The sequence below is a fragment of the Cherax quadricarinatus genome, chromosome 29 (assembly GCF_038502225.1).
Source record: "Cherax quadricarinatus isolate ZL_2023a chromosome 29, ASM3850222v1, whole genome shotgun sequence".
Classification (NCBI taxonomy): Eukaryota; Metazoa; Arthropoda; class Malacostraca; order Decapoda; family Parastacidae; genus Cherax; species Cherax quadricarinatus.
The window spans coordinates 33,246,932-33,319,020 of record NC_091320.1 but is presented as its reverse complement, the minus strand read 5'-3'; the positions used below and the strand labels follow the sequence as shown (position 1 = coordinate 33,319,020).

General features: G+C 42.5%; 1 protein-coding gene across 1 annotated transcript; it reads left to right on the top strand.

The window, feature by feature from the left end:
- The first annotated feature begins 21,327 nt into the window (after positions 1 to 21,327).
- On the top strand, positions 21,328 to 59,620 carry LOC138853388 (zinc finger MYM-type protein 1-like). The gene is made up of 4 exons (XM_070089774.1): positions 21,328 to 21,404; positions 30,663 to 30,824; positions 41,557 to 42,734; positions 59,417 to 59,620. The coding sequence occupies exons 3-4, from the start codon at positions 41,595 to 41,597 to the stop codon at positions 59,618 to 59,620; spliced, it is 1,344 nt and encodes a 447-aa protein (XP_069945875.1). The 5' UTR covers positions 21,328 to 21,404; positions 30,663 to 30,824; positions 41,557 to 41,594.
- Positions 59,621 to 72,089: the final 12,469 nt, after the last annotated feature.

Below are 72,089 nucleotides of genomic sequence, written 5' to 3'. Positions count from 1 at the left end.
TTAATGCACCTGCGATGTGTTCAGTCTTTTATCAAGATAGATGGACTGAACACAATGACTCCAGACTGAGGGACTGATTACCTCATGCTCCTCATCTTCCACCTTTCTTTGCGTTGGACTGAAGAAGCCACTGGCTGCCAAACGTTTCCAGAATAAAGATATATAAATGTTGCACAAGTGTCTCATTTATCAGATATCGGTTTTCCAAACCATTTATTCACAGACTGTTTTCTGGATCGGAGAGGAAAGCTATATTTCTCTATAGGAAGATAGCAACTTAATGGAGTGAGAGATATGGCAGGAAGTAGAGTGTAAATACAGTGAAAAGTGGAAGTGTTTTAGGTACAAATACTGTCAACACCCGTAACCCACGACTCTAACTCGCCAAGAAAAGACTGGACTAGTCCCTACAGAAGGACCCTGATAAGCGAGGCTGTGATGACTATGTTGGCTTGCAAGCCGTGTCTGGCTGATAAGGCCGGGTTGCGAGAGTGAAGGCTTAATCGAAACTAATTAACAAATATTTAACACATAGGAGCCTTACCCTTCCAGATCACAGCATTAGTACAGAGATCAACATCAACACTGCCCCAGCCACCGTCATCTCAGGCTCTGGCAGCCAGAGTTTATGAGTTAGCATCATAAACATTACCAGCAAGCTCAGAGACAGAATACTTGACAGTGAACCAGCCGTAACTGCAATCACAAAAACCAAACTTTGAAGAGAAGTGTAAAATGCACTATTCGCAGATAGGTATCGCATAACAAGAGGAGAGGAATTGAAGAGGACGTCTAGGTAAACGGAATTTATGGTAGCAAGTCAAATTGATGATGAAAATTCAAGACACATAGGGTTGACATCCCTCAAGTGAGGCTTCTTGATGCTAATGAGGGACTCTTGAGACAAGAAATGAGACTTTTCCTCCGCTTTCTTGGATCGAAGCTGATTTCCTCCCATTTCCCAGGCGTTGTATAAATCTTACGGGTTTAGTTTTTCACCCAAAATGTAATACGTATAATAATTAGGTTGGCAGGATAGGTGAAACCAAGGAAAGACTGGTAGGCAGGATAGGGTCCAGAATACTGTTGACAGTGATAGAAAATGAAACACTGGGTGAAGTCCCAGGGATGGTAGGACGCGCTGCCTCACTGTGTGAACAATGTAGCCAAACGCCGTGCAGTGTTTCATACGTACAGGAGATAAGGCACAAAATCTAGGAACACACCACACAAAAAAATAGGCCAAGTGTCTATCGATACACGCACACACACACACACACACACACACACACACACACACACACACACACACACACACACACACACACACACACACACACACACACACACACACAAACACACACACACACACAGAAAAGAAGTTGAAGGTGTGGTATACAAATGCAGATGGAATAACAAATAAGTATGAGGAGTGGCACGAAAGAATCAAGGAGGCATCCCCAGACATAATAGCACTCACAGAAACAAAACTCACCAGAATAATAACAGATTCAATCTTTCCATCCGGATATCAAATCCTCAGGAAAGACAGAAGGAGGAGTTGCACTGCTCATTAAAAACCAGTGGGGGTTTGAGAAAATGGAAGGAATGGATGGCACGGGCGAAAGGGACTACTTAGTAGGAACAATCCAGTCTGAGGGACATAAGGTGATAATTGCAGTAATGTACAACCCACCACAGAACTGCAGGAGGCCAAGAGAAGAATACGATGAGAGCAACAGAGCAATGGTCAACACACTAGCCGAGGTGGCCAGGATAGCACACATGGGGGGAGCAAAGTTACTAGTTATGGGTGATTTCAATCACAAGGAGATTGACTGGGAAAACCTGGAGCCCCATGGGGGTCCCGAAACATGGAGAGCCAAGATGATGGATGTGGTACTGGAAAACCTCATGCATCAACATGTTAGAGACACTACCAGAGAGAGAGGAGAGGATGAACCAGCAAGACTGGACCTTGTATTCACCTTGAGTAGTTCTGACATCGAGGATATCATGTATGAAAGGCCCCTGGGAGCTAGTGATCATGTGGTTCTGTGCTTCGACTACATAGTTGAGCTCCAAGTGGAGAGAGTAGCAGGAATAGGGTGGGAAAAACCAAACTACAAAAGGGGGAACTACTCAGGCTTGAGGAACTTCTTTCAAGACATTCAGTGGGAGAGGGAACTGACAGGAAAACCAGTACAAGAAATAATGGACTATGTGGCAACAGAATGCAAGGAGGCAGAGGAGAGGTTTGTTCCCAAGGGAAACAGAAATAATGGGAAGAACAGAACGAGTCCTTGGTTCACCCAAAGGTGTAGGGAGGCAAAAACTAGGTGTACTAGAGAATGGAAAAGGTACAGAAGACAGAGAACTCAGGAAAATAAAGAGATTAGCCGAAGAGCCAGAAACGAATATGCACAGATAAGAAGGGAGGCTCAACGGCAATACGAAAACGACATAGCATCGAAAGTCAAGACTGACCCGAAGCTGTTGTACAGCCACATCAGGAGGAAAACAACAGTCAAGGATCAGGTAATCAGACTGAGGAAGGGTGATTGGGAATTCACAAGAAACGACCGGGAGGTATGTCAGGAGTTCAACACGAGATTTAAAGAAGTATTTACAGTGGAAACCAGTAGGACTCCAGGATATCAGAGCAGGGGGGTACACCAGCAAGTGCTGGATGAGGTACATATAACCAAGGAGGAGGTGAAGAAGCTGCTATGCGAACTTGACACCTCAAAGGCGGTGGGGCCAGACAACATCTCTCCGTGAGTCCTTAAAGAGGGAGCAGAGATATTGTGTGTACCATTAACAAAGATCTTCAACACATCATTTGAAACTGGGCAACTCCTCGAGGTATGGAAGATGGCAAATGTAGTCCCAATTTTTAAAAAGGGAGACAGACATGAGGCACTAAACTACAGACCTATATCACTAACGTGTATAGTATGCAAGGTCATGGAGAAGATCATCAGGAGGAGAGTGGTGGAGCGCCTGGAAAGAAACAAGTGTGTAATTGACAAAAAGCATGGTTTCAGGGTGGGAAAATCCTGTGTCACAAACCTACTAGAGTTTTATGACAAGGTGACAGAAGTAAGTCAAGAGAGAGAGGGGTGGATCGACTGCATTTTTTTGGACTGCAAGAAGGCCTTCGACACAGTTCCTCACAAGAGGTTACTGCAAAAGCTAGAGGATCAGGCACACATAACAGGAAAGGCACTGCAATGGATAAGAGAATACCTGACAGGGAGGCAACAACGAGTCATGGTACGTGACGAGGTGTCAGAGTGGGCGCCTGTGACAAGCGGGGTTCCACAGGGGTCAGTCCTAGGACCTGTGCTGTTCTTGGTATATGTGAATGACATAACGGAAGGGATAGACTCAGAAGTGTCCTTGTTTGCGGATGATGTGAAGTTAATGAGAAGAATCAAATAGGATGAGGATCAGGCAGGACTACAAAGAGACCTGGACAGGCTACAAGCCTGGTCCAGCAACTGGCTCCTTGAATTTAACCCTGCCAAATGCAAAGTCATGAAGATTGGGGAAGGGCAAAGAAGACCGCAGACACAATATAGTTTAGACGGCCAAAGTCTGCTAACCTCACTCAAGGAAAAATATCTTGGGGTGATTATAACACCGAGCATATCTCCTGAGGCGCACATCAATCAGATAACTGCTGCAGCATACGGGCGCCTGGCAAACCTACGGATAACGTTCCGATACCTCAGTAAGGATTCGTTCAAGACTCTGTATACCATTTACGTCAGGCCCATACTGGAGTATGCAGCACCAGTTTGGAATCCACACCTAGTCAAGCACGTCAAGAAATTAGAGAAAGTGCAAAGGTTTACAACAAGACTAGTCCCAGAGCTACGGGGATTGTCCTACGAAGAAAGGTTGAGGGAACTCGGCCTGACGACACTGGAGGCCAGGAGGGTCAGGGGAGACATGATAACGACATATAAAATACTGCGCGGAATAGACGAGGTGGACAAAGACGGGATGTTCCAGAGATGGGACACAGACACAAGAGGTCACAATTGGAAGTTGAAGACTCAGATGAATCAAAGGGATGTTAGGAAGTATTTCTTCAGTCATAGAGTAGTCAGGCCGTAGAAAGTGACGTAGTGTAGGCGGGAACCATACATAGTTCTAAGGCGAGGTATGATAAAGCTCATGGAGCAGGGAGAGAGAGGACCTAGTAGCAATCAGCGAAGAGGCGGGGCCAGGAGCTATGACTCGACCCCTGCAACCACAAATAGGTGAGTACAAATAGGTGAGTACAAATAGGTGAGTACAAATAGGTGAGTACAAATAGGTGAGCACGCATATACACGCTTTTGCAGTCATGAAGAAGGTTATTAAGAGAAGAGTGGTGGAGCACATAGAAAGAAATGAACTTATACACAGTTTCAGGGAAGGGGAATCCTGTGTCACAAACCTACTGGAGTTTTGCAACAAGGTGACAAAAGACATGAGAGGGAGCGGTGGGTAGACTGCAATGTCTTGGGCTGTAAGAAACCTTTTGACACAGTTCCGCACAAGAGATTAGTGCAACAGCTAGAGGAGCACACATAATAGGAAAAGCACTGCAATGGATAAGGGAATACTTGACAGAGTGATGGTACGTGACGTGTAAGAGTGGGCGCATATGACGAGCGGAGTTCCACAAGGGTCAGTCGTAGAGCCAGTGCTATTTCTGGTATATGTGAAGGACATGACAGAGGTAAGTAAGTAAGTAAATTTATTCAGGTATACACAAATACAGTTACATAGAATTATCATACATAGCAGCATATGTGTAGAGAACCTAGGATAACCCAAAAAATTCAGACAGAGTGACTTATTTCCATTGGTGTCCCTGTTTGCAGATGTGAAACTAATGCGGAGAATTCAAAGGGATCTGGACAGGCTGTAAGACTAGTCCAATAACTGGCTCCTGAAGATTAACCCCACCAAGTGCAAAGTCATGAAGATTGGGGAAGGTCAAAGAAGACCGCAGATGGAGTACACGGTAGGGGGCCAGAGACTAAACCTCACTCACGAAAAAGGATCTTGAAGTGAGTATCATACCGAGCACATCTCCTGAGGCGCACATCAACCAAATAACTGCTGCAGCATATGGGCACTTAACAAACTTAAGAATAGCATTTTGTTATCTGAGTAAGAAGTCAGTCAAGACACTGTACAATGTGTACGTCAGGCCCATATTAGAGTATGCAGCACCAGTATGGAACCCCCACATGGTCAATCACATTATGAAACTAGAGAAAGTGCAAAGGTTTGCAACATGACTAGTCCCAGAGCTAAGAGATATGTTCCACTACAAAATGTTAAAGGAAATCAACCTGACTACACTGGAGGACAGGAAGGAAATGGGGAACATGATAGCAACATATAAAATACTGAGAGGAATTGGCAAGGTGGACAGAGACAGAATGTTCCAAAGTTATGACACAGCAACAAGGGGACACAGCAACAAGGGGACACAGCAACAAGGGGACACAGCAACAAGGGGACACAGCAACAAGGGGACACAGCAACAAGGGGACACAGCAACAAGGGGACACAGCAACAAGGGGACACAGCAACAAGGGGACACAGCAACAAGGGGACACAGCAACAATGGGACACAGCAACAAGGGGACACAGTTGGAAGCTGAAGACTCAGATGTGACACATGGATGTTGGAAAATATTTATTCACTCATACAGTTATCAGGAAGTGGAACCATCAGGAGAGTGATGTATTGGAGGCAAGATCCATACATAGCTTTAAGAAGAGGTACGATGAAGCTCATGGCAAAGGGAGAAAGTGCACCTAGTAGCGACCAGCGAAGAGGCGGAGCCAGGAGCTACGACTCTACCCCTGCATCTACAAATAGGTGAGTACACACACACACACACACATACACACACACACACACACACACACACACACACACACACACACACACACACACACACACACACACACACACACACACACACACACACACACACACACACACACACACACACACACACACACACAAACACACACACACATACACACAAACATAATAAAAGGAACACAAAACAAAATATCATAAGTCTTCAATCCCTCTTCCACTCTTCCATTCCACTGACAAAAACAATCAACCAAAAAAAGTCTCATGCTATAATTCACGGTTGGACAGTGTCAAGGTTAAGATCAGAGATCAAGTTCAACATGTTATTAGATTTCAAAACCTACTTGTTTTCAGTGTTTAGTAAGCTAATGAAATTCACTCTATGGTCTGCATGTTTCTGGTGCAATTGTGCTTGTGCATTTGGTGTCTTTGTTTAGCTCGTGTGTCCTTGTTTTGCTTATTTGTGTGGTTTTTTTGTGTTGAGCTTAATGTGTTTGTAGGTATGGGTTTGTGTACACGCCGTTTTATCCAGCTTGTTTGAGGCTGGTGTGAGGTGCGTCCTCGCCCGGATACTCTTGTAGTAGCTTTAGCGGGAAAAAGCACAGCTGGCGTGGGCGTGCGGGCGCGGATGAAGGTTTAAATATGGGCGTGAGTGGGTAGGCGCACTTCCTTCTTGAGAAGATGTTCCCACATTTCCCTGCTGGTGTCGGCGTCGTGCTGGGGGTTGTGCAGGAACACCTTGTTACCAGAGATCAGAGACTCGAGAAACTTGTTGCCATTGAGTTCGTAGAGACTGTTCCTGTGGATCATTTGCACCTTGGCTTCAGCCGTCAGTACCCCCGTCAGGTACACGTCGTCCACCCACAGGAAGGGGCTGGTCTTGCTAGCCTTCAGGAGGGCGGGGACGGTGGCCTGAGTCATCAAGAAGGCGTTTCCAGAGCAGTATTGAGGGTAGACATTCGGCTTAAACTCACTGGGATCCACGTACCACTTCGACTTGCTGTCTCGTATCACTGCCATGCCTATCCACACTAAACACTGGATCGTCAGATTTTGTTTTTCTTGTTGTCTCCATTCCTCCATTACCTCACCAGTCTGGTTCTTCCATACATCACTATTCGTATAATTCGTTATATTCATATCTATTTTTACCTCAGTCTCTCTTTTCGTTATAAGCTTGGAATCATAAGTGAGGAACCTACTGAGAGCAAATATGTTTATGAATATGTCATCATCAGTCTTGATAACATAACGAGGCTGAGGGCAGTACTTGTTCACCCAGTACAAGGCGGTCACAGCCTTGTAGCTCAAGTTACGGTAGGAATCAACGAAGTCGGCCAGGATGACGTCGTGGTAAGTGCTGCTCTCCTGAAGTAAGGCCACCAGACTCTCGTTGCTCGTCGTCAGCCCCATCACGAACACCACCTGTCACGATAATTAACTGTTATTCATTTTTTAGAAATCTTTGTCTCCATCAGCGTACACACACACACACACACACACACACACACACACACACACACACACACACACACACACACACACACACACACACACACAAAAACACACACACAAACACACACACACACACACGTAAAGATTCAGAAATCATCAGGTTTCTTCATGCAGTTCGCTTCATGGTGACATTTAACCAGGAAATCAGCGTGGTTTTATTATCATGTTTGCCTCTCTATAAAACAGGTCAGTGCTACCTACCCACGCACACACATTTGTGTGTGTATATATATATATATATATATATATATATATATATATATATATATATATATATATATATATACATATAAAGGGGTCGTCCTCGAAAGGGTTGGAGAGAGGGGGTAAAGGAGGTTTTGTGGGTAAGGGGCTTGGACTTCCAGCAAGCGTGCATGAGCGTGTTAGATAGGAGTGAATGGAGACGAATGGTACTTGGGACCTGACGATCTGTTGGAGTGTGAGCAGGATAATATTTAGTGAAGGGATTCAGGGAAACCGGTTATTTTCATATAGTCGGACTTGAGTCCTGGAAATGGGAAGTACAATGCCTGCACTTTAAAGGAGGGGTTTGGGATATTGGCAGTTTGGAGGGATATGTTGTGTATCTTTATATGTGTATGCTTCTAGACTGTTGTATTCTGAGCACCTCTGCAAAAACAGTGATTATGTGTGAGTGTGGTGAAAGTGTTGAATGATGATGAAAGTATTTTCTTTTTGTGGATTTTCTTTCTTTTTTGGGTCACCCTGCCTCGGTGGGAGACGGCCGACTTGTTGAAAAAAAAAAAAAAAAAAAATATATATATATATATATATATATATATATATATATATATATATATATATATATATATATATATATATATATATATATATACATGTATATATATATATATATATATATATATATATATATATATATATATATATATATATATATATATAAAGTGGGTAAAAATGTTGTGGAGGGAGTAGTTGGTAAATTTTGGGTGCCAGGGGTAAATGAAAATGGGGAGCCTTTAATTGAGCTATGTGTAGAAAGAGACCATACCCCCGGCCGGGATTGAACCCGCGGTCATAGAGTCTCAAAACTCCAGCCCGTCGCGTTAGCCACTAGACCAGCTAGCCACAATAAGATTCATCCAACTAGGTATATTTCTACACCATAGGAAAGTTAGCACAGGCACCTCTGTGACCACAAATGGTGTAGAAATATACCTAGTTGGATGAATCTTATTGTGGCTAGCTGGTCTAGTGGCTAACGCGACGGGCTGGAGTTTTGAGACTCTATGACCGCGGGTTCAATCCCGGCCGGGGGTATGGTTTATTTGCAATCGTGTCATTACGATTTCTTAAGTCATGTTGACGGCAGTGAAGGGACTTGAACTAGAGTTCGTCACGGCCACGCTAGCTGGAGATTCGTCTGTAAAAACTTGCATTTGTGGTCACAGAGGTGCCTGTGCTAACTTTCCTATGGTGTAGAAATATACCTAGTTGGATGAATCTTATTGTGGCTAGCTGGTCTAGTGGCTAACGCGACGGGCTGGAGTTTTGAGACTCTATGACCGCGGGTTCAATCCCGGCCGGGGGTATGGTTTATTTGCAATCGTGTCATTACGATTTCTTAAGTCGTGTAGAAAGAGATTTGGTAATAAGTAATACATATTTTATGAAAAAGAGGATAAATAAATATACAAGGTATGATGTAGCACGTAATGAAAGTAGTTTGTTAGATTATGTATTGGTGGATAAAAGGTTGATGGGTAGGCTCCAGGATATACATGTTTATAGAGGGGCAACTGATATATCGGATCATTATTTAGTTGTAGCTACAGTTAGAGTAAGAGGTAGATAGGAAAAGAGGAAGGTGGCAACAACAAGTAAGAGGGAGGTGAAAGTGTATAAACTAAGGGAGGAGGAAGTTCGGGTGAGATATAAGCGACTATTGGCAGAAAGGTGGGCTGGTGCAGGTATGAGTAGTGGGGGGGTTGAAGAGGGTTGGAATAGTTTTAAAAATGCAGTATTAGAATGTGGGGCAGAAGTTTGTGGTTATAGGAGGGTGGGTACAGGAGGAAAGAGGAGTGATTGGTGGAATGATGAAGTAAAGGGTGTGATAAAAGAGAAAAAGGTAGCTTATGAGAGGTTTTTACAAAGCAGAAGTGTTATAAGAGCAGAGTATATGGAGAGTAAAAGAAAGGTAAAGAGAGTGGTGAGAGAGTGCAAAAGGAGAGCAGATGATAGAGTGGGAGAGGCACTGTCAAGAAATTTTAATGAAAATAAGAAAAAAATTTGGAGTGAGTTAAACAAGTTAAGAAAGCCTAGGGAAAGTATGGATTTGTCAGTTAAAAACAGAGTAGGGGAGTTAGTAGATGGGGAGATGGAGGTATTAGGTAGATGGCGAGAATATTTTGAGGAACTTTTAAATGTTGAGGAAGAAAGGGAGGCGGTAATTTCATGCACTGGCCAGGGAGGTATACCATCTTTTAGGAGTGAAGAAGAGCAGAATATAAGTGTGGGGGAGGTGCGTGAGGCATTACGTAGAATGAAAGGGGGTAAAGCAGCTGGAACTGATGGGATCATGACAGAAATGTTAAAAGCAGGGGGGATATAGTGTTGGAGTGGTTGGTACTTTTGTTTAATAAATGTATGAAAGAGGGGAAGGTACCTAGGGATTGGCGGAGAGCATGTATAGTCCCTTTATATAAAGGGAAAGGGGACAAAAGAGATTGTAAAAATTATAAAGGAATAAGTTTACTGAGTATACCAGGAAAAGTATACGGTAGGGTTATAATTGAAATAATTAGAGGTAAGACAGAATGTAGGATTGCGGATGAGCAGGGAGGTTTCAGAGTGGGTAGGGGATGTGTAGATCAAGTGTTTACATTGAAGCATATATATGAACAGTATTTAGATAAAGGTAGGGAACTTTTTATTGCATTTATGGATTTAGAAAAGGCATATGATAGAGTGGATAGAGGAGCAATGTGGCAGATGTTGCAAGTATATGGAATAGGTGGTAAGTTACTAAATGCTGTAAAGAGCTTTTATGAGGATAGTGAGGCTCAGGTTAGGGTGTGTAGAAGAGAGGGAGAATACTTCCCGGTAAAAGTAGGTCTTACACAGGGATGTGTAATGTCACCATGGTTGTTTAATATATTTATAGATGGGGTTGTAAAGGAAGTAAATGCTAGGGTGTTCGGGAGAGGGGTGGGATTAAATTATGGGGAATCAAATTCAAAATGGGAATTGACACAGTTACTTTTTGCTGATGATACTGTGCTTATGGGAGATTCTAAAGAAAAATTGCAAAGGTTAGTGGATGAGTTTGGGAATGTGTGTAAAGGTAGAAAGTTGAAAGTGGACATAGAAAAGAGTAAGGTGATGAGGGTATCAAATGATTTAGATAAAGAAAAATTGGATATCAAATTGGGGAGGAGGAGTATGGAAGAAGTGAATGTTTTCAGATACTTGGGAGTTGACGTGTCGGCGGATGGATTTATGAAGGATGAGGTTAATCATAGAATTGATGAGGGAAAAAAGGTGAGTGGTGCGTTGAGGTATATGTGGAGTCAAAAAACGTTATCTATGGAGGCAAAGAAGGGAATGTATGAAAGTATAGTAGTACCAACACTCTTATATGGATGTTAAGCTTGGGTGGTAAATGCAACAGCGAGGAGACGGTTGGAGGCAGTGGAGATGTCCTGTCTAAGGGCAATGTGTGGTGTAAATATTATGCAGAAAATTCGGAGTGTGGAAATTAGGAAAAGGTGTGGAGTTAATAAAAGCATTAGTCAGAGGGCAGAAGAGGGGTTGTTGAGGTGGTTTGGTCATTTAGAGAGAATGGATCAAAGTAGAATGACATGGAAAGCATATAAATCTATAGGGGAAGGAAGGAGGGGTAGGGGTCGTCCTTGAAAGGGTTGGAGAGAGGGGGTAAAGGAGGCTTTGTGGACGAGGGGCTTGGACTTCCAGCAAGCGTGCGTGAGCGTGTTAGATAGGAGTGAATGGAGACGAATGGTACTTGGGACCTGACGATCTGTTGGAGTGTGAGCAGGGTAATATTTAGTGAATGGACTCAGGGAAACCGGTTATTTTCATATAGTCGGACTAACCTTACAACCTCTCTTCAGAATCTCCCCACAAGCACCGCGTCATCGGCAAAAAACATGCGTGACAACTCCCATTTAATGTTAGATTCATCCCCACTTGTCCCAGCATCATAGTGTTCACTTGTCCCAGCATCATAGTGTTTACTTGTCCCAGCATCATAGTGTTCACTTGTCCCAGCATCATAGTGTTTACTTGTCCCAGCATCATAGTGTTCACTTGTCCCAGCATCATAGTGTTCACTTGTCCCAGCATCATAGTGTTTACTTGTCCCAGCATCATAGTGTTCACTTGTCCCAGCATCATAGTGTTCACTTGTCCCAGCATCATAGTGTTCACTTGTCCCAGCATCATAGTGTTCACTTGTCCCAGCATCACAGTGTTTACTTGTCCCAGCACCATAGTGTTCACTTGTCCCAGCATCACAGTGTTTACTTTCCCAGCATCATAGTGTTTACTTGTCCCAGCATCACAGTGTTTACTTGTCCCAGCATCATAGTGTTCACTTGTCCCAGCATCATAGTGTTCACTTGTCCCAGCATCATAGTGTTCACTTGTCCCAGCATCATAGTGTTCACTTGTCCCAGCATCACAGTGTTTACTTGTCCCAGCATCATAGTGTTCACTTGTCCCATCATCATAGTGTTCACTTGTCCCAGCATCATAGTGTTCACTTGTCCCAGCATCATAGTGTTCACTTGTCCCAGCATCACAGTGTTTACTTGTCCCAGCATCATAGTGTTTACTTGTCCCAGCATCATAGTGTTCACTTGTCCCAGCATCATAGTGTTTACTTGTCCCAGCATCACAGTGTTCACTTGTCCCAGCATCACAGTGTTTACTTGTCCCAGCATCATAGTGTTTACTTGTCCCAGCATCACAGTGTTCACTTGTCCCAGCATCACAGTGTTTACTTGCCCCAGCATCATAGTGTTTACTTGTCCCAGCATCACAGTGTTCACTTGTCCCAGCATCACAGTGTTTACTTGTCCCAGCATCACAGTGTTCACTTGTCCCAGCATCACAGTGTTCACTTGTCCCAGCATCACAGTGTTCACTTGTCCCAGCATCATAGTGTTCACTTGTCCCAGCATCATAGTGTTCACTTGTCCCAGCATCACAGTGTTCACTTGTCCCAGCATCACAGTGTTCACTTGTCCCAGCATCACAGTGTTCACTTGTCCCAGCATCACAGTGTTCACTTGTCCCAGCATCACAGTGTTTACATGTCCCAGCATCATAGTGTTTACTTGTCCCAGCATCATAGTGTTCACTTGTCCCAGCATCACAGTGTTCACTTGTCCCAGCATCACAGTGTTCACTTGTCCCAGCATCATAGTGTTCACTTGTCCCGGCATCACAGTGTTCACTTGTCCCAGCATCACAGTGTTCACTTGTCCCAGCATCACAGTGTTCACTTGTCCCAGCATCATAGTGTTCACTTGTACCAGCATCACAGTGTTCACTTGTCCCAGCATCACAGTGTTCACTTGTCCCAGCATCACAGTGTTTACATGTCCCAGCATCATAGTGTTTACTTGTCCCAGCATCATAGTGTTCACTTGTACCAGCATCACAGTGTTCACTTGTCCCAGCATCACAGTGTTCACTTGTTTTACAACCCCGTCTCTAGTATAAATATATTTAACCAAGGTAACAAAACACATCCCTGTCTAAGGCCTATTTTTTCCTGGAAAATAATCTCCACTATCTCCTACGTACCTTAACTTGAGGCTCACTATCCATATTCCACACACTTTTAATTTATGCCTCATTTCTTCCCTATCCACTCTATCACCTGCGTTTTTTTAAATCCACAAATGCAATGAACAGTCGCAATATTTTAATACGGAATAAATTTTATATTTCCTTAAACGAGGTCCAGAAGGTGAGTTTTCATTGTTAACATAAACGTGCTCCATAAAAACGTGTTCCATAAAAACGTGCTCCATAAAAACGTGCTCCATAAAAACGTGCTCCATAAAAACGTGCTCCATAAAAACGTGCTCCATAAAAACGTGCTCCATAAAAAGTGATAAAGAAGTGGATAAATATTATTCATAACTCCGAAGATTAAACAAGATTTAAAAATGTTTAAAACGTGTGGTTAGCAATTAATGTTGTATTATGTTGATGGGGAAGCGCTAAATCCAGAAGGGGTCATACTGCTCTTGGGAAACTTGAAGTAATCAGGTCCCAGTCCAGACAGAGGGAAGGGCAACCCTAGTGCCTTGCTTGAAGCAAGCTTCTATATCACAAGACGGGCAGCCAGCAGCAACTTCACTCTGGCTGTACCCTTCTCCAGAACATCACTCCATCTGAGATCATACATACCCAGGATAACTCGAGTATGGAACACATTCGTACAGCATAATGATGTCAACGAGATAAAGTCAGTTGATCACATGAAATTGCTGGCCCACAGATGGCTCCAACTTCATCCTGTTTCCTACTTGTATGTCTCATAACAATAAAAATGCTTTCAAATGAGCTGATGTAGGTAACAGCTCTTAGCTTGTCAATAAAGTTAGGAATCCTTAACCTGTAAATAGCTTGTCAATAAAGCTAGGGATCCTTAACCTGTAAATAGCTTGTCAATAAAGCTAGGGATCCTTAACCTGTAAATAGCTTGTCAATAAAGCTAGGGATCCTTAACCTGTAAATAGCTTGCCAATAAAGTTAGGAATCCTTAACCTGTAAATAGCTTGCCAATAAAGTTCGGAATCCTTAACCTAACCTTGTCAAAAAAGATGATGATGATGATGATAATGACGAAGAAGAGAGTAAATAACAACAACAGCCACAACAACAGCTACAACCGCAACAACAGCAATCACAGCAACAACCACGATCACAAAAACAACCATAACAACAAACCGAGCCAACCATACAAGAATAACCATAAAGAAGAATACCGAAGCTGATATTTAAGACTTAAGAACGTGAAGACAACACTTGTAGTTAAACTACTGCACGTTTAACCTCTCTCTCTCTCTCTCTCTCTCTCTCTCTCTCTCTCTCTCTCTCTCTCTCTCTCTCTCTCTCTCTCTCTCTCTCTCTCTAGATATATATATATATATTTTTACACAATATCATGTACACCGCAAAAATAGTTATTTCTAAGTTATTTGTTTAATAGCTAGTTTTACACCTCGAGTTCTTACAAGTAAAAGCAACACTGACATTGTTATTTTTTTAAGTAGGAGAAAGCGGTCGAAGGCTTATCTCCCCCTCCCCCTCCCCCTCCCCCTCCCCCTCCCCCTCCCCCTCCCCCTCCCCCTCCCCCTCCCCCTGTGTCCCATGTTAACCTATCCTGTGTCTCATGTTAACCTATCCTGTGTCCCATGTTAACCTATCCTGTGTCTCATGTTAACCTATCCTGTGTCTCATGTTAACCTATCCTGTGTCTCATGTTAACCTATCCTGTGTCTCATGTTAACCTATCCTGTGTCTCATGTTAACCTATCCTGTGTCCCATGTTAACCTATCCTGTGTCCCATGTTAACCTATCCTGTGTTTCATGTTAACCTATCCTGTGTCTCATGTTAACCTATCCTGTGTCTCATGTTAACCTATCCTGTGTCCCATGTTAACCTATCCTGTGTCTCATGTTAACCTATCCTGTGTCCCATGTTAACCTATCCTGTGTCCCATGTTAACCTATCCTGTGTCCCATGTTAACCTATCCTGTGTCCCATGTTAACCTATCCTGTGTCCCATGTTAACCTATCCTGTGTCCCATGTTAACCTATCCTGTGTCCCATGTTAACCTATCCTGTGACCCATGTTAACCTATCTTGTGTCCCATGTTAACCTATCTTGTGTCCCATGTTAACCTATCCTGTGTCCCATGTTAACCTATCCTGTGTCCCATGTTAACCTATCCTGTGTCTCATGTTAACCTATCCTGTGTCCCATGTTAACCTATCCTGTGTCCCATGTTAACCTATCCTGCGTCTCATGTTAACCTATCCTGTGTCCCATGTTAACCTATCCTGTGTCCCATGTTAACCTATCCTGTGTCCCATGTTAACCTATCCTGTGTCCCATGTTAACCTATCCTGTGTCTCATGTTAACCTATCCTATGTCTCATGTTAACCTATCCTGTGTCTCATGTTAACCTATCCTGTGTCTCATGTTAACCTATCCTGTGTCTCATGTTAACCTATCCTGTGTCCCATGTTAACCTATCCTGTGTCTCATGTTAACCTATCCTGTGTCCCATGTTAACCTATCCTGTGTCCCATGTTAACCTATCCTGTGTCTCATGTTAACCTATCCTGTGTCTCATGTTAACCTATCCTGTGTCCCATGTTAACCTATCCTGTGTCTCATGTTAACCTATCCTGTGTCTCATGTTAACCTATCCTGTGTCCCATGTTAACCTATCCTGTGTCCCATGTTAACCTATCCTGTGTCTCATGTTAACCTATCCTGTGTCTCATGTTAACCTATCCTGTGTCCCATGTTAATCTATCCTGTGTCCCATGTTAACCTATCCTGTGTTTCATGTTAACCTATCCTGTGTCTCATGTTAACCTATCCTGTGTCTCATGTTAACCTATCCTGTGTCTCATGTTAACCTATCCTGTGTCTCATGTTAACCTATCCTGTGTCTCATGTTAACCTATCCTGTGTCTCATGTTAACCTATCCTGTGTCTCATGTTAACCTATCCTATGTCCCATGTTAACCTATCCTGTGTCCCATGTTAACCTATCCTGTGTCCCATGTTAATCTATCCTGTGTCCCATGTTAACCTATCCTGTGTTTCATGTTAACCTATCCTGTGTCTCATGTTAACCTATCCTGTGTCTCATGTTAACCTATCCTGTGTCTCATGTTAACCTATCCTGTGTCTCATGTTAACCTATCCTGTGTCTCATGTTAACCTATCCTGTGTCTCATGTTAACCTATCCTGTGTCTCATGTTAACCTATCCTGTGTCTCATGTTAACCTATCCTGTGTCTCATGTTAACCTATCCTATGTCCCATGTTAACCTATCCTGTGTCCCATGTTAACCTATCCTGTGTCTCATCCTCGCCTCAGCCTCGATAATTCCCCATCCTTGCGCATACCCACCTTATGACGCAGTAGGGGATACCAGTCAGGGCTACCCCAGGAATCCCGGATAACATCTCGCATCTTGCGATTATCTGGGGCAGTGTGCACGTAGAAGATCACCTGTCAATCACATAGATCACCTGTCAATCATATAGATCACCTGTCAATCATATAGATCACCTGTCAATCACATAGATCACCTGTCAATCACATAGATCACCTGTCAATCATATAGATCACCTGTCAATCACATAGATCACCTGTCAATCACATAGATCACCTGTCAATCACATAGATCACCTGTCTATCACATAGATCACCTGTCAATCACATAGATCACCTGTCTATCACATAGATCACCTGTCAGTCACATAAATTACTTGACAGTCACAGATAACTTGCCATTTACTTAGATCACCTGTCAATCACATATATCACCTGTCAATCACATAGATCACCTGTCAATCACACAGATCACCTGTCCATCACAGAGATCGCCTGTCAAACACACAGATCACCTGTCAATCACATATATCACCTGTCAATCACATAGATCACCTGTTAATCACAAAGATCACCTGTCCATCACAGAGATCGCCTGTCAAACACACAGATCACCTGTCAATCACATATATCACCTGTCAATCGCATATATCACCTGTCAATTACACAGATCGCCTGTCAGTCACATAGATCTCCTGTCCTGGAGTTTACCTGGAGAGAGTTCCGGGGGTCCACGCCCCCGCGGCCCGGTCTGTGACCAGGCCTCCTGGTGGATCAGAGCCTGATCAACCAGGCTGTTGCTGCTGGCTGCACGCAAACCAACGTACAAGCCACAGCCCGGCTGATCAGGAACTGACTTTAGGTGCTTGTCCAGTGCCAGCTTGAAGACTGCCAGGGGTCTGTTGGTAATCCCCCTTATGTGTGCTGGGAGGCAGTTGAACAGTCACATATATCACCTGTCAATCGCATATATCACCTGTCAATCGCATATATCACCTGTCAATCACACAGATCGCCTGCCAATCACATATATCACCTGTCAATCACATATATCACCTGTCAATCACATATATCACCTGTCAATCGCATATATCACCTGTCAATCACATATATCACCTGTCAATCGCATATATCACCTGTCAATCACACAGATCGCCTGTCAGTCACATAGATCGCCTTTCAATCACATAGCTCGCCTGTCAATCACATAGATCACATGTGTAAACACGATTACTAAAAAATAATAACTTTTATCAAACAAATTTCGGGCTGAAAATTTTATAAATTGAAAGGGAATCCAAGTGAGGTGTTTCTGGAAATCTTGCTTCTGGTAAGTAAGTAAGTTGGTCACACTACAGTCATGTTTTGTTACAAAACACGTTTAATACGTGTCATTGAGAGTTGCAGAGTGTCTGACAGTTGAACTATTTATTTATGTGAAGGTCCAGAGAGAGTCATGTGGATTTCATAAGTTCTCTCTCTCTCTCTCTCTCTCTCTCTACTCACCTGTATATCCGGAACACTACAGAAGGTGTCCTCCTGCAGGAGCAATCTGACGGGGAGGTCTCGTGGGGCCACGAAGACGTGAGGTTGTCTCCTCGTCTCTTTCAGGAAAATCTCCACTTGGATCTCCTTCCTTGAAGCTCGTGCTGCCCTCTGTTGAGAAAATGGAACACTAGTAGTAGTAGTAGTAGTAGTAGTAGTAGTAGTAGTAGTAGTAGTAGTAGTAGTAGTAGTAGTAGTAGTAGTAGTAGTAGTAGTAGTAATAGTAGTAGTAGTAGTAGTAGTGGTGGTGGTAGTAGTAGTAGTAGTGGTAGCAGTAGTAGAAGTAGTGGTAGTAGTAGTAGTAATAGTAGTAGTAGTAGTAGTAGTGGTAGTAGTAGTAGTGGTAGTACTAGTAGTGGTAGTAGTGATAGCAGTAGTAGTAGTAATAATAGTAGTAGTAGTAGTAGTAGTAGTAGTAGTAGTAGTAGTGGTAGTAGTAGTAGTAGCAGTAGTGGTAGTAGTGGTGGTGGTGGTAGTAGTAGTAGTAGTAGTAGTAATAGTAGTAGTAGTAGTAGTAGTAGTAGTAGTGGTAGTAGTAATGGTGGTAGTAGTGGTGGTGGTGGTAGTAGTAGTAGTAATAGTAGTAGTAGTAGTAGTAGTAGTAGTAGTGGTTGTGGTAGTGGTAATAGTAGTAGTAGTATTACTGTTGTTAGGTAGTATTACTACTACCACTACTATTATTATTACTACTACTACTACTACCACTACTACTACAACTACTACCACCACCACCACTACTACTACTACTACACTACTAGTAGTAGTAGTGGTGGTGGTAGTAGCAGCTGGTAGTAGTAGTAGTCGTAGTCGTGGTAGTACTAGTAATAGTAGTAGTAGTAGTTATAGTAGTAGTAAAATTCGTAGTATTGATAGTAGTAGTTGTGGTAGTAGTACATACATACATACATACATACATACATACATACATAGTTTTAAGGCGAGGTATGATAGAGCTCATGGGGCAGGGAGAGAGAGGACCTAGTAGCAATCAGCGAAGAGGCGGGGCCAGGAGCTGTGACTCGACCCCTGCAACCACAAATAGGTGAGTACAAATAGGTGAGTACATACGTACATACGATGTATGAAGTCTTAGACGATAACCTTCGTGTAGTCGATATGCTTGAAACACAATTAAGCCGTTATTCTAAAAAGTGAGAGAGAGTGCGAACTGCTGTCCTACCACTTACCTTCCTGGTAGCGTTGATGTAGTGCTCCACTTACCTTCCTGGTAGCGTTGATGTGGTGCTCCAATTACCTTCCTGGTAGCGTTGATGTGGTGCTCCACTTACCTTCCTGGTAGCGTTGATGTGGTGCTCCACTTACCTTCCTGGTAGCGTTGATGTGGTGCTCCACTTACCTTCTTGGTAGCGTTGATGTGGTGCTCCACTTACCTTCCTGGTAGCGTTGATGTGGTGCTCCACTTACCTTCCTGGTAGCGTTGATGTGGTGTTCCACTTACCTTCCTGGTAGCGTTGATGTGGTGTTCCACTTACCTTCCTGGTAGCGTTGATGTGGTGCTCCACTTACCTTCCTGGTAGCGTTGATGTGGTGTTCCACTTACCTTCCTGGTAGCGTTGATGTGGTGCTCCACTTACCTTCCTGGTAGCATTGATGTGGTGCTCCACTTACCTTCCTGGTAGCGTTGATGTGGTACTCCACTAACCTTTCTGGTAGCGTTGATGTGGTGCTCCACTTACCTTCCTGGTAGCGTCGATGTGGTGCTCCACTTAAATTCCTGGTAGCGTTGATGTATTGCTCCACTTACCTTCCTGGTAGCGTCGATGTGGTGCTCCACTTAAATTCCTGGTAACGTCGATGTAGTGCTCCACTTATCTAAATGGTAGCGTCGATGATGTGGTGCTTCACTTACCTTCTTGGTAGCGTTGATGTGGTGCTCCACTTACTTTCCTGGTAGCGTCGATGTGGTGTTCCAATTACCTTTCTCGTAGTGTCGATGATGTGGTGCACCACTTACCTCCCTGGTAGCATTGAGGAAGAACTTCACCATAGAGCGGTCGAGCATGTCTGGACACATGGTGTGGACAGAACCATGGCAGACGACAGTTTTCCTGGAGTGAGGTTGGACAGGATAGTGACGTGTTGCACTGCGCATGTGTAGGCTCAACACACCCGATACCACCAGCATCAAAGGCGTCAACACTCCCAGGAACACCAGAAACTTCAAACAGGAGCCTAAAACAAAATACATACCATCTTACACATTATTCGCAGTCTGGTTCACTACCCGAACACTGGCTTCGGGTTCTATATGTGGACATTGGACGACCGTAAGATCTTTCTGCTGCTGAATTATTATTTTTATTATTATAATCATGGGGGAGCGCGAAACCCGTAGTATTATACAGAGCCTGTGGGGGGAATGGAAGGCATTTAGTCTCAATTCAGGGAACTAGAGCACAGATCCAACTCCCTAGATCAAGAGCCCCTCACCAGCGTCAAGGAACCTTCATTGAGGGGATTCTGCTGCTGAAGACAGTAGAAGATTCAGGGTTCGATACGGCATACGCTGTCAGTGGCCCTATAAACCCCAACAACAACGACAGTAGAAGATTTGATATATTTTTGTGACTGGATAAGCCACACGAATTTATCACTTCTTGAAATACAATTTAGCCACCTTGAAGGTTAATTAAAAAAGTAAAAATGTCCTGTTTTAAAGATTAATTTTCCATTAAGACAGTCTTGCCCTCTGGGAATATGAAAATATGTTGCATACAGATGTTTCGTTTCTCAATAAACTTTCGAAAGGAGGGGAAGAAATTACGTAATTCTGACAGAACCTGTGTTGTAAGCCTTGCTTCGCTAGGTTTAAACCCTATCGACTGTCCGAGGGGCAACATTATACTTGCAAACCATCAAAGAGAATTTAATCCCTCAAATAGAAATCAAAGTAAGCTCTCCGTGTTTACAAACTTATTTACAAATTTATTCGGCTACAGGTACATACGATAGTTACATAAATTATCATACATAGCAGCATATGTGTAGATTACCTAGGATAACCCAAAAAAGTGACTTATTTCCAGTGAATATATCAACAGGGATACCTCGACGTGTGTATAGCCTATACTTCAAACCTTAGTGTGAAGGCAAGTTCCGTTTTTCCTTTCAACCAACAGATGGCGCTGACCACACACCTCAAGTGTCACATCTGGGTCATTATTATTATTCTAATGACCCAAAGTGGTCACACTGCGACTGGAAAATGGAAGAAACATCACAGTAAGCTGCATGTATCTTGTAGAAGAGGAAGAAAAAAGACGAGAATGGTAAGTAATCACGCAAAAGTGACCTACACGTATCCTGAGGAAGGGAGGCAATCAGGTATTATCTAAGAATTCAATTCATTTCAATTCAAAGTTTATTCTCTATAAGGATTACAATGCTGAGTTTACAGAATTTGGTTATTGTGTGGTTTACATGTAGTAAAATAATGATTACATTAATATTTCTGTTTATGGTCAAATGGGTGAGTGAGTGTAAGTGTGAACCAACAGGTGGTATTCGTGTAGTTAGTTGACGGGGTGTATCAGGGAGATAAGATGTTTTCTAATGGTACTTTTGAAGGTGATGAATGTGTCTGCAGTTCTAGAGTTTTCAGGTAGGGTGTTCCAGATTTTAGGGCCTTTGATATACATTGAATTTTTGTAAAGGTTTAGTCGGACACGGGGAATGTCGTAGAGATGTTTGTGTCTGGTGTTATGTCTGTGGGTTCTGTCACAACTATCAAGAAAGCGTTTTAGGTCAAGGTTGATATTGGAGTTTAAGGTCCTGTAGATGTAGATCGCACAGTAGTAAGTGTGGATGTACTGAACAGGGAGTAAGTTTAGATCTATGAAAAGTGGGGGGGTGTGTTGCCAGGGATGGGATTTAGTGATTATTCTTACTGCAGCTTTTTGTTGGGTTATTATTGGCTTTAGGTGTGTTGCTGCAGTTGATCCCCAACCACAAATAGCATAGGTGAGGTATGGATAAATAAGTGAGTGGTATAGTGTGAGAAGGGCATTTTGCGGCACATAGTATCGTATCTTGGATCCCAACCGTTTTGGATACTTTTTTGGTTATGTGTTGGATATGGGTGCTGAAATTCAGGTTGTTGTCAAGGTATAGGCCTAGGAATTTGCCCTCATTATGTCTGGCAATTAGAGTGTTGTCGATCTTAATGTTAATTTGTGCATCTCCTGCTCTGCTACCAAACATAATATAGTAGGTTTTGTCAGTGTTAAGCGTAAGTTTATTGGCTGTCATCCAAGTTGATATTTTGATCAGCTCCTCATTAACAATGGTGTTGAGGGTGGCAAGATTAGGGTGAGAGATGACATAAGTCATGTCGTCAGCAAAGAGAATGGGTTTCAGGTGTTGGGATACGTTTGGAAGATCATTGATGTATATGAGGAAGAGCAGGGAACCAAGGACACTTCCCTGCGGAACTCCAGTATCAAGTGGCCGTGTTGTTGATGCTGTGTCTTTAATGGTGACATACTGGTACCTATTAGTAAGGTACGATTTGAAATAAGCAAGCGCATGGCCTCTTATACCGTAATGGTCAAGTTTGTGGAGTAGGATGTCGTGGTCTACTGTGTCAAAAGCTTTTCTTAGGTCAATAAAAATTCCTAGTGGATATTCCTTATTTTCCAATGCTGTATAAAGCAGATCTAGCATTTTTATGATTGCATCATTAGTGCTTTTATTTTTCCTAAATCCAAATTGGCAGGGGTTGAGTATGTTTTGTGTCGTTATAAATAAATATAGTCTCCTGTGCACGAGTTTCTCAAAGATTTTGGATAGCAATGGTAAGTTTGATATTGGCCTATAGTTAAGTCTGTAGTGTCACCACCTTTTTGTATTGGTGTAACCCTTGCCATCTTGAGTAGTTTCGGGAAGGTGCTAGTTTCTAGTGACTTGTTAAAAAGTAATGAAATAGCATGCGAAAGGACATGGGTCGCTCGCTTGTACAGTAATGGTGGGACATGAGACAGATTCCCCGAGTTATTTTTAAGTGACTTTATAATCTCGGTGACTTCCGTGGGCTCAGTTGGTGCAAGATAGAAGGAATTTGGGAAATTCCCATCTAGGTAGTCCCCGGCATGGGCATTGGTATGTGGGATTTTACTGGCAAGATTAGATCCTATGGTTGAGAAGAAGTCGTTTATCTTGTTAGCTGTGTCAGTGGGATGTAGTGGTGTTTCATTAGGTTAAGTTAGGACAATATTCTTGGTTTTTTTCGGTTTGTGGGTCCCTAGAATCTGGGAGTGTTTTCCAGGTCTTTTTTATATCTCCTCTAGTGTCTGTGAATCTACTGGAGTAGTATAGTTGTTTGGCTTTCTTTATTACTTTGGTGAGAACTGATGAATAGTGTTTAAGAATATCTTTGTGTATTAAGCCCTGTCTATATTGCTTTTCATATTGGTGTTACTTGTCAATGGATTTCAGAATGGTGCTGGTTAGCCATGGGCAACCAAGCCGTTTGTTTGTGATCTGTTTCGTTTTTATAGGACAATGTTTGTTGTATAGTCTAAGTATTTTGTTAAGAAAAATGTCTGTCCAGTCATCAATACCATTGGCCTTGGAGAATTCTGTAGACCAGTCAACAGTCTCTAGATCAACTGTGAACTTCCTTATTGAGGCCTCATCATGGAAGGTTACCTGGAGGTTACCTGGAGGTTATTCCGGGGATCAACGCCCCCGCGGCCCGGTCCATGACCAGGCCTCCCGATGGATCAAGGCCTGATCAACTAGGCTGTTACTGCTGGCCGCACGCAGTCCAACGTACGAGCCACAGCCCGGCTGATCCGGCACTGACTTTAGGTATCTGTCCAGCTCTCTCTTGAAGGCAGCCAGGGGTTTATTGGCAATTCCCCTAATGCTTGATGGGAGGCTGTTGAACAGTCTTGGGCCCCGGACACTTATGGTGTTTTCTCTTAGTGTACCAATGGCGCCCCTACTTTTTATTGGCGGCATTTTGCATCGCCTGCCCAGTCTTTTACTTTCGTAGGGAGTGATTTCTGTGTGCAGATTTGGGACCATTCCTTCCAAGATTTTCCAAGTGTAGATTATGATTTCTCTCTCCCTCCTGCGTTCCAACGAGTACAAGTCAAGTGCTTCCAAGCGTTCCCAGTAGTTAAGGTGCTTGACAGAACTTATACGTGCAGTAAAGGATCTCTGTACACTCTCTAGATCTGCGATTTCACCTGCTTTGAATGGAGATGTTAATGTACAGCAGTATTCTAGCCTAGAGAGAACAAGTGATTTGAAAAGGATCATCATGGGCTTGGCATCTCTCGTTTTGAAAGTTCTCATTATCCATCCTATCATTTTCTTTGCACGTGCGATCGTGGCACTGTTGTGATCCTTGAAAGTGAGATCCTCAGACATTACTACTCCCAGGTCCCTTACATTATTTTTCCGCTCTATTGTATGGCCGGAGTCAGTAGTATACTCTGTTCTAGTTATTATCTCCTCCAGTTTTCCATAACGGAGTAGTTGGAATTTGTCCTCATTGAACATCATATTGTTTACCGTTGCCCACTGGAAAACTTTGTTTATATCTTCTTGGAGGTTAACCGCGTCCTCAGCAGATGACAGCCTCATGCAGATCCTAGTATCATCCGCAAAGGATGATACGGTGATGTGGTGTATATCACTGTTTATGTCTGATATGAGGATAAGGAATAAGATGGGGGCGAGTACTGTGCCTTGTGGAACAGAGCTCTTCACTATGGCAGCCTCCGATTTAACTCTGTTGACCACTACTCTTTGTGTTCGATTTGTTAGGAAGTTGAAGATCCATCTCCCCACTTCCCCAGTTATTCCTTTAGCACGTATTTTATGGGCTATTACGCCATGATCGCATTTGTCAAATGCTTTTGCAAAGTCTGTGTATATTACATCTGCATTCTGATTTTCTTCCAGTGCATCCAAGGCCATGTCATAGTGATCCAGTAGTTGTGAGAGGCAGGAGCGACCTGCCCTGAACCCATGTTGCCCTGGATTGTGCAGATTTTGGGAATCCAGGTGATTTGCAATCCTGCTTCTTAGCACTCTTTCAAAGATTTTTATGATGTGGGACGTCAGAGCTATTGGTCTATAGTTCTTAGCTAATGCTTTGCTGCCACCTTTATGGAGGGGGCTATATCCGTTATTTTAAGTGACTGTGGAATTTCACCCATGTCCAAGCTCCTCCTCTATAGTGTACTTAGGGCACGCGAGAGGGGTTTCTTGCAGTTCTTAATGAAAACAGAGTTCCACGAGTCTGGGGCCCGGGGCTGAGTGCATAGGCATGTTGTCAATGGCTTTTTCGAAATCTATCGGAGTTAGGGTAATGTCGGAAATCTGGCATACATTTATGGCGTTTTGAGGCTCATTCATGAAGAAATCATTTGGGTCGTCGATCCTCAGACCGATTAGTGGTTCACTAAACACAGAGTCGTACTGGGATTTCAATATTTCACTCATTTCCTTGTTGTCATCTGTGTAAGTCCCATCCTGTGTGAGTAAGGGCCCGATACTAGATGTGGTATTTGCCTTGTTTTTGGCATATGAAAAGAAATATTTTGAATTTCTTTCAATTTCACTAATAGCTTTAAGCTCCTCCTGCCTCTCCTGGTTCCTGTAAGAGTCATTTAGCTTAAGTTCGATACTTTCCACTTCCCTGATCAGCGCCTCCTTTCGTGAATCAGATATTCTAGCACTCCTGAGGAAGGAGGAAGACATTAGCTTAAAGTTTAATAGCACAGGATACTTTCACCAGGATCAAGAAGTTTTGCCCTGTCTTGAAGGTTGTTTTAGAGGCCATTAGTGTGACCACCTCCAGGTCAGACTTCCAATATTATTCTCGGTATACAGCATCGGTTACTTAAACCACAGTACGGGTGGGGTTAGAACCCATGGCAAGTGAGTGGTAAAACTCCAGGCCAGTGTATCGGTCTTCCAACCGCAGTAATGTATATATTAATTCTGGAATGACTTAAGGAGGTTTAACCAATAGACAAATTCTCATTCTCTCTCTCTCTCTCTCTCTCTCTCCCCATCTTCCTATGGGAAATCTTATTGTAAGTCAGTTATTACTATTTTCATTATTATTATTATTATTATTAGTAATAGTAGTAGTATAAAGTAATAGCTTGCCTACCTTTGGAATTCTGAGACTTAGCAAGCGGTACCTTGATATTGGTGAAGGGCTCCTGATTCAGGAAACATGCTCTACCCATCAGTTTAATGACTCGCACCTGATTACCTCCCATTCCCTAGGCGCTGTTGTGGCCCTTCCCCACTTACTGGTTTAGCGCTTCTCCATAATTATAATAATCATATACTTTATTAAGTAACTTAACCGCTCTCCGACCTCCCCTCCCCTTTCACTGTCCTGGAATGTTTAAATGGCTATAAACTCTGTTGACGGCTGTAAATTTTTTTTTTTTTTGAGCTCTTTTGTAGTGCGTGTAAATTTATTCCTAATTGTATATCCATCCTTGGTACAAGAATTTTTTTAACCCTTGGTTCAAGGCGGAGACTCAGTATTTGGTACAATTGGGATTTATAATTCGTTAGATTAAAAAAAAAGAAAAAATCCAAGAACAAACAGTATATATTTCGTCCCAGAGGGAAATCAGTTTCTTGGTACCTGTACGACCTGCATAACTCTTACGGTTTAGCGCTTCTTTATGATTATAATAATAATTGGTACAAGTATTGAATCTCTCATAAACTCACTCCATAATACGATTTAAAAGTGGCTAAACCACTTTTTCCAGTGAACATATCTATACTTTGCATTTTCATTGCTCAATTTCAATAACTTAACTCATTGCTCTCTGGATATTATGCTGTACTCAGTCAAAATAATATACGTAAGTGGCAGTTCTGCTTAACACATTTTCCCACTCATATTTCTTGTGTGCTCATTTTATTTCCTGTTCATCTTGACATCTCCATTATATTGGTGAAAGGGGCCGCCTCCCTTCAGTATGATGCTTTGATCCAAACAATTTTAGTTATTCTCTTCGAATCAAATTTGATTACCTCCTATTTCCCAGACGTTATATGAGCCCCTTCCGGATTATCTTGGCTTTCTCAATGCAGTGTTAGATTCTCTAATCTTTGCAACACTGGCTCGTGGCTCAGCTGGTAGCAGCTTCAAATCACACACTGAGGGACCAGGGTTCGATCCCAAGACTCATTGTAACGTTGGGCATATTTCTTTACACCTACTGCCCTTGTTCACTTAGCAGTAAGCAGGAACCTGGTGTTAGCCAGCTTGTGGAGGTCGCATCCCTGGAAGGATAAATAACCCTTTCAGTGAAAATTATAGTTTAATGATAGTGGTTTTATTAGGTTATCCTGGGTTCTTAACCCTCCAGCTTAACTATGAGAACAAAATCTTCGATTCCTGTCTTGGCCGAATCCTGGCTATTCCCTCACCAGAGCTCGATTTTCTCCTAACCTCTTCACCCGAACCGACATGACTTATCCCATTCTCTTCCTCTCCCAGTTGTGACTTGACAATAGTTTTAAAGGATCTAAACATCTACCTAGAGGTTGATAGAATGTCGTAAGTCGCATCCGAGGAAAGAAACCCCAAAGGAAATAATCCACACTGCTTGGCTTTCTCTGGTTATCTTGGGGTTGCTGGCCTTCCCAATAAAGCATTAGCATACTCGGCTCTCAAAGGGGATCAGTCCTGAGCCAGATGGGACGTATAAGCAGGTCTTACGCCACCTGATGCTCATTTTCACCTGTCAGTAAATACGTACATACAAAAGTTAGCCCGTTGGAATTGAGCCACATTGCCTTTATAAAAAATAATAACATTGAAAATTATTCTTATTTTACTAAGTACATGATACAATTTAGACTATATCTACGTACTGCATTATTTTATGCACCCTTATGTGTGTGTTCCCTTAAGGTTATTGCAAAGTTTTTGCATATAATTCATGCAAGACCTAAAAATTACTGCTTTGGATTGCATTCTGTGGAAGAATCTGAAAGATCCTCCAGGATATATACACTGAGAGCAGCGCTGTATGACCCTGGTGGGTTTAAAGCTTAGTTTTGATTATAATAATAATATACACAGAGGTATATTTCTCTGAACGTATATACACTAAGAGTTTACATCCTGTTTTAGGAATTAAAGTATTCTTAACTGGTTGCGAAAGAAAAGGCTACGTGCAGCCTTAATGACCACAGGATGAATCTTACCATTTTGTTCTGGGTGATTTGCAGTCTATCAGTTTTTTCGTCAAGGCAGAGTACCATGAAGAGCAAGCGCAGATAATATGACATTGTGTAAGAGCTAGACATGGGGTCTTGCGAGCCTCAGTAGGCAGACACTATGCTTGTCTGTAGAGGAACTTCAGTGTGGCATTCGCTTTCTTTACGCTGTTCCCTATCAATTCTCCTGACATGTATGGGTCAAAGGGGATTCCCATATATACCACTTCAATTTCCTCGGTAAAATGTCTGGGAATCTGGGAAATGGATCTTCAACTTCCTAACCAATCGAACACAAACAGTAGTGGTCAACAGAGTTAAATCGGTGGCTGCCATAATGAAGATTTCTGTTCCACAAGGCACAGTACTCCCCAACGATGATCCTTTTCAAATCACTTGTTCTCTCTAGGCTGGAATACTGCTGTACATTAACATCTCCGTTCAAAGCAGGTGAAATTACAGATCTAGAGAGTGTACAGAGAACCTTTACTGCACGTATAAGTTCTATCAAGCACCTGAACTACCGGAAACGCTTAGAAGCACTTGACTTGTACTCGCTGGAACGCAGGAGAGAGAGATACATCATAATCTACACTTGGAAAATCCTAGAAGGAATGGTCCCGAATCTGCACACACAAATCACTCCCTACGAAAGTAAAAGATGCAAAATACCCCCAGTTAAAAGAAGGGGCGCCATTGGTACACTAAGAGAAAACACCATAAGTGTCCGGGGCCCAGACAAGCACAGTGTTTACCTACTGAGGCTCGCAGGACCCCATGTCTAGACCTTACACAGTGTCATATGGACTACGCTTGCTCTTCATGGCACTCTGCCTTGCCAAAGTAAAACTGAAAGATAAACTGCAAATCACCCAGAACTAAATGGTAAGATTCATCGTGGACCTGGGACCAAGAGAACATGTAGGCCAGGATGAATTACAACAGTTGGATATGCTGAATGTTGAAGACAGAGTAAAACAACTGAAGCTAAATCATGTTTATAAAATTGCTCACAAATAGTATCCAGAATATCCTGCTGCCAATTTTGTAAGGGTTAGGAACCAAAGCAATCATAGTACTAGGGGGAGAGAGCACAACATTGTAGTACCCACAGTTAGTGGCCAGGCCTCAAACACCTTTTATTGTACAGCAATAAAGGAATGGAACAGATTGCATGCACATGTCAAAGCCAGTCATAGCATGAACCAGTTCAAGAAGAGTGCCAAAAGGTACCTAAAGTATGTAGCGACGGAAAGGGAGGAGAATGATTTATTTTTATTTTTTAGCTAACACACATGTAAATATAAATAATTAACTTTACCTTATTCCTAGTATATCTCCATTAGAGTATTATAATAAGATATTATCTCCTTTATAGTATAATAATAAGGTATTAAAAGGACCCCAATGGAAATAAGTCACTTTGACTTTTTTGGGTTATCCCAGGTTCTCTACACACATACCTGGAGTATAACCGGAGAGAGTTCCGGGGGTCAACGCCCCCGAGGCCCGGTCTGTGACCAGGCCCCATGGTGCATCAGGGCCTGATCAACCAGGCTGTTACTGCTGGCCGCACGTAATCCAACGTACGAACTACAACCCGGCTGGTCAGGTACTGACTTTAGGTACCTGTCCAGCGTTTGCTTGAAGACAACCAGGAGTCTATTGGTAACCCCCCTTATGTATGCTGGGAGGCAGTTGAACAGTCTTGGGGCCCCTGACCCTTATTGGGTTGTCTCTTATCGTGCTAGTGACACCCCTGCTTTTCACTGGGGGGATGTTGCACCGTCTGCTTTCATAGGGCGTGATTTTTGTTTGTAAGTTTGGTACTAGTCCCTCTAGGATTTTCCAGGTGTATATAATCATGTATCTCTTCCTCCTGCGTTCTAGGGAGTACATGTAACTGTAATTGTGTATCCCTGAATAAACTTAGTGTAGTCGAAAGGCTTTAAACCTCATTCACTTCAAGGGAGGTTCCTTGACGCTGATGAGGGGCTCTTGATCTAGGGGATTGGATCTGTGCTCCGGTTCCCTGAATTAAGCTTGAATACCTTCCATCCCCCCCTCCCACAGGCGCTGTATAATCCTCCGGGTTTAGCGCTTCCCCATAATTAATCATTTAAACCTCATTAACCAGCCAAGGAACCCCATTAATAATCCACTCTGCCTTTCTTGGGTTATCCCGGGCAACCAAACTTCGGAATTTAATAATCAGAATCAAATCTTCATTTACAAATAAATTAACGCTTTCAGTATAGCAATAAATGCGTGTTCAATACATTCAATACAGTTATTAATATTTTTCTCCAAAGAAAACGGATGTTGTGGGAAGCAGAAGGAATTTCTAAATGCAGCAGAGACTAAAATGAACTGATAAGAACAGGACATGTAACGACTTGGGTAGGAAATACTTGTATACAGCAACCATACACAAAAGTGATCTTCAGTAACTTCGTTGGCATCAACATCCGAAGGTATGAATCATTGCTCTATTTTACCCCCGTGACGAATACATATATTGTTTTTTCGTAAAATTGAAGTTTTGAGTGCAACCATATTGAGTACCGAGCATATAGGTAGACTTTATGGTAATATAGTTGTAACTAAATGTTTGGAGGTGCGCGTGAAAACTGGAATGCGTTTGACAGTGCAACACAACGATTGACGAGTGTTTAGTAATGTGAGGAACTTAAGATATTTAAGGGTAAATTCCATTTCACAACGTTTGAACTGCAGGAACACGTTTAAGAAGGCTTAAAACGTTCAGAAATGCAGGCAGGCAGTTGAATGCTTCCATGAGGCGTGCGAGAAAATGCGAAAATGTGGTTTGAAGTGTAATTTACTGTAGCTTGATGTAAGGTTAGGTTTTAAGATGCGGTCGAAGGAGGTGTGGTTTAAAACAGTGCTGTTTAAGGTGTAATTTAGGGAGGTGTGGTGTAAGGAAGTGCTGTCTACGGTGTGATTTAAGGAAGTGTGGTTTGAGGAGGCATAGTTCTTGTGTCTTGCTTGCTGAAAGGAAAACATCGACAGCACAAGTCTCACCACAGATTTTGCGTTTTCTCCTGTAACTCAGATCTGTCATCAGCATCATCATTTTGCAACGTACACTGTGATTCTCAGTGGCGGTTATGTCTTCTGTTGTCGTACCTCAGTGTTATTTTTTTGTGAGCCGTACATAGTGACACGTCCTCTTTACCACCTCATCTACTATGACATCTTGTAATTTTTATTTGCAATAGTGGTTTCTTGGGCCTCTCAGTTGATGTAGTTTATCGTGCCCTCTTGGCTGATGCTGTGACATTGTGAACCCTCAGCTGATGTTGTGGTTTATCGTAGACCCTCAACTGATTATCTATGTTCCTTTGACATCCTGGGGTACTGTAGCCTTCGTTTGGTGTGTCTCAGGTAGTTATGGTTGGCCACGTCGCTCCTGTTGTAAGTAGAGACTTAGCATAAGTAAGTTTATTCAGGTACACAGAGTTGCATTGATTATAATTATCATACATAGCACCATATATGTAGAGAAGCTAGATAACCCTGAAAAGTCAAAATGACATTTCCACTGGGGTCCTTGTAATAATTATTATATATATTTAAATTTTAAAATCAGGTAAGTATCTTAACTATGTAAAAACAGTTACAATAAAAGAAGATATACTAGCGGACATATAAAATTAGTTATTTTCTTGCAAGAAATAACTCCTACAACGTTGCATACAAAAATAATTTTAGTAAAGTAAGGTTTTAGTCTCTCTCTCTCTCTCTCTCTCTCTCTCTCTCTCTCTCTCTCTCTCTCTCTCTCTCTATTTGTAGCTACAGAAGCTGAGCTCTGCTTCTGGTGTCCTCTCTTCAGTACTCCGTTCAGTACAGATTTATTTTTAAATTTCCAATGGTTGCAGCCCTTATTAATCTATGTGTGTGTGTGTACTCACCTAATTGTGGTTGCAGGGGTCGAGACTCAGCTCCTGGCCCCACCTTGTTTCTTTCCAGGTGCTCCACCACTCTCCTCCTGATGATCTTCTCCATGACCTTGCATACTATACACATTAGTGATACAGGTCTGTAGTTTAGTGCCTCATGTCTGTCTCCCTTTTTAAAAATTGGGACTACATTTGCCATCTTCCATACCTCGGGGAGTTGCCCAGTTTCAAATGATGTGTTGAAGATCTTTGTTAATGGTACACACAATGTCTCTGCTCCCTCTTTAAGGACCCACGGAGAGATGTTGTCTGGTCCCACCGCCTTTGAGGTGTCAAGTTCGCATAGCAGCTTCTTCACCTCCTCCTTGGTTATATGTACCTCATCCAGCACTTGCTGGTGCACCCCCCTGCTCTGATTTCCTGGAGTCCTACTGGTTTCCACTGTAAATACTTCTTTAAATCTTGTGTTGAGCTCCTGACATACCTCCCGGTCGTTTCTTGTGAATTCCCCATCACCCTTCCTCAGTCTGATTACCTGGTCCTTGACTGTTGTTTTCCTCCTGATGTGGCTATACAACAGCTTCGGGTCAGTCTTGACTTTCGATGCTATGTCGTTTTCGTATTGCCGCTGAACCTCCCTTCTTATCTGTGCATATTCGTTTCTGGCTCTTCGGCTAATCTCTTTATTTTCCTGAGTTCTCTGTCTTCTGTACCTTTTCCATTCTCTAGTACACCTAGTTTTTGCCTCCCCACACCTTTGGGTGAACCAAGGACTCGTTCTGTTCTTCCCATTATTTCTGTTTCCCTTGGGAGCAAACCTCTCCTCTGCCTCCTTGCATTTTGTTGCCACATAGTCCATCATTTCTTGTACTGGTTTTCCTGTCAGTTCCCTCTCCCACTGAATGTCTTGAAAGAAGTTCCTCAAGCCTGAGTAGTTCCCCCTTTTGTAGTTTTGTTTTTCCCATCCTATTCCTGCTGCTCTCTCCACTTGGAGCTCAACTATGTAGTCGAAGCACAGAACCACATGATCACTAGCTCCCAGGGGCCTTTCATACATGATATCCTCGATGTCAGAACTACTCAAGGTGAATACAAGGTCCAGTCTTGCTGGTTCATCCTCTCCTCTCTCTCTGGTAGTGTCTCTAACATGTTGATGCATGAGGTTTTCCAGTACCACATCCATCATCTTGGCTCTCCATGTTTCGGGACCCCCATGGGGCTCCAGGTTTTCCCAGTCAATCTCCTTGTGATTGAAATCACCCATAACTAGTAACTTTGCTCCCCCCATGTGTGCTCTCCTGGCCACCTCGGCTAGTGTGTCGACCATTGCTCTGTTGCTCTCATCGTATTCTTCTCTTGGCCTTCTGCAGTTCTGTGGTGGGTTGTACATTACTGCAATTATTACCTTATGTCCCTCAGACTGGATTGTTCCTACTAAGTAGTCCCTTTCGCCCGTGCCATCCATTCCTTCCATTTTCTCAAACCCCCACTGGTTTTTAATGAGCAGTGCAACTCCTCCTCCCCCTCTCCTCCCTCTGTCTTTCCTGAGGATTTGATATCCGGATGGAAAGATTGAATCTGTTATTCTCGTGAGTTTTGTTTCTGTGAGTGCTATTATGTCTGGGGATGTCTCCTTGATTCTTTCGTGCCACTCCTCATACTTATTTGTTATTCCATCTGCATTTGTATACCACACCTTCAACTTCTTTTCTAAGATTGTGGTCTGGGAGGTGTATTGGGGTTGGGGAAGTGGGAGACCTGATAAGGAGCTATGGGTGATTGCTGTGGGGATGGAGATTGTGGTCTGGGAGGTGTATTGGGGTTGGGGAAGTGGGAGACCTGATAAGGAACTATGGGTGGTTGCTGTGGGGTGGAGTTTGTAATGCAGTGGGTGGGGGCATTGGATGTGGCATGGGTGTTTTGGTTTAGAGTGTTTGGTTGCACTGGGGTTGACCTGGTTGGGAGGCTTCTATAGGAAGTTGAGGGAGGCTGTATTTGATCTTCCTGTGTCTGGGATCTCCTGTCTGTCTTCTCCATCCCCTCTCTTTCCTCCTTTCGCCTTTGTACCATCTCTCTCTGTTTCTGCCTTTCTGCTTGTGTTCTATCGTGGTCGCGATACACCTTCCTGTATGCCGGCATGTCCCTTAATCGTGCTTTCTCCTGCAGGATCCTGTTCCGAGTCGATTCTGCCTTGAAGGTCACTTTCACTGGCCGGGTTCTTTTTTTTACATACCCCCCTATTCTCTGAAAATTTTCCAGCTGGGTCATGTCGTCTTCTCCTATTGCTTTCATGATGCTTTCAATTGCTTTTTTTTCTCCTTGTTTTCTGGCTTCATATGTTTCCCCTTCAACTTCCTGGAGCCCATACACAAAGACTGACCTCACCCTTTCATTCTCCCACTGCATATCCCTGTGTATCCCCTCATTCAATTTGATTTCCTCCATTGCAACTTTCCTTTCTTCAGTTTCACTAGCTAATGTACTTGGGCTCAGTGGCCTGTCATTTTCCCTTCTCGACTTTCCCTGGGCTCTGCTGTGGTCTGTTAGGGCCTCCACATATAGCTTAGCTCTTTCATTTACTACGGTCTCCACTGATTGAGCTTCTACATGCTGTTTTGCTCCTTTCCCTACAGTCCCCTTATTTGTGACTGAGGTAGCAGTCTCTGTTGTCAATCCCAAAATGTTCTTTAGTTCTTTAGGCTGTTTCAGATTTTTTAGTTCCTCTTCTAAACTCTGTATCCTGGCCTCTGCTGCTTTGACTTGCACCTCCCACTTCCTGCTTTCCATGTCTATCCTCTCTTCCATTCTCATGCTAAGTTCTTCTAGTTTCTTTTCCCATTCATGTTCCCTTTTTGTGAGCGCTGCTGCCCAATCTTCCTTTGCAGTTTCCTCCTCCTGTCCCTTGGTTTTTCTTGTTGCTCTCTGGCAACCCATTTTTGTTTTATCCTGATTGCCTCAGAGTGGGAAACCTATGTAATTCTGTATGTTAGGTTAGTATTGTGTATGTCAGAGTGTGGGGGGGGAGGTAGAGGAGGAACTGTGGCTATGTGGGAGAGTAGTGGGAAGGGGGAGTGGGAAGGAGAGTGAAGCAAGTGGGTGAGTGGGAGAGGGAGAGGGGGAAGGAGGGAGAGGTGGGGAGGGGGAGGGTGAAAGAGGGAGGGGAGGGTGAAAGAGGGAGGGGAGGGATCAGGTGAAGGAGTGAGATGTCGGTGGGGGAGGGGGGGAGTGTATGAGTGAGTCTGGCAATGTGTGTGTGTGTTGTGTGTTGTGTGTGTGTTGCATGTGTGTGTGTTATGTGTGTGTTATGTGTGTGTGTGTGTGTGTGTGTGTGTGTGTGTGTGTGTGTGTGTGTGTGTGTGTGTGTGTGGGTGTGTGTGTGTGGGTGTGTGTGTTTGTGTGTTGTGTTTGTGTGTACTCACCTATTTGTACTCACCTATTTGTGGTTGCAGGGGTCGAGTCACAGCTCCTGGCCCCGCCTCTTTGCTGATTGCTACTAGGTCCTCTCTCTCCCTGCCCCATGAGCTCTATCATACCTCGCCTTAAAACTATGTATGGTTCTTGCCTCCACTACGTCCCTTTCTAGGCTATTCCATGGCCTGACTACTCTATGACTGAAGAAATACTTCCTAACATCCCTTTGATTCATCCGAGTCTTCAACTTCCAATTGTGACCTCTTGTGCCTGTGTCCCATCTCTGGAACATCCCGTCTTTGTCCACCTTGTCTATTCTGCGCAGTATTTTATATGTCGTTATCATGTCTCCCCTGACCCTCCTGTCCTCCAGTGTCGTCAGGCCGATTTCCCTCAACCTTTCTTCATAGGACAATCCCCGTAGCTCTGGGACTAGTCTTGTTGCAAACCTTTGCACTTTCTCTAATTTCTTGACGTGCTTGACTAGGTGTGGATTCCAAACTGGTGCTGCATACTCCAGTATGGGCCTGACGTAGATGGTATACAGAGTCTTAAACGAATCCTTACTGAGGTATCGGAACGCTATCCGTAGGTTTGCCAGACGCCCGTATGCTGCAGCAGTTATCTGATTGATGTGTGCCTCAGGAGATATGCTCGGTGTTATACTCACCCCCAGATCTTTTTTCTTGAGTGAGGTTTGCAGTCTTTGTGTGTGTGTGTGTTTGTGTGTACTAACTACATGGGCTTGCAAGGATCAGGTCTCAGTTCCTGGCCTCGCCTCTTCGCTGGTTTACCTGGAGAGAGTTCCGGGGGTCAACGCCCCCGCGGCCCAGTCTAGGTACGCCCTCTCCTCGCTTCAAGAGCTTTATCTGACCTTTTCCTTAAGAGTAGCCTTCAGGAATCTCTGCAGAGTTATTCTGAGCCCCTGTACACCACATACAGTATGTTAGGCTCATCTTGAAGTATCCAGCGCCAGCATGGAACCCACACCTGATGAAGCACGTTAAGAAACTGGAGAAAGTGCAGAGGTATGCAACGGGGCGGGTTAAAGAGCTAAGGAGTTTGAGCTATATGAAGAGACTAAAGGAACTGAATCTGTCGATATTAAAAAACAGAAGAACCAGGGAAGACATGATAACAGCACAATAGGACAAATGCTGTTTAAGAGGTAGGTAATAGGTACACTAGGGCACGGTTGGAAGTTAAAGATAACTCATAAGGATGTCAGGAAGTACCTCTTTGGCTTCGGAGTGGACAAGAAGTGGAATGACCTAGACGAAGGAATAGTGGTGGCAGGTTCCATACACAGTTATAGGAGCAGGTATGACAGGGCCCACGAGGCGGGAGTGAATATGGCAAGCGGCAAGTTGAGAAGCGGGGTCAAGAGTTGAGACCAGCAACCACATATAGATAAGTACACACACACGCACCAACGAAGTCGTGGGGCCAGGAATTGTGAATCGACCAATGCAACCACAAATAGGAGAGTGCAAATAGATGAACACACACACACTGGTGGAGCACCTAGAAAGGAATGAGTTTATACACGATACCCAGCATGGGCTAAGGGAGGGGAAATCCTGCATCATAAACCTGCTGGAGTTTTTGTGATACAGGCAAGAGAGGGGTGGGTAGCCTGCATTTTCTTGGACTGTAAGAAGGCTTTCGACACAGTTCCACACAAGAGATTAGTTCAAAAACTAGAGGAGCAGGCAGGAATAACAGGAAAGACACTATAATGGATCAGAGAATACCTGACAGGGAGGAAATAAGTGATGGTAAGTGATGAGGTGTCATAGTTGGACGCCTGTGACGAGCGGAGTTCCATAAGGGTCAGTCCTAGTGCCGGTGCTGTTATTGGTATATGTGAATGATATGACGGAAGGAATAAATTCAGAGGTGTCCCTTTTTTGCATGCAGTGTGAAGCTAATGCGGAGAATTCAAGTAGATGAGGATCAGGTAGGATTACAAAGGGATCTGGACAGGCTGCAAGCCTAGTACAACAACTGGCTTCTGGAGTTTAACCCCAAGTGCAAAGTCATGAAGAATTGGGAAGGTCAAAGAAGACCGCAGACAGATTACAAGCTCTGGAAGGAAGAGGGGGGCAAAGGCTGCTAACCTCACTCAAGGAAAATGATCGCGGGGTGAAAGCAATACCGAACACATCTGAGGCGCATATCAACCAAATAACTGCTGCAGCATATGGGTGCCTGGCAAACATAAGAATAGCGTTTCGACACCTGGGTAAGGAATCATTCAAGACTCTGTACACCGTATATGTCAGGCCCATACTGGAGTATGTAGCACCAGTATGGAACCCACACCTGGTCAAGCACGTCAAGAAATTAGAGAAAGTGCAAAAGTTTGCAACAAGAGTAGTCCCGGAGCTAAGGGGTATGTCCTACGGGGAGAGGTTAAGGGAAATCTACGTGACGACTCTGGACAACAGGAGGAATAGGGAGACATGATAACGACATATAAAATATTGAGAGGAATTGCCAAGATGGATAGAGACAGGATGTTTCAGAGCTAAAAGGGGTCACAACTGGAAATTGAAAACTCCGGTGGGTCACAGGAATGCTAGGAAGTATTTCTTCAGTCATAGAGTTGTCAGGAAGTGGAACAGTCTGGAGAGTGATGTAGTGGAGGCAGGATCCATACATATCTTTAAGAAGAGATACGATAAAGCTCGTGGAGCAGGGAGAGAGTGGACCTAGTAGCGACCAATGGTCGCTATAAATATACACACTGCCTCGGAGGAAGGAGGCAGAGTGATTGCCTGGGAGGAGACGCGAGAATAGGAGAGTGTAACGAGGACAGGGAAAAGCTGCAAACGTATCTGAACAAACTACAAGATTGGTCAGATAAATGGTTGCTTGAATTCACCCAGCACATACAAGGTCATAATGGCCAGGAAGAGGGACAGAAGATCGGACACAGAGTATAAAACAGAGGATGCAAACCTCACTCAGAGAGAAACACCTAAGGCTGATAAATTAGACACATGTGCAACACTTGAGTATATTTATTGTGGAAACGTTTCGCCACACAGGGGCTTCATCAGTCCTATACAAAGAAGACTGGTGAAGATCAGGAGGAGTTTGAAGTAATCAGTCCCTCAGCCTGGAATCGATGTAATCAGTCCATTAATTTGTCGGTTCTCTGAACCATTTATCTACATACCTAAGGGTGAGTATAGTGCCTAGCATTTCGCCAGAGACTCGCGTCAATCGAGTATCTCCGGAAACCAATGCTCGCTTATCAAATTTAAGAGTATCCTTCACCAGTCTCAACAAAGTTTTTTTTCCGATAACTTTATACAGCGTGTCTCAGACCCATCTTGAAGTACGCAGCACCAGCATGGAACCCACACCCGTGGAAGCATGTTAAGATAAATGAGAATCAAGACTACGGTGCTACTCCCCTGCTCCTAGGCTGAGGGACTAATTACCTCATCTTCTACTGTCTTCTATATATGTTATAGTCTTCGGATTATGTCCATTTTTTGCACTGATAAAGCCTCTGGATGGCGAAATGTCTCCACAGTAAAGATACCCAGATGTTCCACATGTGTCTAATTCATTGTTGTCGGTATTGTTTACCATTGATACAGTCATGTTAAGAAGCTGGAGGAAGTGCAGAAGTACACAGCAAAGTTTGTTCCTGAGTTAAGGGGCATGAGTTATGAGGAGAGACTAATGGAATTAATTCTAACGAATTGGAGGATAGAAAAGCCAGGGGAGAAATGATAACAGTACACACAATACCCAGGGGAATTGATAGGGCAGACAAGGGCAGGCTGAGAGTCGAGAAACGGGAACTCTGGACCACTGCTATAAGTTAAAGCTACAGATGAGCCATTGGAATGTCAGGAAGTATTTCTTCAGTCTCAGAGTGGTCGAAAAGTGGAATTATCTCGATGACGAAGTGGAGACAGGCTCCATGCTTAACTTTAAGAGCATGTATGACATAATATGGCCCACGAGACTAGAAAGGAGTGAACCAGCAAGCTAAAAATTGAGAGACGGAGCCAGGAGCTAAGACTAGACCAGTGCAATATTGAATCCAAATAACTGTTCTTAAAATTTAATACTTGAAATATTACTTTTTCATTTTATTTTTGCGAATTAATCTTTTTTTGTAATCATTATTACTTACTAAAATTTTATTAAACACCATATTTACTACCAGTCAGTTTTACTTTTGTACATTAATCATTATTTTATACTTTTCATAACATTTTGTTGCCAAATTTTCAAGTTTGTATATTCAACTCCAACCTTTATATTATCCTTTGTACCTGTGTACCTGTCTACCATCTTACTATCATATTATGACCAAGTCATTGCCATTGTTATTTTTTACTTATTATTCTTTTGGTACTTTAATTTGTGAATTTTATTTTGTCAATTTAAATCTAGTTATACTCTTGATCTTGTTAACAACCTATATCAGACCCTAGTGCAATTGCAAGTACCATTTTAATTTGTATTTTTATATAAGGTTATACCTAGTTGTATTTTAGCTCATTGTAGCTCAATACATAGACAATACCTAAACTAACTATACCTAGTTGTATTTTAGCTCATTCTAGCTCAATACATAGACAACACCTAAACTAACTATACCTAGTTGTATTTTAGCTCATTCTAGCTCAATACATAGACAACACCTAAACTAACTATACCTAGTTGTATTTTAGCTCATTCTAGCTCAATACATAGACAACACCCAGGGCCGGATTACCGCATAGGCAAACTAGGCATTTGCCTAGGGCCCCGGGCATTTGGGGGCCCCACGGTCCAAGGGGTTCAGGGGCTCATCCAAGACTGCGCACATGGTGCAAGTGTAAAGGGGTCCCTACCTAAAAAGCTCAAGTGTTTGGAGAGTAAAATTGATTTTTAAAAATTAATCAAAACAAAAATAAATAATGAAATAAAATAAAATAAAAATAAATAAACCTAACCATAGATGGCAACACTCAACACGCCTTTGTTTACATCAGAACAGCTGTGTTTTCCCGCTGATGGGTGAGTATGGGAGATTCCTCTCCAATTTTCTGTAGTAATTACACGTTATCTAGACTTGTACTGTGACAAATTAACTGAAGTGTTGTTGATAGACATTGATGTGTATGGATAAATTTTGTTTTCGCCTCTAAATGTTAAGGGAGGTACCTGATAGGGTTACTTGACCAGTAAAGACGCATGGACCAGTGAAGACGCATTTTTGGTAAAAATACTATAAAGAAAAACCTAAAAACGCAAACTGACTTCCGTTTGTAGGTTTTAAAAGCACTTTGTCCTGTCTTTAAGTCTTTATCATTTCAATAACAGATCTCAATTGATTGATGTTCTACATCACTTCCGTCGCAAATGCTTAGTTTTCAAGTTGCGACGGAAGTGATGTAGAACATCAATTAATTTACTACATATTTCCCCAGAAACACATAAGCCACATCAGAAAATCGTTGGTTGGGTGAAACTGAAAATTGCCCCTGCATTCTTTAATTCTCATGTCCTTATCTATGGTGGTAGGCCATATATCATGCAAAACATAATGATTAGTTTAGTTATGAAAATGGTAATATAAATACCATTGTGCATTGTTCTTGGACTCAGTATGATTTCTGTTTAAGTAAATTGGAGATCAAGGAGGATGAATTAGTAAAATATTCGTAGCCCAAATTACTAACCTAATCTATGGTAAAAGTTCTGTATATGACTCCTTTCTGGTAACGTTTTGAATTTTTAGATGCGCAGCCAGAGGAAAGGGGGCTACAAGGGCCATATCCCCCCAATTGACAGAAAACAAATTAATAATAAAAAATTAATAATAATTGATAATGAAAAATTTGTATTTGCATGATTACAGACAGTGATACATCCTCATTATGGCATCTCGTGAACGTGATGTTGGACGTTCTTATGCGAGTGGCTCACAGAAAAGAAAAGAAAATTCAAGAAGAAGAGCAGAAAAAGAAAGATGTAGGAAGCTGCAGAAAGATCACAGACATGCTCACGAAAACAGTTTCTGATGTTACCAGTACAGTTGAATCTGCAGATACGTCAGATCATACAGGAAGCACCACTCACAGGAGCTGCATTTTAGCCAGTGTATTTCGTGCACAGAAAAAAGGCTTATTGGATTCTCATTTGGAAAATCAAACTGAAAAAGAGCGCACTTATTGGAGAAAAGTTCTAGAAAGAGTTGTTGCTGTTGTAAAATTCTTAGCTCTAAGAGGACTTGCTTTCCGTGGAGAAAATGAGGCTTTTGGTTCGGAAAACAATGTCAATTTCCTAGGGATCATAGAACTGTTAGCACAATTCGATCCATTCTTAGCAAATCATGTGTCACGCCTTGGGAATGCAGGAAGAGGCACTGTATCTTACATGTCATCTACTATATGCAATGAATTTATTGAACTGATGACTAAGAAGGTCCTCAATAACATCATAGCAGCTGTGAAAACTGCAAAATACTTTGCAATAAGTGTAGATTCAACACTAGATATTTCACATACAGATCAATTGACATTCATTGTTCGCTTTGTCGACTCCAGTGGTAAGCCTGTAGAGCGCTTTATAAAATTCATTCCTCTTTCAGGCCATGATGGAGAAACAATGATGAATGTAGTACTGGATACTCTGCTTGAACATGATCTCTCTATTATGGATTGCCGTGGCCAGAGCTACGACAATGCAAGTAACATGTCGGGTAAATATAATGGATTGCAAGCCCGTATCAAGCAAATCAACCCACTTGCTGAATATGTGCCCTGCTCAGCACATTCTCTTAATCTTGTTGGGTCATGTGCTGCGGAGTGTTGTGTCGCTGCAGTTTCATTTTTTGGACTTTTACAAGCACTCTTTAATTTTTTCTCTGCTTCAACGCATCGGTGGAGTATACTCAAGTCAACCATTCACGGAGATGTCATCAAATCATTATCAACAACAAGGTGGTCAACGCAGCATGATGCAGCACATGCTTTGAAAGACAGCTTTGCTGAAATACGTTCTGCTTTGATCCAAATAGCAGAGGATGAAGACCAGGCAGCAACTACAAGAAGCGAAGCAGCCAGCTTAACATCAAAATTGGAAGATTTTGAATTGGCCTTACTCTGTGTGCTTTGGGACTGTATGCTGTATAGCCCTTGTGGCTTAGCGCTTCTTTTTTATTATAATAATTTGGGACTGTATACTGGAACGGTTAAATGCCACGAACAAGACACTTCAGAAAATTGAAATTGAAATGGCTACTTGTGCTAACCTCTATGCAGGCTTAGTGGAATTTGTAAGCTCACTTCGCAATGATGAAGCTTTTGAAATGTTTGAAGAGAAAGCTAAACTGCTGGTGAAAGACTACAGTTACCGGGCTGATCATCAGCGGTCAAGGAAGAGGAAACGCAATTTTGAAGAGCCAGACAATGAAATTGTGTTGCTACCAAGGCAGAAATGTAAGACAGCTACATACTTCGTCATTCTGGATTCACTGATTACAGAATTGGTGAAAAGAAAAGAAATCTACCAGAATCTCAATGACAAGTTTGGATTTCTGTTCAAAATTACTACTATGCCAGATGCAGAATTGAGAGAAGCTGCATTAAAGTTGCAACAACACCTTTCAGCAGATGTTCAGGACACATTTGTTGAAGAAATAGTTCATTTTTCTGGGTATATGAATCAGATTAAAGCTCCACCTGAAAAATGTGCGCCCTCAGCTGCTTTGAAACATTTAAGAAATGCAGGTATCTCAGAAACCTTCCCTAATGTTGACATAGTGTATCGCCTTTACCTAACACTTCCAGCTACTAACTGTGAAGGAGAACGTTCATTTTCTGTTTTGAAAAGAGTGAAAAACCAGCTCCGTTCAACAATGAGCCAAGACAAATTGTGTAACCTAGCCTTGTTGACCATTGAGTCTGATCTAACAAGAAATATTGATTTTCAGAATATAATTGATGATTTTGCCAATATGAAATCCAGAAAAAAGTTTATTTAAGAAGTGCCTGTGAATATAAACAATTATTTACTTTCTTGAGTTTATATGATTTGATAGTCTTATGCATGATGCAATGATAACAATAATGGTCAGTGATTTATAAAGGGAATAATAGTGCTGTAGTGGTTATGCTGAATATAATAGGTACATGATGTCACTACTTTAATAGCCTAATCTAGTAATACTATGCTGTCTTGAGTTTATTCTCTTTAAAATGCATGATTTAACAAGATAGTTATAATGGCTGTTGGTAAATGGTTTTGGTTGTCTTGATGTACTTTCCCTATTAAATTTAATCTAAATAGCCAGAATGTATTTAATTAGACCTTAAACAGGCTCACACCGACCCCCCACCCCCACCCCCAAGCTGGAAGGGGTCGCTTCGCTTACCGGTAACTCAAAGGGGCCCCGCCAATCTGAATAGCCTAGGGCCCGGAGACTTCTTAATCCGGCCCTGACAACACCTAAACTCATTATATTAGACCTTAGTGCAATTACAAGAGTGAGTCTGGTTCCACTTGTAATTTGTTTTTTTGTTTTTTATAGTATTAGTTTATACCTAGTTGTACTTTAGCTCATTCTAGCACAACACATTGACAATATCAATTTCATTATGTTTATTAGTGACTATACTCTATATGACCAAAGTGCTTTAGCGGTATAAGAACATAAGAACATAAGAACGAAGGAACACTGCAGAAGGCCTACTGGCCCATGCGAGGCAGGTCCAAGTCTCCTACCGGCTTAAGCCAATGCACCCAACCTAGTCAGGTCAGGTCACATTGACTTAAGGGAGGAACACGGCAACCGACCTGGTAGCACAAGCTATCAGGTCTAACTCACACCCACCCACATCCACTCATGTATTTATCCAACCTATTTTTAAAGCTACACAACGTTCTGGCCTCTATAACGGTACTTGGGAGTTTGTTCCACTCATCCACAACTCTATTACCAAACCAGTACTTTCCTATATCCTTCCTGAATCTGAATTTTTCCAACTTAAAACCATTGCTGCGAGTCCTGTCTAGGCTAGATATTTTCAGCACACTATTTACATCCCCTTTATTTATTCCTGTCTTCCATTTATACACCTCAATCATATCCCCCCTAATTCTACGTCTTTCTAGAGAGTGCAGATTCAGGGCCCTTAGTCTATCCTCATAGGGAAGGTTTCTGATGAAGATTGAGACACTTATGCAGCATATGGGAATCTTTATTCAGGAAACGTTTCGCCACGCAGTGGCTTCATCAGTCCAATACAAAGAGGAAGGCGTAAGGAGAGGAGGAGAATGAGGTAATCAGTCCCTCAACCTGGAGTCGATGTGTTCAGTCCATCAATCTTGTAGAATGTACAGCATAGGGCCGTAGACGTGGCTTATATACTGTAGTGAGGTGACGTGAAGCAGTTGGAGGCGGGGTCATAGTGGTACCATCCACTAGTCGAAGTAGGTCTTCGTCCAAAGGTTGAACAAGTGTTGAAGAATTCTTTGTAACAAGATCCCATGATGCTGCTGTGTCTGACAGTTGTGATGAATGGTTTGAAAAACCGACATGTTGAAGATTGAGACACTTATGCAGCATATGGGAATCTTTATTCAGGAAACGTTTCGCCACGCAGTGGCTTCATCAGTCCAATACAAAGAGGAAGGCGTAAGGAGAGGAGGAGAATGAGGTAATCAGTCCCTCAACCTGGAGTCGATGTGTTCAGTCCATCAATCTTGTAGAATGTACAGCATAGGGCCGTAGACGTGGCTTATATACTGTAGTGAGGTGACGTGAAGCAGTTGGAGGCGGGGTCATAGTGGTACCATCCACTAGTCGAAGTAGGTCTTCGTCCAAAGGTTGAACAAGTGTTGAAGAATTCTTTGTAACAAGATCCCATGATGCTGCTGTGTCTGACAGTTGTGATGAATGGTTTGAAAAACCGACATGTTGAAGATTGAGACACTTATGCAGCATATGGGAATCTTTATTCAGGAAACGTTTCGCCACACAGTGGCTTCATCAGTCCAATACAAAGAGGAAGGCGTAAGGAGAGGAGGAGAATGAGGTAATCAGTCCCTCAACCTGGAGTCGATGTGTACAGTCCATCAATCTTGTAGAATGTACAGCATAGGGCCGTAGACGTGGCTTATATACTGTAGTGAGGTGACGTGAAGCAAGTGGAGGCGGGGTCATAGTGGTACCATCCACTAGTCGAAGTAGGTCTTCGTCCTACGTCCTTCGTCCTTCGTTCAACCTTTGGACGAAGACCTACTTCGACTAGTGGATGGTACCACTATGACCCCGCCTCCAACTGCTTCACGTCACCTCACTACAGTATATAAGCCACGTCTACGGCCCTATGCTGTACATTCTACAAGATTGATGGACTGAACACATCGACTCCAGGTTGAGGGACTGATTACCTCATTCTCCTCCTCTCCTTACGCCTTCCTCTTTGTATTGGACTGATGAAGCCACTGCGTGGCGAAACGTTTCCTGAATAAAGATTCCCATATGCTGCATAAGTGTCTCAATCTTCAACATGTCGGTTTTTCAAACCATTCATCACAACTGTCAGACACAGCAGCATCATGGGATCTTGTTACAAAGAATTCTTCAACACTTGTTCAACCTTTGGACGAAGACCTACTTCGACTAGTGGATGGTACCACTATGACCCCGCCTCCAACTGCTTCACGTCACCTCACTACAGTATATAAGCCACGTCTACGGCCCTATGCTGTACATTCTACAAGATTGATGGACTGAACACATCGACTCCAGGTTGAGGGACTGATTACCTCATTCTCCTCCTCTCCTTACGCCTTCCTCTTTGTATTGGACTGATGAAGCCACTGCGTGGCGAAACGTTTCCTGAATAAAGATTCCCATATGCTGCATAAGTGTCTCAATCTTCAACATGTCGGTTTTTCAAACCATTCATCACAACTGTCAGACACAGCAGCATCATGGGATCTTGTTACAAAGAATTCTTCAACACTTGTTCAACCTTTGGACGAAGACCTACTTCGACTAGTGGATGGTACCACTATGACCCCGCCTCCAACTGCTTCACGTCACCTCACTACAGTATATAAGCCACGTCTACGGCCCTATGCTGTACATTCTACAAGATTGATGGACTGAACACATCGACTCCAGGTTGAGGGACTGATTACCTCATTCTCCTCCTCTCCTTACGCCTTCCTCTTTGTATTGGACTGATGAAGCCACTGCGTGGCGAAACGTTTCCTGAATAAAGATTCCCATATGCTGCATAAGTGTCTCAATCTTCAACATGTCGGTTTTTCAAACCATTCATCACAAGGTTTCTGATACATGGGATCAACTTTGTCATCCTCCTTTGTACATTTTCCAGAGAATTTATATCCATTCTGTAATAAGGTGACCAAAACTGTGCAGCATAATCTAAATGAGGCCTAACCAAGGATGTATAGAGTTGAAGAACAACCTGAGGACTCCTATTATTTATGCTTCTTGATATGAAGCCAAGGATTCTATTAGCTTTATTGCGAACACTTATGCACTGTTGTCTTGGTTTCAGATTACTGCTAACCAGAACTCCTAAATCTTTTTCGCAATCCGTAATATTAAGATCTACATTATTTAGTTTATATGTGGCATGATTATTGTCCTGTCCAACATTTAGAACTTTGCATTTGTCTATATTAAACTGCATCTGCCACTTCTCCGACCACTGCATCAGTCTATTCAAATCTTCCTGGAGTGCTCGAATGTCCTCGTCAGAATGAATTCGACGGCCTATTTTGGTGTCATCGGCAAACTTGCCGATGTCGCTCTTTATGCCCTCATCTATGTCGTTTATGTAGATTGTGAACAGCAGGGGGCCCAACACTGACCCCTGTGGAACACCGCTCGTGACACTTCCCCACTCTGATTTCTCCCCATTTATGCAAACTCTCTGCTGCCTATTTGTCAACCATGCCTCTATCCAGGAAAAAATTTCTCCTCCTATTCCATGTGCTTTAATTTTCCTCAATAGTCTCTGATGTGGGACCCTGTCAAAAGCCTTACTGAAGTCCATATACACAATATCATATTCATTACCATGATCTACCTCCTCAAATACCTTAGTGAAAAAAGTTAATAAATTCGTAAGGCAGGAACGCCCCTTTGTAAAACCATGCTGAGATTCGTTGATTAATTTATGCTTTTCAAGGTGGCTACGAACTGCCTCGGCAATTATTGATTCCATAAATTTTCCCACTATGGAGGTTAGGCTTATTGGTCTATAGTTCGAAGCTAAGGACCTGTCACCTGTTTTGAAAATAGGTATCACATTTGCCATTTTCCACTTATCTGGCACCATGCCAGTTTGTAGTGATATGTTGAAAAGATTAGCCAAAGGTGTGCTAAGCTCCTCTTTACATTCCTTTAGAACCCTTGCATACAGTTCATCAGGGCCTGGGGATTTGTTAGGTTTTAATTTATCTATTTGCCTAAGGACCATGTCACTTGTGACCCTAATAGTACACAGTTTATTATCGTCCTGTTCTACATAATTTATCATTACTGGAATATCGCTGGTATCCTCCTGTGTAAAAACTGAGAGGAAGTATGTGTTAAAAATTCTACACATTTCCTTATCACTGTCAGTGAGCTGACCCGAGGAACTTTTGAGTGGGCCTATCTTGTCCCTGATCTTACTTCTGTATACCTGAAAGAATCCTTTTGGGTTAGTCTTCGATTCTCTTGCAACTTTAACCTCATAATCTCTTTTTGCTTTTCTAATTCCCTTTTTTATTTCTCTCTTTAACTGAATATATCGATTTCTCAATTGCCCCTCTCCTCTTTTGATTTGCCTATATATGCCTCTCTTTTGACCAATCAGATATTTTAATCTATTGTTCATCCATTTAGGATCATTTTTGTTTGATCTGATTTCCCTATTTGGAACATAATTTGACTGAGCAGCTAGAACTATGCCCTGGAAAGCATCATATCGGCAACCATCACCACCTACCTGACCCTTAGTCAGGTCATTCCAGTTCAGCCCACCTAAGTAATTTTTCAGTCCTATGAAATCAGCCAAGCGAAAGTCAGGGACGGAGACTTGATTGCCATTATTAGGGGAATTCCATGATATATTAAAACTGAGTGATTTGTGATCACTTTCCCCAAGCTCATCATTAACCTCAAGATTATTAATTAGTGTTTCCCTACTGGCAAGAACCAAGTCAAGGAGGTTATTTCCCCTAGTTGGCTCTGTCACAAACTGTTTTAAAAAACAATCCTGGATCGTATCAAGAAAGTCACCTGACTCTAAATTTCCTGTCAAATTGCTCCAGTCAATCTGTCTATAGTTGAAATCTCCCATTAGCACAACATTTTCGTATGTAGATGCCTTACGAATTTCGTCCCATAGAAGTTTACTGCACTCCCTATCAAGATTTGGGGCCCTGTAAATCACACCCAAAATTAGTTTTTCTCGGCCCTCGAGAAGCTGTAACCAAACAGATTCAGTGGCTGACGCTTCTAATTTAATATCTTGTCTAACACAACAATTTAAATTGTCTCTGACATACATCGCTACTCCACCACCTTTCCTGTTGACCCTGTCAGTGTGGAATAATTTATAGCCTTGTATGTGACATTCAGAGGGCATCTCTCTATCTTTCAGATTGAGCCAGGTCTCTGTTATAGCAATAATATCTATGTCTCCTGCACTTGCAATTAATCTTAGCTCATCTATCTTATTTCTTACACTCCTGCTATTAGTATAGTAAACCTTAAGGGAGCTAGTCCCTTGCTGCCCTCTGCTGTCCCCCTTTGTTTGCTGACCTGATCTATTGTCTTTATTTATAACTTCATGCTGAATGCCTTTTATACATTTACTGTTTCCAACCCAAGTGTTGCAACCTGCTTGTTTCCCACACACACCCATACCTCTATCTTCCATCAGTTTAAAATCATAGGCATTTCACCAATGGCCTTCTCAATCGAGTCTGCAAGTGCTACCACCCCAGCCCCAGAGAGATGTACCCCATCCCTTGCATACATATCATGTTTGCCATAAAAGTTGTTCCAGTTGTCAATGAATGGGATTGCATGTTCCTTGCAGTATCTGTCTAGCCAGCAATTTACACCAATTGCCCTAGACAACCATTCATTTCCTACTCCCCTTCTAGGCAAGATGCTACATATGATTGGGATCCCTCCCTTAGACTTAATGAAATCTATAGCTGACCTGTACTTATCTAGCAGCTCTTCTCTCCTACCCTTCCCAATATCATTTCCACCAGCACTGAGACAGATAATGGGCTTGCTCCCATTACCTGACATGATATTATCCAGCCTGTTGACAATGTCCCCAACACCAGCTCCAGGGAAGCACACTCTATCTCTCATCTTCTTATTCCTATTACAAAAAGCACGGTCAATGTATCTTACCTGAGAGTCACCAACCACAAGAATGCGCTTACCTCCATTAGCAGGGGCAGTAGTACCCTTACCTTCACTGGCCACTGAAGTACATTCATCCTGAAGAACAGAGAAGCGATTTCCTACCTTCAGATCTTCACTCTTAACTTTCCTTACTCTGATGCGCCTTCCATTACTGTGAACTACTCGCCACTTGTAGCAGGTGCTGGGCTGCACCTCACTGCTGGTAGCCGTTGCTGCCACCCCAACTACAGCCTCCTCACAGCGAGAGACAGACTGCACCTCGCTGCTAGAAGCCTCATTCCCCACAACTCCAGCCACCTCACACTCTCTCCCAGACCCATTGAGGTGGACCTTCAGCCTCCTAATCTCCTCCTGGAGAAGCAAGACCTCCTCCTTCAACTCTCCAACCCCAATTTTTAAAACACTGCAGAAGCAAGCCATGCTTTGTAACCGTCCACACTAATCCCCAAGGCAGCTCAGGGTCTGTGACCTCACCAAACCTCCCACCACTACAGAATTCAGTATTAGAACTCACCACATAATACAGGATATAAACAACCACTATTTAAACCTAAAAGATGAATGATCACGTTGACCCTGATCTAAACCTCCATAATCTAACACACAATCAAAACTTATTGGAAAGTAACTGCCTTTATTACACAGCATCACAAGCCAGCACTATCCTGAACACTGCTCACAGCCTATCAGTTCTTAACTACAACATCAGGTCCTTAAGCAAACACTATGATGACCTCCTGGCACTCCTTGAGTCACTAAAGACACCCTTCTCCTGCATTATTCTTACTGAGACCTGGCTTAAGCAGGACACAATAGATATCTACCCACTACCAGGATACACAGCAATCCACAACTGCACACCATACCAAGTTGGGGGGTGGTACTGCAATCTATTACTCTAACCAACTATCTTGTATTAGCACTAATTGCTTTAGTGATGAATATGGGGAATACATTTTTGCTAATTTTACTGTAAAAAACCTCAAGACACCTATAACAATCGGTCCCATATACCGGATACCCCACACAAACATCCCAAACTTCAGTGAGAATCTAAAGTCACTAATAACAAACAGACAAATGAACAAGCACCACCTTCTCTTAGCTGGAGACTTCAATATCAACCTTGGCCTACCAGATGATCAGACTGTAACTGATTTCATCAACAATATGAACAACACACTTTTCATACCAACAATAAACCAACCAGGCTGACTGAGACAAGTGCAACCATAATAGACCACATATGGACCAATATACTAGCCCCCCTTAAATCAGGGATAATCACAGACAGCACTACTGACCACTACCCAACCTTCCTCTTAACAAACATTAGTAAGCCACCACTCGAATACAACAAAGTTTCATTTAGACTCCATGACGAGGCCTCAATAAGGAATTTCACAGCAGACCTAGAAACTGTTGACTGGGCTACTGAATTCTCCAATGCCAATGGTACTGACGATTGGACAGACATTTTTCTTAACAAAATACTTAGACTATACAACAAACATTGTCCTATAAAAACGAAACAGATCACGAATAAACGGCTTGGTTGCCCATGGCTAACCAGCAGCATTCTGAAATCCATTGATAAGAAACACCAATATGAAAAGCAATATAGACAGGGCTTAATACACAAAGATATTCTTAAACAATATTCAACAGTTCTCACCAAATTAATAAAGAAAGCCAAACAACTGTACTACTCCAGCAGATTCACTGACACAAGAGAAGATATAAAAAAGACCTGGAAAACACTTTCCCAGATTCTGGGGACCCACAAACTGAAAAAAAACAAGAATATTGTTCTAACTAAACCTCATGAAACACCACTGCATCCCACTGATACAGCTAACAAGATAAACAACTTCTCAAACATAGGATCTAATCTCGCCAGTAAAATCCCACGTACCAATGCCCATGCCGGGGACTACCTAGATGGGAATTTCCAAAATTCCTTCTAGTACCAACTGAGCCCATGGAAGTCACCGCGATCATAAAGTCACTTAAAAATAACTCTGGGAATCTGTCTCACGTCCCACCATTATTGTACAAGCGAGCGGCCCATGTCCTTTCACATGCTATTACATTACTTTTTAACAAGTCACTAGAAACTAGCACTTTCCCGACACTACTCAAGACAGCAAGGGTTACATCAATACATAAAGGTGGTGACCCTACAGATGTAAACAACTCTAGGCCAATATCAGACTTACCATTGCTATCCAAAATCTTCGAGAAACTCGTGCACAGGAGACTATATTCATTTATAACGTCACAAAACATACTCAACCCCTGCCAATTTGGATTCAGGAAAAATAAAAGCACTAGTGATGCAATTATAAAAATGCTAGACCTGCTTTACACAGCATTGGAAAATAAGGAATATCCGCTAGGAATTTTTATTGACCTAAGAAAAGCATTTGACACAGTAGACCACAGCATCCTACTCCACAAACTTGACCACTATGGCATAAGAGGCCATGCGCTTGCATATTTTAAATCCTACCTTTCTAATAGGTATCAGTATGTCACCATTAAAGACACAGCCTCATCAATACGGCCACTTGATACTGGAGTTCCGCAGGGAAGTGTCCTTGGACCCCTGCTCTTCCTCATTTACATCAATGATCTTCCAAACATATCCCAACACCTGAAACCCATTCTCTTTGCTGACGACACGACTTATGTCATCTCCCACCCTAATCTTGCCGCCCTCAACACCATTGTTAACGAGGAGCTGCTCAAAATATCAACTTGGATGACAGCCAATAAACTTACACTTAACATTGACAAAACCTACTATATTATGTTTGGTAGCAGAACAGGTGTTGCGCAACTTAACATTAAGATCGACAACACTCTAATTGCCAGACATAATGAGGACAAATTCCTTGGCCTATACCTCGACAACAACCTAAATTTCAGCACCCACATCCAACACATAACAAAAAAAGTATCCAAAACGGTGGGGATCCTCTCCAAGATACGATACTATGTGCCGCAAACTGCCCTTCTCACACTATACCATTAACTTGTATATCCATACCTCACTTATGCTATCTGTGCTTGGGGTTCAACTGCAGCAACACACCTAAAGCTAATAATAACCTAACAAAAAGCCGCAGTAAGAGTAATCACTAAATCCCATCCCTGGCAACACCCCCCCCCCCCCCACTCTTCATAGATCTAAACTTACTCCCTGTTCAGAACATCCACACTTACTACTGTGCAATCTATATCTACAGGACCTTAAATTCTAATATTAACCTTGACTTAAAACACTTTCTTGATAGTTGTGACAGGATCCACAGGCATAACACCAGACACAAACATCTCTATGACATTCCCCGTGTTCGACTAAACCTTTACAAAATTCAATGTATTTCAAAGGACCTAAAATCTGGAACACTCTACCTGAAAACTCTAGAACTGCAGACACATTCATCACTTTCAAAACTACAGTTAGAAAACATCTTATCTCCCTGATCCACCCCGACAACTAACTACATGATAACCACCTGGTGGTTCACAATTACACTCACTCACCCACTGACTATAAACCCAGAAATACTAATCTTAATCTTAAAATAATAAATCCTAACTAGTCATAAGTTTGCCTATGATACTCCAATATAGACACTTTGTATCGTGCCATAACAAAAGCATTCACATTGCTAAACTCACAAATTATGATGTCACTTAGCCTTAATACCATAATCTGTAAGGATTAATCTAAGTCTGCCCGAAATGCCTAGCCATGCTAGGTGTCCTAGTGGCCCCCTCTGTAATTAGTATTTTATAACATGTAAACCACACAATACCCAAAACCTGTAAACAGCACATTGTAACCCTTATAGAGAATAAACTTGAATTGAATTGAATATAGGGAGGGATAGGAGAGGAGTTGACAAGGTAGATAGGGACAGGATGTTTCAGAGATGGGACACACTAACAAGGGGTCACAACGGAAAGTTGAAGACTCAGATGAGTCACAGGGATGTTAGAAAGTGTTTCTTCAGTCATAGAGTTATCAGGAAGTGGAACAATCTGGAGATTGAAGTAATGGAGGCAGGATCCATACATAGCTTTAAGAAGAGGTACGATAAAGCTCAGGGAGCAGGGAAAGAGTGGACATAACAGCGACGAGCGAATAGGCGGGGCCAGGAGGTGTAAATCGACCACTGCAACCACAAATAGGTAAGTACACACACCCACACATACCTCCACAATTAGGCGAGTACCCCTGCCTACCTCTGGGTGAGTTCATACAGACGCACACACCTGAAGGCTTCACCTGACTACCGAACACCCCCACGTAAACACCGCCCCTCCCCGCCCACCCATAGCAACATTGAACGGCTTGCAGTTGCAATCTAGCTGATGGAATGTAACTAGTCTACCTTCTGACAGGCTCTTAGCTGCCCTTCTCCCACTGCCCTCCTCTCTCATATGTTCTCACCCCACACACTTTCCCCTTCCTTTTCCATTTTCACTCCCACTCTCCTCCAACTCCCCCAACACTCTCTCTCCCAAGCTGCCATCCCTCCTTTACTCCTCTTAAACCTCGTTTGTTTTTCTTCCTTTTTTCTTTTTTTTTTTTTTTTTTTTTTTTTTTTTTAGACTGCTCGTGTTTCTATGAGGTTTTACTCCAAGCTACCCTTCGATTTTCCCTGTTCCTGTTCTTCCTTCCTCCTGCTCTCTACCCTGTCCCCGTTCTCCCTCCTCGCTTCCACTCTCCCACTTTTGTACAGTGTAACGACGCAGCCGACAGCTGGATTGATTAGAAATTTAACCTAGTTTTTCACAAGCCTTTCCAGCTATACTCGTGCGACCCTACCTCCCTCCCTCCCTCTCTCTCTCTCTCTCTCTCTCTCTCTCTCTCTCTCTCTCTCTCTCTCTCTCTCTCTCTCTCTCTCTCTCTCTCTCTCTCTCTCTCTCTCTCTCTCTCTCTAAGCCGTCCAATTAGTTCTAATGAGGACACTAGAGCACTCCAGGATGATTTGAATAGACTGATGCAATGGTCGGAGAAGTGGCAGATGCAGTTTAATATTGACAAATGCAAAGTTCTAAATGTTGGACAGGTAAATAACCATGACACATATAAACTAAATAATGTAGATCTTAATACTACTGATTGCGATAAGGATTTAGGAGTTCTGGTTAGCAGTAATCTAAAACCAAGACAACAGTGCATTAGTGTTCGCAATAAAGCTAACAGAATTCTTGGCTTCACATCTAGAAGTATAAATAATAGAAGTCCTCAGGTTGTTCCTCAACTCTATATAACCTTGGTTAGGCCTCATTTAGACTATGCTGCTCAGTTCTGGTCACCGTATTACAGAATGGATATAAATGCTCTGGAAAACGTACAGAGGAGGATGACAAAGATGATCCCATGTATCAGAAATCTTCCCTATGAGGATAGACTGAGGGTCCTGAATCTGCATTCTCTCGAAAGGCGTAGAATTATGGGGGATATGATCGAGGTGTATAAATGGAAAGCAGGAATAAATAAAGGGGATGTAAATAGTGTGCTGAAAATTTCCAGCCAAGACAGGACTCACAGCAATGGTTTCAAGTTGGAAAAACTCAGATTCAGGAAGGATATAGGAAAGCACTGGTTTGGTAATAGAGTTGTGGATGAGTGGAACAAGCTCCCGAGTACAGTTATTGAGGCTAAAACGTTGTGTAGTTTTAAAAATAGGTTAGATAAATACATGAGTGGTTGTGGGTGGGTGTGAGTTGGACCTGACTAGCTTGTGCTGCTGGGTCTGGTGCCGTGTTCCATCCTTGAGTGGAGGTGACCAGATTGGGTGGGTCATTGGCCTAATCCGGGGCGGTCATTGGGTTAATCAGGGGGGGGGGACATGGACCTGCTCCGCATGGATCAGTAGGCCTGTTGCAGTGTTCCTTCTTTCTTATGTTCTTATGTTCTTATGGAACTATCTGTGAACCAGAAAACTCATTTATCAACGCGTGCATTTTAGAGAGTGAGTATACCGTGAGAACTTGTTCGTTTGATTACTCTGTCAAGGACTGAGCGATTGGTGGTGGCTGTCCGTCGTGTGAAATAATAGCTGTCTTGGCAGTGAGGAAGTTGAAAATATATTATTTATAAGGAAAAGTTCGATCACCATCTCTCGATGTTGGCTCATCTAATACGTTGTTTCTCAGAGAGGAGGGAAGGGAGTACAGTTCCCCCTCATGGATGAAGGCAGTTCCCCCTCATGGATGAAGGCAGTTCCCCCTCATGGATGAAGGCAGTTCCCCCTCATGGATGAAAGCAGTTCCCCCTCATGGATGAAGGCAGTTCCCCCTCATGGATGAAGGCAGTTCCCCTTCATGGATGAAGGCAGTTTTCCCTTCATGGATGAAGGCAGTTTTCCCTTCATGGATGAAGGCAGTTTTCCCTCATGGATGAAAGCAGTTCCCCCTCATGGATGAAGGCAGTTCCCCCTCATGGATGAAGGCAGTTCCCCCTCATGGATGAAGGCAGTTCCCCCTCATGGATGAAGGCAGTTCCCCCTCATGGATGAAGGCAGTTCCCCCTCATGGATGAAGGCAGTTCCCCTTCATGGATGAAGGCAGTTTTCCCTTCATGGATGAAGGCAGTTTTCCCTCATGGATGAAAGCAGTTCCCCCTCATGGATGAAGGCAGTTCCCCCTCATGGATGAAGGCAGTTCCCCCCTCATGAATGAAGGCAGTTCCCCCTCATGTATGGAGGCAGTTCCCCCTCATGGATGAAGGCAGTTCCCCATTATGGATAAAGGCAGTTTCCCCTCATGGATGAAGGCAGTTCCCCCCTCATGAATAAAGGCAGTTTCCCCTCATGGATGAAGGCAGTTCCCCCTCATGGATGAAGGCAGTTTCCCCTCATGGATGAAGGCAGTTCCCCCCTCATGAATAAAGGCAGTTTCCCCTCATGGATGAAGGCAGTTCCCCCCTCATGAATAAAGGCAGCTTCCCCTCATGGATGAAGGCAGTTCCCCCTCATGGATGAAGGCAGTTTCCCCTCATGGATGAAGGCAGTTCCCCCCTCATGAATGAAGGCAGCTCCCCCCTCATGGATGAAGGCAGTTTCCCCTCATGGATGAAGGCAGTTCCCCCTCATGGATGAAGGCAGTTCCCCCTCATGGATGAAGGCAGTTACCCCCTCATGGATGAAGGCAGTTCCCCCTCATGGATGAAGGCAGTTCCCCCCGCATGGATGAAGGCAGTCCCCCCCGCATGGATGAAGGCAGTCCCCCTCATGGATGAAGGCAGTTCCCCCTCATGGATGAAGGCAGTTCCCCCTCATGGATGAAGACAGTTCCCCCTCATGGATGAAGGCAGTTCCCCCTCATGGATGAAGGCAGTTCCCCTTATGGATGAAGGCAGTTCCCCCTCATGGATGAAGACAGTTCCCCCTCATGGATGAAGACAGTTCCCCCTCATGGATGAAGGCAGTTCCCCTTATGGATGAAGGCAGTTCCCCCTCATGGATGAAGGCAGTTCCCCCTCATGGATGAAGGCAGTTCCCCCCTCATGGATGAAGGCAGTTCCCCCCTCATGGATGAAGGCAGTTCCCCCCTCATGGATGAAGGCAGTTCCCCCCTCATGGATGAAGGCAGTCCCCCTCATGGATGAAGGCAGTCCCCCTCATGGATGAAGGCAGTTCCCCCCTCATGGATGAAGGCAGTTCCCCCCTCATGGATGAAGGCAGTTCCCCCTCATGGATGAAGGCAGTCCCCCTCATGGATGAAGGCAGTCCCCCTCATGGATGAAGGCAGTTCCCCCTCATGGATGAAGGCAGTTTCCCCTCATGGATGAAGGCAGTTCCCCCTCATGGATGAAGGTAGTTCCCTCTCATGGATGAAGGCAGTCCCCCTCATGGATGAAGGCAGTCCCCCTCATGGATGAAGGCAGTTCCCCCTCATGGATGAAGGCAGTTCCCCCTCATGGATGAAGGCAGTTCCCCCTCATGGATGAAGGCAGTTTCCCCTCATGGATGAAGGCAGTTTCCCCTCATGGATGAAGGCAGTTCCCCCCTCATGGATGAAGGCAGTTCCCCCTCATGGATGAAGGCAGTTCCCCCTCATGGATGAAGGCAGTTCCCCCTCATGGATGAAGGCAGTTCCCCCTCATGGATGAAGGCAGTTCCCCCTCATGGATGAAGGCAGTTCCCCCTCATGGATGAAGGCAGTTCCCCTCATGGATGAAAACAGTTCCCCTCATGGATGAAGGCAGTTCCTCTCATTGATGAAGGCAGTTCCCCCTCATGGATGAAGGCAGTTCCCCCTCATGGATGAAGGCAGTTCCCCCTCATGGATGAAGGCAGTTCCCCTCATGGATGAAAACAGTTCCCCTCATGGATGAAGGCAGTTCCTCTCATTGATGAAGGCAGTTCCCCCTCATGGATGAAGGCAGTTCCCCTCATGGAAGAAGGCAGTTCCCCTCATGGATGAAGGCAGTTCCCCTCATGGATGAAGGCAGTTCCCCTCATGGGAGGTTCCTTGTTGCTGGTGATGGATTTATGAACCACGAACCTACATTTATCCTCCCCTTCCATGGATCGAACCTGAGTCCCTCTTATTCCCCAGGACCTAGATGACCTCTTCAAGCTTAACGTCCCCCCCCTCCCTAGATTAAAACTAAAATATATTGTCATCACGAAATTATGCGCATTAAGTTCTGATATGTATTTGTTGGGGGAGGAGGGGGGAGGTAGTGTGGTGCATGGAACGTCAAGGCATTCTGGTCCAGGAAATACCTGGAATATACCTGGAGAGGGTTTCGGGGGCCACCCCCACGGTTCGGTCTGAGACCAGGCCTTGTGGTGGATCAGGGTCTAATCAACCAGGCTGTTACTGCTGGCCGCACGCAAACTGACGTACGGACCACAGCCCGGCTGGTCAGGTACTGACTGTAGGTGCCTGTCCAGTGCCTTCTTGAAGACAGTCAGGGGTCTATTGGTAATCCCCCTTATGTATGTTGGGAGGCAGTTGAACAATCTTGAGCCCCTGACACTTATTGTGTTGTCTCAGGGTACTTGTGGCGCCCCTGCTTTTCATTGGGGAAATGTTGCATCTCCTGCCGAGTCTTTTGCTTTCATAGGGAGTGATTTTCGTGTGCAAGTTTAGTACTAGGATTTTCCAGGTGTATATTATCATGCATCTCTCTCGCCTGCATTCCAGGGAGTACAGATCAAGGGACTTCAACCGTTCCCAGTAATTTATGTGCCTTATCGTACTTATGTGTGCCATGAAAGTTCTTTGTACGTTCTCCATGTCAACAATTTTGCCTGCCTTGAAGGGGGTCGTTAGTGAGCCGCAGTATTCCAGCCTAGAGAGCACAAGCGATTTGAAGAGAATCATTATGGGCTTGGCGTCCCTAGTTTTGAAGGTTCTCATTATCCATCCTATCATCACTTCCGGTATGAAGAGCGCAGGAAGCTTCACTACCGGTCAAGGTAGTGTGAAGGGTATCACTGCCGGTCCATGGAGCGCAAGAGGATAAAAGAGACGATTATACCCCTTCCCGTCCTTGGATCAAACCCAATTACGGCCCATAACCCCCCCAGGCGCTGTATGAACTAACAAATGAACTCTTAAAAGTTTAGCGCTTCCCCTGATTATTATTATAATCAAAAAGAAGCGCTAAGCCACAAGGGCTTAGCGCTTCCCCTGAGATAATACAATATCCCAAAAAAAAAAAAAAAAAAAAAAAAAAATTAAATAGATTCACCGGAATCTGTAGACTATGATGTTTGGTGCCTCAGGAACTATGGCGGGTGGGACGTCACTCACTATGACATCATTACTCTTGAAGTTGATGAAATGTTGAGTCAGGTGGTGACGGGTGCGTGGAGACGGATTCCGTCTACCTCGTCCGCGAACGTCAACAGTGCAAATGCCGGAGAATCCGCTCGTGCTCACGAACGTCACTCACGAGTTTCCAACGGCTATTATTATTATTATTATTATTATTATTATTATTATTATTATTATTATTAAATTTATGGGAGGTGCTAAACCCACAGATTAACAAATGGTTATAATCATAACCATAATTTTTAAGTGATGGAGTGGTAAGCCAGTGGAAGGCCTCGGTCAAATGACTAAAACCTCCAGCTGCGGGTCATTATCTGACTAAGACCCGCGTTAGGGCACACTTGTCCTGTCTCCTGACAAACCTTACCTACCTAACCTAAACCACAGAGGTCATACAGCACCTAGGGTAAGGGAAGGTAATAAGGTTTGATCTAAGGAAGGCCAGCACCAGTTCTTTACAACAAGAGCCCTTCAGTACCAAGGCATCCATCACCTTGCCCTTCAGGAATGAATAACTCACTAGTGTCTCTGGTGTAAATTTCTTAAAAATCCTGTTTTGCATAGTTTTAACATCTTTTCTTAGCTCACTGGTTCTTGCGATTTCTTATTCCCTATATTATATATATATATATATATATATATATATATATATATATATATATATATATATATATATATATATATATATATAAATACAGAAACTATATACTGTGCCAAAACAAAAGCATTCACATTGCTAAACTCATAAACTAGTATTTAGTCACTTAGCCATAATACCAACTTACCTCATAATTTGTAATATTTTACAATTAAGAATAAAACTAAGTATGCCCGAAATGCCTAGCCATGCTAAGCGTTCTAGTGGTACACTCTGTAATCACAATTTTACTACATGTAAACCAAACAATAACCAAATTTCTGTAAACTCAGCATTGTAATCCTTATAGAGAATAAACTTTGAATTTGAATTTGAATATATTTTCAACAAGTCGGCCGTCTCCCACCGAGGCAGGGTGACCCAAAAAAGAAAGAAAATCCCCAAAAAGAAAATACTTTCATCATTATTCAACACTTTCACCACACTCACACATTATCACTGTTTTTGCAGAGGTGCTCAGAATACAACAGTTTAGAAGCATACACATATAAAGATACACAACATATCCCTCCAAACTGCCAATATCCCAAACCCCTCCTTTAAAGTGCAGGCATTGTACTTCCCATTTCCAGGACTCAAGTCCTACTATATGAAAATAACCGGTTTCCCTGAATCCCTTCACTAAATATTACCCTGCTCACACTCCAACAGATCGTCAGGTCCCAAGTACCATTCGTCTCCATTCACTCCTATCTAACACGCTCACGCACGCTTGCTGGAAGTCCAAGCCCCTTGCCCACAAAACCTCCTTTACCCCTTCTCTCCAACCCTTTCGAGGACGACCCCTACCCCGCCTTCCTTCCCCTATAGATTTATATGTTTTCCATGTCATTCTACTTTGATCCATTGTCTCTAAATGACCAAACCACCTCAACAACCCCTCTTCTGCCCTCTGACGAATAATTTTATTAACTCCACACCTTTTCCTAATTTCCACACTCCGAATTTTCTGCATAATATTTACACCACACATTGCCCTTAAACAGGACATCTCCACTGCCTCTAACCGTCTCCTCGCTGCTGCATTTACCACCCAAGCTTCACACCCATATATGAGTGTTGGTACTACTATACTTTCATACATTCCCTTCTTTGCCTCCATAGATAACGTTTTTTGACTCCACATATACCTCAACGCACCACTCACCTTTTTTTCACTCATCAATTCTATTATTAACCTCATCCTTCATAAATCCATCCGCCGACACGTCAACTCCCAAGTATCTGAAAACATTCACTTCTTCCATACTCCTCCTCCCCAATTTGATATCCAATTTTTCTTTATCTAAATCATTTGACACCCTCATCACCTTACACTTTTCTATGTTCACTTTCAACTTTCTACCTTTACACACATTCCCAAACTCATCCACTAACCTTTGCAATTTTTCTTTAGAATCTCCCATAAGCACAGTATCATCAGCAAAAAGTAACTGTGTCAATTCCCATTTTGAATTTGATTCCCCAAAATTTAATCCCACCCCTCTCCCGAACACCCTAGCATTTACTTTCTTTACAACCCCATCTATAAATATATTAAACAACCATGGTGACATTACACATCCCTGTCTAAGACCTACTTTTACCGGGAAGTAGTCTCCCTCTCTTCTACACACCCTAACCTGAGCCTCACTATCCTCATAAAAGCTCTTTACAGCATTTAGTAACTTACCACCTATTCCATATACTTGCAACATCTGCCACATTGCTCCTCAATCCACTCTATCATATGCCTTTTCTAAATCCATAAATGCAATAAAAACTTCCGTACCTTTATCTAAATACTGTTCACATATATGTTTCAATGTAAACACTTGATCTACACATCCCCTACCCACTCTGAAACCTCCTTGCTCATCTGCAATCCTATATTCTGTCTTACCTCTAATTCTTTCAATTATAACCCTACCGTACACTTTTCCTGGTATACTCAGTAAACTTATTCCTCTATATTTTTTACAGTCTCTTTTGTCCCCTTTCCCTTTATATAAAGGGACTATACATGCTCTCCGCCAATCCCTAGGTACCTTCCCCTCTTTCATACATTTATTAAACAAAAGTACCAACCACTCCAACACTATATCCCCCCCTGCTTTTAACATTTCTGTCATGATCCCATCAGTTCCAGCTGCTTTACCCCCTTTCATTTTATGTAATGCCTCACGTACCTCCCCCACACTTACATTCTGCTCTTCTTCACTCCTAAAAGATGGTATACCTCAGGTAAGACACATATGCAACAGTTAGGTATCTTTATTTCGAAACGTTTCGCCTACACAGTAGGCTTCTTCAGTCGAGTACAGAAAAGTTGATAGAAGCAGAAGATACTTGAAGACGATGTAATCAGTCCATCACCCTTAAAGTTTTGAGGTGGTCAGTCCCTCAGTCTGGAGAAGAGCATTGTTCCGTTGTCTGAAACAATGCTCTTCTCCAGACTGAGGGACTGACCACCTCAAAACTTTAAGGGTGATGGACTGATTACATCGTCTTCAAGTATCTTCTGCTTCTATCAACTTTTCTGTACTCGACTGAAGAAGCCTACTGTGTAGGCGAAACGTTTCGAAATAAAGATACCTAACTGTTGCATATGTGTCTTACCTAACAATCTGTCGGTATTTTATACCATTTTAATGTTCATGGTATACCTCCCTGACCTGTGCATGAAATTACTGCCTCTGTTTCTTCCTTAACATTTAAAAGTTCCTCAAAATATTCTCGCCATCTTCCTAATACCTCCATCTCCCCATCTACTAACTCCCCTACTCTGTTTTTAACTGACAAATCCATACTTTCCCTAGGCTTTCTTAACTTGTTTAACTCACTCCAAAATTTTTTCTTATTTTCATTAAAATTTCTTGACAGTGCCTCTCCCACTCTATCATCTGCTCTCCTTTTGCACTCTCTCACCACTGTCTTTACCTTTCTTTTACTCTCCATATACTCTGCTCTTCTTATAACACTTCTGCTTTGTAAAAACCTCTCATAAGCTACCTTTTTCTCTTTTATCACACCCTTTACTTCATCATTCCACCAATCACTCCTCTTTCCTCCTGCTCCCACTCTCCTATAACCACAAACTTCTGCCCCACATTCTAATACTGCATTTTTAAAACTATTCCAACCCTCTTCAACCCCCCCCCCCACTACTCATCTTTGCACTAGCCCACCTTTCTGCCAATAGTCGCTTATATCTCACCTGAACTTCCTCCTCCCTTAGTTTATACACTTTCACCTCCCTCTTACTTGTTGTTGCCACATTCCTCTTTTCCCATCTACCTCTTACTCTAATTGTAGCTACAACTAAATAATGATCCGATATATCAGTTGCCCCTCTATAAACATGTACATCCTGGAGCCTACCCATCAACCTTTTATCCACCAATACATAATCTAACAAACTACTTTCATTACGTGCTACATCATACTTTGTATATTTATTTATCCTCTTTTTCATAAAATATGTATTACTTATTACCAAATTTCTTTCTACACATAGCTCAATTAAAGGCTCCCCATTTACATTTACCCCTGGCACCCCAAATTTACCTACTACTCCCTCCATAACATTTTTACCCACTTTAGCATTGAAATCCCCAACCACCATTACTCTCACACTTGATTCAAAACTCCCCACGCATTCACTCAACATTTCCCAAAATCTCTCTCTCTCCTCTACACTTCTCTCTTCTCCAGGTGCATACACGCTTATTATAACCCACTTTTCACATCCAATCTTTATTTTACTCCACATAATCCTTGAATTAATACATTTATAGTCCCTGTTTTCCTGCCATAGCTTATCCTTCAACATTATTGCTACTCCTTCTTTAGCTCTAACTCTATTTGAAACCCCTGACCTAATCCCATTTATTCCTCTCCACTGAAACTCTCCCACCCCCTTCAGCTTTGTTTCACTTAAAGCCAGGACATCCAGCTTCTTCTCATTCATAACATCCACAATCATCTCTTTCTTATCATTTGCACAACATCCACGCACATTCAGACTTCCCACTTCGGCAATTTTCTTCTTCTTATTCTTTTTAGTAATCTTTACAGGAAAAGGGGTTACTAGCCCATTGTTCCCGGCATTTTAGTTGACTTTTACAACACGCATGGCTTACGGAGGAAACATTCTTATTCCACTTCCCCATGGATATAAAAGGAAAAGTAATAAGACCAAGAACTATTAAGATAAAATCAAAGAAAACTCAGATGAGTGTGTATAAATAAATGTGTACATGTATGTGTAGTGTGACCTAAGTGTAAGTAGAAGTAGCAAGACGTACCTGTAATCTTGCATATTTATGAGACAGACAAAAAACATCAGCAATCCTACCATCATGTAAAACAATTACAGGCTTTCGTTTTACACTCACTTGGTAGGACGGTAGTACCTCCCTGGGTGGTTGCTGTCTACCAACCTACTACTATCTTTCTTTCAACGTACCAGCCGTATCCCACTGAGGTAGGGTGGCCCTGACGAAAAAACGAAAGTTTCTCCTTTTAAATTTAGTAATATATACAGGAGAAGGGGTTACTAGCCCCTTTCTCCCGGCATTTTAGTCGCCTCTTATGACATGCCTGGCTAACGGAGGAAGAATTCTGGTCCACTTCCCCATGGATATATACATATATATATTATATACATATAATTATATATATATATATATATATATATATATATATATATATATATATATATATATATATATATATATATATATTATATATATATGCAATAAGATCACAGTAAACAGGTGATTTTGATAAAGAATTCCCCCCAAAATGCTGATGGATGTGTCCATAAGATTCCTTGTAAAATTTGCGATAAAGTTTATTACGGTCAAACTGGTAAAAATCTCGAACTAAGATTAAAACAACATAAATATAGCATTAGAACTGGACAAGATTCCAATGCTCTATTTATTCATGTAAGAGATTTTAACCATCCAATTGATTTTCAAAAAGTTGAGAAAGTAGTATCAAGCAAGTCCATGGTTGACAGGAACATAATTGAATCTTGTTTCATAAAAAGCAGTTTTGACAATAATATGAATATTTCCTTTGGTTTATATAAATTAGATACATTTATAATTAATAGAATTTGGGAAGAATTTAATAATACACTGGACAAATAATAATTCTTAAATTTTCTTGGGTAGAATAGTTTGTGGGTGAGTTGTGCAAAGGACCTGTCCAAGTTGGGTCGGCGCGCGTCAGGTGTTTAACCGTTGTGGGATCTGATAGTGAGGTGCTGGCCAGACCCCTTATATAGCTTCCTTGGATGCTTTACTTTCATAGTTCCTTGATAATGTGAGTAGTCACGAAAGCGCTTGGAATTTCTCTATTCTTTCAGAGTTTTTGCATATGTATATATATATATATATATATATATATATATATATATATATATATATATATATATATATATATATATATATATATATATATATATATATATATATATATATATATGCCCTTGTGCAGATGCAGGTCTGGGGACCCATAACCTCGGAGAAGTAAATAAAAAACGTAAATAGATAAATACTGATAAGTATACAAGATATGATGTAGGGCATAATGACAGTAGTTTGTTGGACTACGTATTGGTAGATAAAAGACTGTTGGGTAAACTTCAGGATGTACATGTTTATAGAGGGGCCACAGATATATCAGATCACTTTTTAGTTGTAGCTACAGTGAGAGTAAAAGGTAGATGGGATACAAGGAAAATGGAATCAGCAAGTAAGAGAGAGGTGAAGGTTTATAAATTGAAGGAGGAGGCAGTTAGGGTAAAATATCAACAACTATTGGAGGACAGATGGGCTAGTGTGAGTATAGGCAATGTGGTGGAAGATGTATTGGGTAGGTTGAAGAATATAGTGTTAGTGTTCAGCAGAAGTTTGTGTGGTTACAGGAAAGTGGGTGCGGGGAGAGGGAAGAAGAGTGATTGGTGGAATGAGTATGTAAAGAGAGTAGTAAGAGAGAAAAAAGATAGCATATGAGAGGCTTTTACAAAGTAGAAGTGATGCAAGGAGGGAAGAGTATATGGAAAGAAAAAGGTTAAGAGATTGGTGAAGCAATGTAAAAAGAGAGCAAATGAGAGAGTGGGTGAGATGTTACAAACAAATTTTGTTAAAAATAAGAAAAAGTTTTGGAGTGAGATTAATAAGTTGAGAAAGCCTAGGGAACGCATGGATTTGTTAGTTAAAAATAGGAGAGAAGAGTTATTAAATGGAGAGTTAGAGGTATCGGGAAAATGGAGGGAATATTTTGAGGAATTGTTAAATGTTGATGAAGATAGGGAAACTGTGATTTCATATATAGGACAAGGAAGAATAACATCTTGTAGGAGTGAGGAAGAGCCAGTTGTGAGTGTGGGGGAAGTGCATCTGGCAGTGGGTGGAATGAAAGGGGGGGGGGTGAGGCAGCCGGGATTGATGGGATAAACATAATGCTAAAAGCTGGTGGGGATATAGTTTTGGAGTGGTTGGTGCTTTTATTTAGTAAATGTTTGGAGGAGGGTAAGGTACCTAGGGATTGTCAGAGAGCATGCATAGTTCCTTTGTATGAAGGCAAAGGGGACATAAGAAAGTGCAAAATTATAGGGGAATAAGTCTGTTGAGTATACCTGGTAAACTGTATAGTAGACTATTATTGAAAGAATTAAGAGTAAGAAGGAAAGCAGGATTGGGTAGGGGGTGTGTAGACCAAGTGTTTACAGTGAAACATATAGGTGAACAGTATTTAGATAAGGGTAAATAGGTTTTTGTGGCATTTATGGATTTGGAAAAGGCGTATGACAGGGTGGATAGGGGGACAATGTGGCAGATGTTGCAAATGTATGGAGTAGGAGGTAGGTTATTGAAAGCAGTGAAGAGTCATTACGAGGATAGTTAGGCTCAGGTTAGAGTATGTAGGCGAGAGGGAGATTATTTCGCAGAAAAATTAGGCCTTACACAGCAATGTGTGAGGTCAACGTGGTTGTTCAATATATTTATAGATGGAGTTGTAGAGAAGTGAATGCTCGGGTGTTGGCAAGAGGTGTGGGGTTAAAAGATAAAGAAACTAACACAAAGTGGGAGCTGTCACAGTTCCTCTTTGCTGATGACACTGTTCTTTTGAAATCTTCTGAAGAGAAGTTGCAGAAGTTGGTTGATGAGTTTGGTAGAGTATGTAAAAGAAGGAAATTAACAGTGAATATAGGAAAGAGTAAGGTGATGAAGATAAAAAAAATTAGGTAACGGAAGATTGGATATCAGATTGGAGGGAGATAGTATGGAGGAGGTGAATGTGTTCAGATATTTGGGAGTGGACATGTCAGCAGATGGGTCTATGAAAGATGAGGTTAATCATAGTATTTACGAGGGAAAAAAGGTGAGTGGTGCACTGAGGAGTCTGTGGAGAGACAGAACTTTATCCACGAAAGCAAAGAGGGGAATGTATGAGAGTATAGTTATTCCAACGCTCTTGTATGGGTATGAGGCATGGGTTGTGAATCTTGAAGAAGGCTGGAGGCCTTAGAGATGTCATGTCTGAGGGCAATGTGTGGTGTGAATATAATGCAGACAATCCGTAGTTTGGAGATTAGGAGGAGGTGCGGGATTACCAAAACTATAATCCAGAGGGCTGAGGAGGGGTTATTGAGAGGGTTTGGACATGTAGAGAGAAGGGAACGAAATAGATTGACTTCGAGTGTATAACTCTGTAGTGGAGGGAAGGCGAGGTAGGAGGGGTCACCGAGGAAACGTTGGAGGGAGGGAGTAAAGAAGGTTTTGTGTATGAGGGGCTTGGATTTCCAGCAAGCATGCTTGAACGTGTTAGGAGCAAATGGAGACATATGGTTTTTAGGACTTGACATGCTGGTGGAGTGTCAGCAAGGTAAAATTTATTATGGGATTCAGGGAAACTGGCATGCCAGACTTGATTCCTGGAGATGGGAAGTATAGTGCCAGCACTCTGAAGAAGGGGTGTTTAGGACTTGTTGCAGCTTTATAACTAGTGTAAGCATGCCTCTGACAAGACAGTGATGGAGTGAATGATGATGAAAGTTTTTTTCTTTTTCGGGCCACCCTGCCTTGGTGGTAAATGGCTTGTGTGTTAATAAAATAAAATTACATATATAATATATATATATATATATATATATATATATATATATATATATATATATATATATATATATATATATATATATATATACCTGGAGTTTACCTGGGGAGAGTTCCGGGGGTCAACGCCCCCGCGGCCCGGTCTGTGACCAGGCCTCCTGGTGGATCAGAGCCTGATCAACCAGGCTGTTGCTGCTGGCTGCACGCAAACCAACGTACGAGCCACAGCCCGGCTGGTCAGGAACCGACTTTAGGTGCTTGTCCAGTGCCAGCTTGAAGACTGCCAGGGGTCTGTTGGTAATCCCCCTTATGTATGCTGGGAGGCAGTTGAACAGTCTCGGGCCCCTGACACTTATTGTATGGTCTCTTAACGTGCTAGTGACACCCCTGCTTTTCATTGGGGGAATGTTGCATTGTCTGCCAAGTCTTTTGTTTTCGTAGTATATATATATATATATATATATTTATATGTATATATATATATATATATATATATATATATATATATATATATATATTTATTTTATTTTTATTATCACACTGGCCGATTCCCACCAAGGCAGGGTGGCCCGAAAAAGAAAAACTTTCACCATCATTCACTCCATCACTGTCTTGCCAGAAGGGTGCTTTACACTACAGTTTTTAAACTGCAACATTAACACCCCTCCTTCAGAGTGCAGGCACTGTACTTCCCATCTCCAGGACTCAAGTCCGGCCTGCCAGTTTCCCTGAACCCCTTCATAAGTGTTACTTTGCTCACACTCCAACAGCACGTCAAGTATTAAAAACCATTTGTCTCCATTCACTCCTATCAAACATGCTCACGCATGCCTGCTGGAAGTCCAAGCCCCTCGCACACAAAACCTCCTTTACCCCCTCCCTCCAACCTTTCCTAGGCCGACCCCTACCCTGCCTTCCTTCCACTACAGACTGATACACTCTTGAAGTCACTCTGTTTTGCTCCATTCTCTCTACATGTCCAAACCACCTCAACAACCCTTCCTCAGCCCTCTGGACAACAGTTTTGGTAATCCCGCACCTCCTCCTAACTTCCAAACTACGAATTCTCTGCATTATATTCACACCACACATTGCCTTCAGACATGACATCTCCACTGCTTCCAGCCTTCTCCTCGCTGCAACATTCATCACCCATGCTTCACACCCATATAAGAGCGTTGGTAAAACTATACTCTCATACATTCCCCTCTTTGCCTCCAAGGACAAAGTTCTTTGTCTCCACAGACTCCTAAGTGCACCACTCACCCTTTTCCCCTCATCAGTTCTATGATCCACCTCATCTTTCATAGACCCATCCGCTGACACGTCCACTCCCAAATATCTGAATACATTCACCTCCTCCATACTCTCTCCCTCCAATCTGATATCCAATCTTTCATCACCTAATCTTTTTGTTATCCTCATTACCTTACTCTTTCCTGTATTCACTTTTAATTTTCTTCTTTTGCACACCCTACCAAATTCATCCACCAATCTCTGCAACTTCTCTTCAGAATCTCCCAAGAGCACAGTGTCATCAGCAAAGAGCAACTGTGACAACTCCCACTTTATGTGTGATTCTTTATCTTTTAACTCCACGCCTCTTGCCAAGACCCTCGCATTTACTTCTCTTACAACCCCACCTATAAATATATTAAACAACCACGGTGACATCACACATCCTTGCCTAAGGCCTACTTTTACTGGGAAATAATTTCCCTCTTTCCTACATACTCTAACTTGAGCCTCACTATCCTCATAAAAGCTCTTCACTGCTTTCAGTAACCTACCTCCTACACCATACACCTGCAACATCTGCCACATTGCTCCCTATCCACCCTGTCATACGCCTTTTCAAAATCCATAAATGCCACAAAGACCTCTTTAGCCTTATCTAAATACTGTTCACTTATCTGTTTCACTGTAAACACCTGGTCCACACACCCCCTACCTTTCCTAAAGCCTCCTTGTTCATCTGCTATCCTATTCTCCGTCTTACTCTTAATTCTTTCAATAATAACTCTACCATACACTTTACCAGGTATACTCAACAGACTTATCCCCCTATAATTTTTGCACTCTCTTTTGTCCCCTTTGCCTTTATACGAAGGAACTATGCATGCTCTCTGCCAATCCCTAGGTACCTTACCCTCTTCCATACATTTATTAAATAATTGCACCAACCACTCCAAAACTATATCCCCACCTGCTTTTAACATTTCTATCTTTATCCCATCAATCCCGGCTGCCTTACCCCTTTCATTTTACCTACTGCCTCACGAACTTCCCCCACACTCACAACTTGCTCTTCCTCACTCCTACAAGATGTTATTCCTCCTTGCCCTATACACGAAATCACAGCTTCCCTATCTTCATCAACATTTAACAATTCCTCAAAATATTCCCTCCATCTTCCCAATACCTCTAACTCTCCATTTAATAACTCTCCTCTCCTATTTTTAACTGACAAATCCATTTGTTCTCTAGGCTTCCTTAACTTGTTAATCTCACTCCAAAACTTTTTCATATTTTCAACAAAATTTGTTGATAACATCTCACCCACTCTCTCATTTGCTCTCTTTTTACATTGCTTCACCACTCTCTTAACCTCTCTCTTTTTCTCCATATACTCTTCCCTCCTTGCATCACTTCTACTTTGTAAAAACTTCTCATATGCTAACTTTTTCTCCCTTACTACTCTCTTTACATCATCATTCCACCAATCGCTCCTCTTCCCTCCCGCACCCACTTTTCTGTAACCACAAACTTCTGCTGAACACTCTAACACTACATTTTTAAACCTACCCCATACCTCTTCGACCCCATTGCCTATGCTCTCATTAGCCCATCCATCCTCCAATAGCTGTTTATATCTTACCCTAACTGCCTCCTCTTTTAGTTTATAAACTTTCACCTCTCTCTTCCCTGATGCTTCTATTCTCCTTGTATCCCATCAACCTTTTACTCTCAGTGTAGCTACAACTAGAAAGTGATCTGATATATCTGTGGCCCCTCTATAAACATCCTGAAGTCTACTTAACAGTCTTTTATCTACCAATACATAATCCAACAAACTACTGTCATTTCGCCCTACATCATATCTTGTATACTTATTTATCCTCTTTTTCTTAAAATATGTATTACCTATAACTAAACCCCTTTCTATACAAAGTTCAATCAAAGGGCTTCCATTATCATTTACACCTGGCACCCCAAACTTACCTACCACACCCTCTCTAAAAGTTTCTCCTACTTTAGCATTCAGGTCCCCTACCACAATTACTCTCTCACTTGGTTCAAAGGCTCCTATACATTCACTTAACATCTCCCAAAATCTCTCTCTCTCCTCTACATTCCTCTCTTCTCCAGATGCATACACGCTTATT

Excerpts from the sequence above, each read along its gene's own strand:
- LOC138853388 (XM_070089774.1), top strand. The coding sequence starts at position 41,595 with ATGTTGGACGTTCTTATGCGAGTGGCTCACAGAAAAGAAAAGAAAATT. Across the intron at positions 42,735-59,416 it reads TAGCAGAGGATGAAGACCAG|GGGGTCGTTAGTGAGCCGCA; the intron begins GCAGCAACTACA and ends CCTGCCTTGAAG.